General features: G+C 43.3%; 4 protein-coding genes and 1 long non-coding RNA gene across 6 annotated transcripts in view; 3 read left to right on the top strand and 2 right to left on the bottom strand.

The window, feature by feature from the left end:
• LOC115144035 (poly [ADP-ribose] polymerase tankyrase-2-like) overlaps positions 1 to 12,084 on the top strand; it is a 15,463-nt gene extending 3,379 nt beyond the window's left edge. The window contains exons 10-25 of the mRNA XM_029684655.2: positions 160 to 251; positions 412 to 490; positions 1,302 to 1,473; positions 1,600 to 1,679; positions 1,817 to 1,962; positions 2,123 to 2,288; positions 2,529 to 2,748; positions 5,910 to 6,019; positions 8,028 to 8,372; positions 8,557 to 8,677; positions 8,907 to 9,004; positions 9,112 to 9,186; positions 9,822 to 9,927; positions 10,120 to 10,306; positions 10,556 to 10,712; positions 10,935 to 12,084. Of these exons, the coding sequence (XP_029540515.1) occupies positions 160 to 251; positions 412 to 490; positions 1,302 to 1,473; positions 1,600 to 1,679; positions 1,817 to 1,962; positions 2,123 to 2,288; positions 2,529 to 2,748; positions 5,910 to 6,019; positions 8,028 to 8,372; positions 8,557 to 8,677; positions 8,907 to 9,004; positions 9,112 to 9,186; positions 9,822 to 9,927; positions 10,120 to 10,306; positions 10,556 to 10,712; positions 10,935 to 10,997 (2,217 nt within the window). The 3' untranslated portion in view covers positions 10,998 to 12,084. The remainder of the gene's footprint in view (positions 1 to 159; positions 252 to 411; positions 491 to 1,301; positions 1,474 to 1,599; positions 1,680 to 1,816; positions 1,963 to 2,122; positions 2,289 to 2,528; positions 2,749 to 5,909; positions 6,020 to 8,027; positions 8,373 to 8,556; positions 8,678 to 8,906; positions 9,005 to 9,111; positions 9,187 to 9,821; positions 9,928 to 10,119; positions 10,307 to 10,555; positions 10,713 to 10,934) is intronic.
• Positions 12,085 to 19,892: 7,808 nt separating this feature from the next.
• Positions 19,893 to 22,408, bottom strand: LOC115144557 (D(5)-like dopamine receptor). Its single transcript, XM_029685601.2, has one exon. It carries the CDS (start codon positions 22,276 to 22,278, stop codon positions 20,941 to 20,943), a length of 1,338 nt encoding a protein of 445 aa, XP_029541461.1. The 5' UTR covers positions 22,279 to 22,408; the 3' UTR covers positions 19,893 to 20,940.
• Positions 22,409 to 29,431: 7,023 nt separating this feature from the next.
• LOC135561208 (uncharacterized) lies at positions 29,432 to 44,307 on the bottom strand. The gene is made up of 3 exons (XR_010459300.1): positions 44,009 to 44,307; positions 33,129 to 33,334; positions 29,432 to 32,593 (listed from the first exon to the last, which is right to left on the bottom strand). It is a non-coding gene; the product is annotated as an uncharacterized LOC135561208 (long non-coding RNA).
• On the top strand, positions 38,364 to 56,962 carry tbc1d12b (TBC1 domain family, member 12b). 2 transcript variants are annotated; one of them, XM_029684652.2, is made up of 14 exons: positions 38,364 to 39,972; positions 40,852 to 40,975; positions 42,965 to 43,021; positions 46,737 to 46,879; positions 48,863 to 48,945; positions 49,281 to 49,398; positions 51,105 to 51,211; positions 51,604 to 51,684; positions 52,381 to 52,472; positions 52,568 to 52,639; positions 52,732 to 52,860; positions 52,974 to 53,083; positions 53,342 to 53,600; positions 54,392 to 56,962. In XM_029684652.2, the coding sequence occupies exons 1-14, from the start codon at positions 38,642 to 38,644 to the stop codon at positions 54,461 to 54,463; spliced, it is 2,778 nt and encodes a 925-aa protein (XP_029540512.1). In that variant the 5' UTR covers positions 38,364 to 38,641; the 3' UTR covers positions 54,464 to 56,962. The 2 variants fall into 2 exon arrangements, with proteins under 2 accessions (XP_029540512.1, XP_029540513.1); XM_029684653.2 differs by lacking the exon at positions 42,965 to 43,021.
• A 164-nt stretch (positions 56,963 to 57,126) lies between these two features.
• Positions 57,127 to 70,767, top strand: noc3l (NOC3-like DNA replication regulator). Its single transcript, XM_029684651.2, has 20 exons — positions 57,127 to 57,293; positions 57,785 to 57,989; positions 58,242 to 58,365; positions 59,058 to 59,221; positions 59,361 to 59,426; positions 59,568 to 59,698; positions 60,753 to 61,008; positions 61,564 to 61,739; positions 61,989 to 62,117; positions 62,221 to 62,352; positions 62,941 to 63,021; positions 63,146 to 63,246; positions 63,357 to 63,429; positions 63,514 to 63,577; positions 64,208 to 64,279; positions 64,717 to 64,898; positions 65,035 to 65,163; positions 65,256 to 65,353; positions 68,931 to 69,015; positions 69,133 to 70,767. Exons 1-20 carry the CDS (start codon positions 57,285 to 57,287, stop codon positions 69,265 to 69,267), a joined length of 2,412 nt encoding a protein of 803 aa, XP_029540511.1. The 5' UTR covers positions 57,127 to 57,284; the 3' UTR covers positions 69,268 to 70,767.
• The last annotated feature ends 329 nt before the right edge of the window (positions 70,768 to 71,096 follow it).

Genomic DNA, 71,096 nt, shown 5'->3' with positions numbered 1-71,096 from the left:
CTACTGAGTTGCCAACGTACTGCAGATAGTGTTGCTGCAGATTATATAGTCAATGAATTGCAGTGCTAGTATTCCATATATTGTTTTACATTTCTGGGTTACTCTGTGCTTGCCTTTCATCTAAGCAGTGTTTTAAGATCTAAGATGTGTTTTTAACAGCACTGTGCAGCGACATCTCCCTATCCCAAGAGAAAACAAGTGTGCGAGTTACTGCTGAGGAAAGGGGCCAACGTGAATGAGAAGACTAAAGAGTGAGTAGTGCAAAGTGTGTCAGTCATTGACCCTTATCCCACAAGCAATTACCAGTCACTTTACTCTTACCGTTGTTGATATGACAGATATAAATGAGTCGGAATGCTCTGATAAGAGATTACAACCACGTTAACTTGTTTGTGATGTAATTTGTCCAAGCTTCCTGACTCCCTTGCACCTGGCTTCTGAAAAGTCACACAACGACATAATCGAGGTGTTGGTGAAACATGAGGCAAAGGTAAGTTCAGGTGTTATCATAGTGTTATTAATAGTATAAAGGTCAAGCCAACATGTGTATTTGCTTAATGGCCGATGATTCAGCGAGTGTGTGTGTGTACGTGTGTGTGTGTGTGTGTGTGTGTGTGTGTGTGTGTGTGTGTGTGTGTGTGTGTGTGTGTGTGTGTGTGTGTGTGTGTGTGTGTGTGTGTGTGTGTGTGTGTGTGTGTGTGTGTGTGTGGTAATGGAGCATCAGGGCTCTAAATGCATCCTTAGTGCTCGCAACTTTAGAGTTAGGAGCACAAAATAATATCTAGGAATATATTTTGGTATTGATTGAAATTAAGCAAGTGATTAATCATTCATTCAGTCATTCATGCTAAAGAAGAAAGAAGCTATACCTTGTCCTTTCTTTCTGTGCCTCCAAATGTTTAAATATACTTGGCTGTTAGCTAGCTAGCTAATGAGGTAACATGACTGAACAAGGTGTAAACAAATGCCTGTGAGTGGTTTTGGAACGACCCGTGACATGGTTTATGAACAGGCCCTAAAAAGTCACTTTTTGGTCAGGCACTCAGAAACAACTGCACAGCGGAAGCCTATCTTTTACAACCGTTTTTATCTGGGCAATTTTTCTTCTTCTCCTGGTCTCACTGGTGCTCCCAAATTAAAATGTCAGGTCGATACAGGAAATATCTAGGAGCATATGCAACCAAAATGGTCACACTTTAGAGCCCTCGGTGCAATGCATGTGATTCTTGATAATACGAAGTGTCAATATTTGATTGTGTCTGTCCCTATAAAATAAATGAATTACTATTATCTCCCTATAGGTCAATGCTCTGGACAACCTGGGCCAGACAGCTCTGCACCGTGCGGCCCACTGTGGCCACCTCCAGACCTGCCGTCTGCTGCTGAAATCAGGCTGCGACCCCCTCGTCATGTCTCTACGGGGTTTCTCTCCATCCCAAATGGGCAATGAGAGGGTGCAGGAGATACTGCATGGTAGGCTGGAAACAGCTAGGAGTATGTTACACGAACAGACAGGAACCTGGTTTGGGATGATCATTCTGGGTGGAAATATTTGCTCCCGTTTCAAGTGTCAATAAATGTCTTATGTATGTCTTTCAGAGGGAACTCTGATTGGAAACTCTGATGTGGACTGGCAGTTGCTAGAAGCCTCCAAGTCTGGAGATTTGGAGATTGTTGAAGTAACTATCTCCAAAACATTTTGGCATAATCTGACCAACCAATGCCCTATTGTCATAATACTCATGTTACAAATGATTGATTTCAAATGGTAACAGTAGTCTTCGTGGTAACGTGTCTGCTGTATTTATGTTTGCAGAAGCTGTGTACCATGCAGAATGTGAACTGTAGGGATGTAGAGGGCCGTCAATCCACCCCGCTCCACTTTGCGGCGGGGTATAACCGTGTGTCTGTGGTGGAGTACCTTCTACTGCATGGGGCTGACGTCCATGCCAAAGACAAAGGGTGAGCACAGGTCCTGACTTAGGCCAGGAGCTTTTCCCGGTCAGGTGATTTGGTCAGGAAAAACGCAAGGCTCTACCTATTCTCCAATGGGCCTGTGTCAGACTCGTCGCTCAGAAGGGTAATGTGTGTCCGTCTCTCTCTCTCGCTCTGTCTCCTGCAGTGGCCTGTTCCCCCTACACAATGCCTGCTCCTATGGTCACTATGAGGTGGCTGAATTGCTGGTCATCCACGGGGCTCTGGTCAACATAGCTGACCTGTGGAAGTTTACCCCTCTGCACGAGGCCGCCGCCAAAGGAAAATACGAGATCTGCAAACTGCTGCTGCAGGTAAAGGAGTTTGTTTCCCTCTTACAGATTAGTGCTAGTTTATTTTCAACTGTGTTGGACCATCTACAGTGCCACTCGGATTTGAATGATTTAGAGTCATCACTTACCCTGAAAACAATTTGCGTTTGAATTTCGAGAGACCAGACACATCCTAATCCTGTGCAGTAGAACACATACTATAGTGCCTTCCGGTTCTGGCACAGATGATCTAAACACACACCCCTATCACTCCCCTCCCAGCATGGTGCAGACCCGACCAAGAAGAACCGAGATGGGAGCACTCCACTGGACCTGGTGAAGGATGGGGACACTGACATGCAGGACCTGCTAAGAGGAGACGCTGCCCTGCTGGACGCAGCCAAGAAGGGCTGTCTGGCCCGGATCGAGAAGCTCTGCAGCCCCGATAATGTTAACTGTAGAGACGCACATGGACGGCACTCTACACTGCTGCACCTGGCAGGTCAGTCAGTGCGCTGGAGCTTTCTGTAAGGACAGTGATCTTGAACCCTAGTCATTGAGAGCTTCAGTGTGTACAAGCCGTTGTTCCAACCCAACATTCACAAGTTTAAGGGTTTAGAATGTTTATTGAGAAATGTAATGGATGTGAGAATGAGGATTCGGGGGGGTTTTTGGGAATGGACCGGGTGAAGCCGAGGGCTGCAGATGAAGGATCCAAGGGGGTGGACTCGGTAGAGTTTGGCTTGGAGTCCCAGGTTGACCTCATCGGCCGTGGAAGTTGGGCTGTTGTTCTTCCCTCGCCCACTTGCAGGGCAAGGGGCGAGGTAGGAAGGAATGATTTTTAAATCGACCACCCTTGGCAGGAAATTCTACACTCGTTCATCCCGAGATGATTGTGTTTTCAGCCACCGGTAGCTTGTGGGTGCTTTATATGTGCTACAGTCAATTATGAGTGCATGTCTACTTATATTAAATATATACTTTTTAACATACACCTATTGTATGATAGCTAGCAAATTAATTATCTAACTAGTGTTAGCCTGCCTAACTGGAACTTCTGAAGAAGTAAAATGTTTTATTTCTACAATTACCAAAAGATAACCAAACAAAAACAATTTTACGAGACGTGTTTGTGCCGTCATGTGTATTAGTAGCACAATTTCTAACTTATTTGCATTCATTTTAACTTCCCTAACTTACTTATATGTTGACTACTCCATTGATGTTGTTTTTAAGTTTTCGCTGACTTTTCTTAGCAGATGTACAATCGCCGCAAATTGAATTATGGGGAGTTTCAGGCCTTGGAGTGAACATAATTGTACACTCGGAAAGCCGACTAAAAACGAGGGAGGTGGGGCTTACGTTGCAAACTTAACTTACTTGGCTAATCATTTGGACCGCCCTCCAAGATGGCGACGGAGATTCCCCCAAGGGCATAAGGCAAGGACAAGGGTGTGTCTTTTAAGTGTTTGAACCGCAGCCTTAAAAGACACACCCTCGATTTGCGACGATTGTACGTCCGCTAAGAAAAGACGGCGAAAACGTAAAAACAACATCAATGGACAAGTCAACATACAAGCGTAAGTAAAAACAAATGCAAATACAGTTGGAGACGGAAGTATACGAACACTTAGGTTGGAATCATTAAAACTCGTTTTTCAACCACTCCACACATTTCTTGTTAACAAACTATAGTTTTGGCAAGTCGGTTAGGACATCTACTTTGTGCATGACACAAGTCATTTTTCCAACAATTGTTTACAGACAGATTATTTCACTTATAATTCACTGTAATTCCAGTTGCTCAGAAGAGCTTGGAAAATTCCATGGCTTTAGAAGCTTCTGATAGGCTAATTGACATAATTTGAATCAATTGGAGGTGTACCTGTGGATTTATTTCAAGGCCTACCTTCAAACTCGGTGCCTCTTTGCTTGACATCATGGGAAAATCAAAAGAAATCGGCCAAGACCTCAGAAAATAAATTGTTGACCTCCACACGTATGGTTCATCATTGGGATCAATTTCCAAACGCCTGAAGGTACCACGTTCATCTGTACAAACAATAGCACGCAAGTATAAGCAAGTATAAACACCATGGGACCATGCAGCCATCATACCGCTCAGGAAGGAGACGCGTTCTGTCTCCTAGAGATGAACGTACTTTGGTGAGAAAAGTGCAAATCAATCCCAGAACAACAGCAAAGGACCTTGTGAAGATGCTGGAGGAAACAGGTACAAAGGTATCTATATCCACAGTAAAACAAGTCCTATATCCATATAACCTGAAAGGCCACTCAGCAGGGAAGTAGCCACTGCTCCAAAACTGCCATAAAAAAGCCAGACTACGATTTGCAACTGCACATGGGGACAAAGATCGTACTTTTTGGAGAAATGTCCCCTGGTTTGGCCATAATGACCATCGTTATGTTTGGAGGAAAAAGGGGGAAGCTTGCAAGCCGAAGAACACCATCCCAACCGTGAAGCATAGGGGTGGCAGCGTCATGTTGTGGGGGTGCTTTGCTGCAGGAGGGACTGGTGCACTTCACTAAATAGCTGGCATCATGAAGGAGGAAAATGATGTGGATATATTGAAGCAACATCTCAAGACATCAGTCAGGAAGTTAAAGCTTGGTCGCAAATGGGTCTTCCAAATGGACAATGACCCCAAGCATACTTCCAAAGTTGTGGCAAAATGGCTTAAGGATAACAAATGCAAGGTATTGGAGTGGCCATCACAAAGCCCTGACCTCAATCATATAGAAAATTTGTGGGGAGAACTGAAAAAGCGTGTGCAAGCAAGGAGGCCTACAAACCTGACTCAGTTACACCAAAATTCGCCAAAATTCACCCAAAATATTGTGGGACGCTTGTAGAAGGCTACCCGAAATGTTTGACCCAAGTTAAACAATTTATTTTAATTCTTAAAATAAAGTGATGATCCTAACTGACCTAAGACAGGGAATTTTTACTAGGATTTCAATGTCAGGAATTGTGAATGTATTTGACGAAGGTGTATGTAAACTTCCGACTTCAACTGTAAGTTATTCAGAAGTTCCAGCTAAGCAGGCTAATGTTAGTTCGCAAATTAATTTGCTAGCTATCATACAGTAGGCGTATATTAATAATGATATATTTAATATAAGTAGACATGCACTCATAATTGACTGTAGCACATATCCAGCACCCACAAGCTACCGGTGGCTGGAAACACAATCATCGCGGGACGAACGAGTGACAAATTTCCGGCCAAGGGTGGTCCATTTAAAAAAAAGAATTCCTTCCTCCCTCGCTCCTTGCCCTGCAAGTGTATACTCGTCAGATATCACAATACGTCATCAGAAGTGTCCACTTAATTTGAGGGCTGAGGGGATAGGGTGTGTCTTTTAAGTGTTTGGACCGCAGCCATAGTGTTGCCAACGGGAATGGAGGCTGTTTGGCAGCTGGTGCTTGTTCCGTTACTAGGGAGCTGTGTTCAAGGCAATTAGTTTAAATGTTGCATTTAAAGTCTGGTCTTCTCCCCTGAATTTGATTGATTCAACTAACTTATCATTAACGCCTGAAAAGCCGGCAGCCCATCAGGACGGGACTACGGATTTTCGGAGAATAGCATTTTCAGATCATTGCCGTTTCTGATTAAACTAATTATGTGTCTATTGTGTCAGCTGGCTACAACAACCTGGAGGTAGCAGAGTACCTGCTTCAGCATGGAGCAGAGGTCAACTCCCAGGACAAGGGAGGGCTCATCCCCCTGCACAACGCTGCCTCCTACGGGGTGAGTCCCAGTTACCCTAATCTACTGTACACACTCACAGCACAATCACACTCTAAAGGTGTCCATTGAGTCTTCCTACAACCTGTACGGTATGATTTTCTCAGAGACACCAAAAGTAAACAGGATATCTAGAGACTTGATTGATGTGCCTAGGTTTTTCTGTGGTTGTTGAAAGAGTCAGTGCCTCGTACTCGGCACACCAAACACTCACCAAGATCCTTGTCAAAGGCTTCTTTAAAAATGTAACCAGGAATTGGTTTCAGAGATTAAGCACACCTTTGAATACAAATTGGCATCTTCTGCGGCCTTTACAACAAGCTCCTTTAAAAAAAAAATGTAAGCATGAATTGGTTTCAGTGATGAGGGGTGAAGTATGTATGTTGGCCAAATGATTAGCACTCATGTCTCTATGACACAAAACACTGTTGGAAACAAAAGGCAGTGCCTTGAGAAACGAGGAGCTCATCACACCACAGTCCTCCCCGACCCGCCTGGTGCTTGCTCTAACTACACACACAGATTGGATCATCTCAAATAAGCAGTGGTGTAAATGCTTTAAAGTACTACTTAAGTCGTTTTTGGGGGTATCTGTACTTTGGTTTACTATTGATATTTTTTGACAAATGCTACTTTTACTTCACTACATTCCTGGAGAAAATAATGTACTTTTAATAGATTTCCCATGACACTCAAAAGTACTCGCTACATTTTGAATGGCTAGCGTGACAGGAAAATGGTCCAATTCACCTACTGCCTCTGATCTGGCGGACTCACTAAACAATATGCCTGAGTGTTGGAGTGTGCCCCTGGTTTTCCGTAAATAAAAAGACAAGAAAATGGTGTCATCTTGTTTGTTTAATATAGTGTTTTGCGATTTTTCTTTAAACCAATATTCGTAACCCTTTCTCTCCCTATAGATGTTTCTCACCCTTTTGTTTGCTTTGTTTCTTAAACCTGTGTTGGTTGGGTTACCACCTCAACCTAGATTTTAGAAGAGAAAGGGTGAATTAACTAGTAGAGGTCTTGCCTAGTAGAAGTCCTATATCTGAGTCTGAGATGCAAGTTGACCAAAAGAACGAGAGAAAGTTACAAGACACGAACCAAGAGCCAAGTGGAGTCCAATGTGTTCTCATTTGCAGCATGTGGATGTGGCTGCTTTGCTCATCAAGTACGACGCATGCGTGAACGCCACAGATAAGTGGGCGTTCACTCCACTGCACGAGGCAGCGCAGAAAGGGAGGACCCAGCTGTGTGCCCTGCTATTGGCTCACGGGGCCGACCCCGCCCTCCGCAACCAGGAAGGCCAATCACCGCTGGACCTCGTCACGGTATCCGTCCACACACACTTGCTATCCTGTCTCTGAGCTGACAACCTCTCCCCAACACGGGATTGTGTGGGAAGGGGTAGCATAATCTGTCATCCTCACAGCCACCACACTCACCTGTTTGTCATGTCTACTGCTCTTGGATACATGAAATCCCTCAAATCACAACAACACCCTGACATCGTATATTGTGCTTGTGATTCGTGTTAACAGTATGTTAAACATCACCTACATAGTCTTGTTTGGTATTCTTTCCAGAGTTTCGCTGTTGTTGAGGAGATTCAATGTCTCTCAATGCTCGTTTCTACACTCTCACATGGCCTGACCTTCACCAGCAACTACTGGGTGACATGACCTCTTTCTAAATAGAAGAGAGGACCTGTCTCTGTCTCTGGCAATGAAATCCCTGGAAAGTTCTCTCTCTCATCACACATTGCTAAATAACTTGAATGTACTATATGCATGTCAAGGGTTTGCTCACATAGGAGCATGTAGCCTTATTCATACTTTCTATGGGTTATTGATGTGTTGGCAACGATCGCTAATGCAGTCTAATCGTGTTCCTTTGCATGGTTGTACTGTGATTGAGTCGTCAATATTTTGTGTCATTCTTCATTTCTCCTCCACGACTTGGTAAATTAGGGACAATGCCTCTTTCTCCTTTCTATCTTTTCTTTCTACAGGTGGACGATGTTCGTGCCTTGTTGACAGCGGCCATGCCACCTTCAGCCCTGCCCGGTTGCTATAAACCCCAGGTAATCCGTATGTCTGCCCCTGTAGGGGTGGTGGTCCCCCCCAGCCTCTCAGCCAGCTCCACACCCCTGTCCACCTTGGCCTCCAGCAACAGTCTGGACAATCAGGCCACTGCCTCCACCTGCACTGCCTTCCCTGAGCTACCCGCTCTCCTGGGGCCCTCTGGGGCTGTGGGCACGGACAAGAAGGAGGGTCCAGGTGTGGATCTGAGTATCGGACAGTTCCTCAACGACTTTGGACTGGAACACCTACTAGAGATCTTTGAAAGAGAGCAGGTAAGATGAACCCCAAAACGCAGCTCGCTTAAGTCTGATAACTTAGATAAACCTCTTTTATATAAAAAGCGTCAAGGATGTCTTCAGCATCGGATGTTCCACAATAGGCCTATGAAGCATTACTTAAGATGCTGAAGGTGAGATCTGGCATTATTTTAAAGTTCACCGTTTTCTCTTTTTGAAGATCACACTGGATGTCCTGGTAGAGATGGGACACAAGGAGCTGAAAGAGATCGGTATCAATGCCTACGGACACAGACACAAGATTATCAAAGGAGTAGAGAGACTCACTAGCGGACCTCAAAGTACGTTTACACACTACAGGACCCATGCTGTTGTCCATAACGCAGGTTCACTTCAAATGTATGTTAAAGTGTTTTCCAAGGGCTGTTAGTGAATGCAACCATCAAAGATTTAGATTTTTACTTGATCTTCATGTATGAAAGGGCAGTGTGCTTCGATTGAAGTTCACATCCTGAGTGAAGTTTTGAACTACTGCAATGGTAAAAAGAAGTTCACGTTCCTGTGATGCAGGTTTGAACCCGTACCTTGCGTTGAACACGACGAACAGTGGGACCATACTAATAGATCTGGCGTCGGACGACAAGGAGTTTCAATTGGTGGAGGAGGAGGTACAACCAACAAGATGACTCGCTATCAAACTCTTACATCGTATTGATCGTATCTTGTTGTAAATTAGAAAATGTTGACTCAAATTTTGAGTCTTGTTTTTGAACAGTTGCAGAGTACGATCAGAGGGCACAGAGATGGAGGGCTTGCTGGAGGGGTTTTCAACAGATACAACATTGTTAAGGTACAGTTGGCTGGTTTCTATCCACATTAGGAAGGCAAGCTCTGTTCTATTCTGTCAAATCAAATGTATTTATTTAGCCCTTCTTACATCAGCTGATATCTCAAAGAGGTGTACAGAAACCCAGCCTAAAACCCCAATCAGCAAGCAATGCAGGTGTAGAAGCACGGTGGCTAGGAAAAACTCCCTAGAAAGGCCAAAACCTAGGAAGAAACCTAGAGAGGAACCAGGCTATGAGGGGTGGCCAGTCCTCTTCTGGCGGTGCCGGGTGGAGATTGTAACAGAACATGGCCAAGATGTTCAAATGTTCATAGATGACCAGCAGGGTCAAATAATAATAATCACAGTAGTTGTCAAGGGTGCAGCAAGTCAGCACCTCAGGAGTAAATGTCAGTTGGCTTTTCATAGCCGATCATTAGGAGTATCTCTACCGCTCCTGCTGTCTCTCGAGAGTTGAAAACAGCAGGTCTGGGACAGGTAGCACGTCCAGTTTAATCTAGTTAATGGAAGTCATTATTCAACTGCACATTCAGATGATGTTATAACAACTTTATTAACCATTATGGGGATGTATTCTCTTATCCCTGCTTTGAGAGAAAGGTATTGTTAATTCACTATTTTCCCCTCTTGATCTGCAGATCCAGAAAGTGTGCAACAAGAAGCTTTGGGAGAGGTACACCCATCGAAGGAAGGAGGTCTCCGAGGAGAATCACAATCACTCCAATGAACGGATGTTGTTTCACGGTAAGAGAATAATATACAGAATAGCACCGCCCACATTCCAATGAGAACCCATCACCCGTGACACTCCAGAAACCACTTGGGTCATGTTGTGTTCGTGGTTGATCTTTTTTTGCGTGCTTAAGTGTTTTAGACACTCAGAAATCCTATTTACAAGTGCTCAGTCCAGCATTCATGCCGCTCTTGACCCAACAGGTTCGCCGTTTGTCAACGCCATCCTCCACAAGGGTTTTGATGAGAGGCATGCTTACAAAGGCGGCATGTTCGGCGCAGGCATCTACTTTGCTGAGAACTCGTCTAAGAGTAACCAGTACGTCTACGGGATAGGAGGCGGTACAGGCTGCCCTCTGCACAAAGACCGGTCCTGCTACGTGTGCCAACGGTAAACCAGCCATCCAGTCCTTTGTTGTTTCTCTACCACAGTAAACCATATCAAAGCTGAGGTCTTAGTCACCACAGTACATCTGAACCAAGCCATAGCTGTGCGCTAATAACACTCCAATGAGAGTTTCACAACGTTAAGAAAGAATGGCTCAAATGTGTCAAGTGGATTGATTGAATGGAGGTTCCTTCCTGGCATCACATGTGGCGTGATGTCTGATTGTCTGTGATGGGTTCTATGGGTCTTCAGGCACCTGCTGTTCTGTAGGGTGACCCTGGGCAAGTCCTTCCTGCAGTTCAGTGCCATGAAGATGGCCCACTCCCCTCCAGGACACCACTCTGTCACAGGGAGGCCCAGTGTCAACGGACTGTCACTGGCAGAATATGTCATCTACAGAGGAGAGCAGGTACGGTAACTAGTGCCTTTGGCATATTGCATTAGTGTGTGACTTTCATTTTGACACTAACTACTGAAGTCACAGGATTGTCATTCTTTGTTATCAGCCTTACATTACATTTGTAATACTGCTCCTCTTGGATCTAATTGTGTTAATTGTATGGTAGCATGCCCTTAGGACAACCAAGCTGTTCAAATGGACTTGATCTGACACCTGTGTCATTTACTCTAGGCCTATCCAGAGTATTTGATCAGCTATCAGATATTAAAGCCCGATGCCTCTGTGGATGGATAGAAGTGGAACGGAGGAAGGAAGAACCACAAGTTAATTGTACAGAAGAACATCTCAGCCTGTTTCTGTTATGTTCAGGGCAGCAACAGCTTTACTAAATGCATGCACAAACAGATGTATTTACTTTTTCCTCCATTTGAAGCATTTCCATCTGTAGCCATTCTAACAAATGCTGTGCAGGAAAACTACAACTGGCTAATGTCTAACTGTAATTCAAAAAAACTTCTGTGTTATAGTAGTTCTTTTCTGGAGACATTGTGTATCTATTTATTTGTACTAGCGTGTTAATTTATTTACATTTTTATGCCCAAGTTATTGTAAATGAATGACCTATAGAATATGTATTCCATCAACCAGCAGTCAAAATCAGTGTTTTCAAAGTCTGCCTTGTGGGGATGTCTGGGTCATATTTATTAGGGCACATCGTAGCAAAAATGTTTCAAAAGTTGTGGAATGGAAAATTAATGTTTATTGGACAAGCCTAGGTGGTCACTCCCTGTTTCAGTCTGTTTTCTTCCATTGGTGCCTATTACCTAATGACTTATTTATCCAGTATTGTAAATCAGGACACAATTTCAGATCATTATCCTGTTAGAAGGTGTATTGTTTTGTCTACATAGTGACTAAAAGATCAGGATCAGTGTCCTTTCATTCAGTAATGGTGGCCGCAGCAAAGTCTTCAAATTTGAGGACTCCTAAATTGTCATAAATTGCCCCTCCACGAAGTCTGTTTTGCTTTGAAAGCTGTTTGTTTTACACAACACACAAGGGTGACGAGACTACGCAGAGAAAACAAAACATGTAGTTTGTCAATTTCCCTCGGTCAGTGTTTGGATGCGCTGTGAGAACCGTGTCTGTCATTTGAAATCATGTGAAGTTAATTTACACTAATATGCTGTGGTTGCGTGATGTTCTCGCAGCACTTTGTTCCTTTTGCATGATATTCCTGTCTGATTAACTCTCGTTAAGAGTTGTACGTCATGTTTGAACAGTGCTTGCTTAGTGCTAATTGGATGCATCGTGGCTGGATCTGGGTGGGAATAATCTCCACACAAAACAGCCACATCAAAATAAATGAGCTATTTGTGAATCCTTGGTTGTAAATTGTTTGTAGTCTACTGTAAAAAACAAAAATTGTAGTTGCATGTAATTACTTATGGACCAAACCTTGCGTTGTCTGTTTTTGTAGGTAGTGGAATAACTATCATTGTTAATTACACATTTTTCACTTGTCAGTATGATGTCTCCCAAGATAGTGTACGATTAGCCATATGAGCATACTACATACTTAAACTACTTAATTTCATACTCATTTCGACGTAGAATTCACTGGTCTTTTACGACTCAAGTTTGACAACCGCTGATAATCAGATAAATTGACGCGCTGTACCAAAATGAACGAATGGCAGGAGTCACCGCAATCACGCTTTAGAAGTACTATTTTCGAAATGTCACAGCCTACTATAAACTTTGTTTTTTTGCACACTATTTAGTAGGCTAGTATGGACATTATACATACAGTCTTCCTCTCTACCTAGGCTACTGCTTTCCTGCCGCATTGCTTTCATGAGATGTTGAGTGTCCGATAATGGCACTCTTCAGTTCAAGATGTTTTGACGGGCTTGTTACAGTTTAATGTAGTTGAACCTTTTGTCAGACCTGAACTGAGATGAGTTCAACTTGGGATAACCATTGACAAGAAGGTGGCTCACCTTTTAGCCAGGCAGTGGAGAGCAGGGGCGAAATTGACACGCCCATCTTCTCATAACACAGAAGCTAGTGAAGTCAGTACGTTCCTAATGTGGAGGTCAACCAGTATATACCCTACCGTTCAAAAGTTTGGGGTCACTTAGAAATGTCCTTGTTTTTAAAGAAAAGTACATTATCCATCCATTAAAATAACATACAATTGACCAGAAATACAGTGTAGACATTGTTAATGTTGTAAATGACTATTTAAGGCTCAAAATGTCCAGAAACAAATAACTTTCTTCTGGAACTTGTCAGTCTATTCTTGTTCTGAGAAATTAAGGCTATTCCATGTGAGAAAATGCCAAGAAACTGAAGATCTCATACAACACTGTGTACTACTCTCTTCACAGAACGGCGCAAACTGGCTCTAACCAGAATAGAAAGAGGAGTGGGAGACCCCGGTCCACAACTGAGCAAGAGGACAAGTACAGTAGAGTGTCTAGTTTGAGAAACAGACGCCTCACAAGTTCTCAACTGGCAGCTTCATTAAATAATACCCTCAAAACACCAGTCTCGACGTCAACAGTGAAGAGGCGACTCTGGAATGCTGGCCTTCTAGACAGAGTTGCAAAGAAAAAGCCATGTCTCAGATTGGCCAAGAAAAAGAAAAGATTAAGATGGGCAAAAGAACACAGACACTGGACAAAGGAACTTTGCCTAGAAATCCAGGATCCCGGAGTCGCCTCTTCTCCACTACAGCCCTTTGAGGTTGATGGGGGCCTGTTCGGCCCACCTTTTCATGTAGTCCACAATCAGCTCCTTTGTCTTGCTCACATTGAGGGAGAGGTTGTTGTTTTCAACCCCACTACTGGGGTTGAAAACACTGGCACATTATTGGCCAAGGGTGATGCTCCACGCTTTTCCTCCTCTATGTTTGATACTCCCCACTACGGCTGTGGAGGTCATATCAGCTGGTTTTGTCAGCTGGTTATTGTCATACAAAAGACTGCTGGTATCACGGTAGTTTACCATTAATTAACAGAAATGAGTTTAGCATCTCCAGGTCTCCATGCATACAAGCTGCATACAAGCCTCTGATGCACGCTTTTAAAACATCTAGATGCACTGCAGTACTTAATGCAGCTGGTGGCCACACTAGATACTGACTGTTACTTTTTTTTGACCCCCCCCACATTATTCCATTTCTGTTAGCCACATGTCTGTGGAACTTGTTCAGGTTATGTCTCAGTTGTTGAATCTTATGTTCATACAAATATTTACTCATGTTAAGTTTGCTGAAAATTAACACAGTTGACAGTGAGAGGACATTTCATTTTTTGCTGAGTTTACATTATCACAGTGGTTTCGGCAGTCACAATGTAAGTAACCTAATGTATGTCCCTCTAACTCCGCTGAATGCCAATGTTGATCCTACAGCTATTGTATACAGTAATCATGTGCCTTGTATACAGTAATCATAGCACTGAGGCAGTGTGCCCTAGTAGTAAGTCCACTGTGTTCAGCTCACCCTGCACTATCAGCTTACGCTCAGCTTATATATAAATAACATTGTCATGTCTACTTCTGATAAGCCTCCCAGTAATGCAATAAAAACAATCAAGCATCGCAGAAAAGGGCTAAAAATAGCCCACATTAACATTTGTAGCCGAAGAAACAAGGTCCATTAAATCAATAACTTGCTAGTAAGAGATAGCATTCATATTCTCTGAAACGCACTTAGATAATACCTTTGATGACACAGTGGTGGCAATACATGGTTATAACATCTACAGAAAAGACAGAAATGCCAATGGGGGTGATGTTGCGGTGTATATTCAGGGCCACATTCATGTAAAGCTTAGAGAGGATCTCATGTTAAATACTGTTGAAGTAATATGGATACAGGTTCATTTGCCTCACCTAAAGCCCATTCTGGTGGGAAGCTGCTATAGACCACCATGTGCTAACAGTCAGTCTCTGGATAATATGTGTGAAATGCATGACAATGTATGTGATATTAACAGAGAGCTATATTTTCTGGGCGAACTAAATATTGACTGTCTTTCATCCAGCTGACCATTCAGCAAAAAGCTTCAAACTGTAACCAGTGCCTACAACCTGGTTCAGTCAACCTACCAGGGTATTTACAAATAGCAAACAGGAATGAAATCATCAACATGCATTAGTAAATCCATCGGATGTAGTGATCACAATATAGTAGGAATGCTGGGCATAATATGGTGTATAAGAGGTCATACAATAAGTTTTGTAGTGATTCCTGTGTTGATGATGTAAAGAATATTTGCTAGCCCGTGGTGTGTAATGAGGAGCAACCAGAAGCTGCACTTGACACTTATGAAATGGTTTTTCCAGTTTCCAATAAGCATGTACCCATTAAGAAAATTACTGTCACGTTCGTCGTATACAGTACATAATGAGCGGACCAAGGCGCAGCGTGAGGAGAGTCAAAGAATAAACAAATGTGCAGTTCGTAGTGCACATAGCACTAAATCAAAACAAAACAATATCCCACAAACGCAGGTGAGAAAAGGACCACACTAAGTATGATTCCCAATTAGAGGCAAGGATCAGCTGCCTCCAATTGGGAACCATACTCACACCAACATAGAAATTCAAGACTAGAACACCCCCTAGTCACGCTCTGACCTATTGCACCATAGAGAACCCAAGGGCTCTCTATGGTCAGGGCGTGACAGAACCCCCCAAGGTGCGGACTCTGACCGCAAAACCTGAACCTGGATGGGGAGGGTTAGGGTGGGCAACTAGCGTTGTGGCGGCTCTGGTGTGGGACATAGCCCCCGCTCAGACCGCTGATCTGACCCTGAAGCCTGGCTGAACGCCGTGCCCGGACTGGACACCGGCGCAGAGGAAGACTCCGGCCCGTGGACTGTCGCTGGAGGCTCTGGACTGTGAACCGTCGCTGGAGACTCCGGGCTGTACACACCACTGGTGGATGAGTGCGGGGAGCCGGCACAGGATGTACCGGGCTGGGGAGGCGCACAGGAGGCCTGGTGCGTGGAGCCGGCACAGGTGGCACCGGACTGATGACACGCTCTTCAGGGTGAGTGCGGGGAGCCGGCACAGGACATACCGGGCTGGGGAGGCGCACCGGAGGCCTGGTGCGTGGAGCCGGCACAGGTGGCACCGGACTGATGTCACGCTCTTCAGGGCGAGAGCGGGGAGCCGGCACAGGATGTACCGGGCTGGGGAGGCGCGCTTAAGGCCTGGTGAGTGGAGCCGGCACAGGTGGCACCGGACTGATTACATGCTCTTCAGGGTGAATGCTGTGCAGAATACACCTAACCAACATCTTTCTCCGATCTCCCTCCTACAACAGCTCCATCGACTCCCCGACGGTCTCTGGCTCTCTCCTCGGCTCGACCGACAGCCCCTTGGGGTTTCTGTGGCCGTGGACCCCGGCATTGTCGCTGTCCTCCTATACTCCTTGGCGACTCCTACCAAGGAAAGGTCTCGCATCCACCCATTATTTCCTCCCATGTCCAGCTCTCCTTTACCTCCATGGTACGCTGCTTGGTCCTGTAGTGGTGGGATATTCTGTCACGTTCGTCATATACATAATGAGCGGATCAAGGCGCAGTGTGAGTAGAGTTCCATATATTTATCAAAGTGAACCTTAAAAAAAAAATAATAAACAAACGTGCAGTTCGTAGCACTAAACCAAAACAAAACAATATCCCACAAACGTAGGTGGGAAAAGGACCACACTAAGTATGATCCCCAATTAGAGGCAACGATCATCAGCTGCCTCCAATTGGGAATCATACTCACACCAACATAGAAATTCAAGACTAGAACACCCCCTAGTCACGCTCTGACCTATTGCACCATAAAGAACCCCAAGGGCTATCTATGGTCAGGGCGTGACAATTACTGTAAAAACTTAAATCCCCATGGATTAATGAGGAATTGAACATTTTATGGTTGAGAGGGATGAGGCAAAGGAATAGAAAATAAGTATGTTTGCACAACCGATTGGAAAACGTACTGCAAATTTCGAAATCGTGACTAAACTGAATAAAAAGAAGAAGAAACTATTCTATGAAACAAAGATTAAATGATAGTAAAAACTCTTTGGAGCACCTTAAATGGAAATGTTGGCCAAAAAGGAAAACTCAGCTCCATCATTCATTGAATCAGTTAGCTCATTCATCACAAAAGCCACTGATATATCCAAATACTATAATACTTTTTTTTCATTGGCAAGATTAGAAAACTTGACATGTCAGCAACAAACATCGACACTACACTGATCAAATTATGAAAGACAAGCATTGTAATATTGAGTTCCGTCTATCAACAATGACAAGCCACCAGGGTCCGACAACTAGGATGGACAATTACTGAGGATAATAGCGGACGATATTGCCACATCTTCAATCAAAGCCTACAAGAAAGTGTGTGATCTCAAGCCTGGATAGAAGCAAAAGTCATTCCGCTACCCAAGAATAGTAAAGCCCGCTTTACTGTCTCAAATAGCCAACCAATCAACCTGTTACCAACTCTTAGTAAACTTTTGGAAAAAATTGTGTTTGACCAGATACAATGCTATTTTACTGTAAACGATAGTGAGAGCTGTTTTGCTAGACTTCAGTGCGGCTTTTGACATTATTGATCATAGTCTGCTGCCGGAAAAATTGACTAAAGACTTTCAGCACACTTATAGGGAAGGACATTCAACACACAGGGTGTTCTTTAATGGAAGCCTCTCCAACATAATTCCCCAGGGCAGCTGTCTAGGCCCCTTACTTTTCTCAATCTTTACTAATGACATGCTTTGAGTAAAGCCAGTGTGTCTATGTATGCAGATGACTCAACACTATACACGTCAGCTACTACAGTGAGTGAAATTACTCCAACACTTAACAAAGTGCTGCAGTCAGTTTCAGAATGGGTGGTAAGAAATAAGTTAGTCCTAAATATTTCAAAAACTAAAAGCATTGTATTTGGGACAAACCACTCACTAAACCTCAACTAAATATTGAAATTGATCAAGTTGAGGTGACTAAACTGCTTGGAGTATCCCTGGATTGTAAACTGTCATGGTCAAAACAGTAGCTAAGATGGGGACACAGCTCGGACACCCATGCATACACCACAAGACATGCCACCAGAGGTCTCTTCACAATAACCAAGTCCAGAACACATTATTTGTATTTATTAAGGATCCCCATTAGCTACATAGAGCCATGACTACATGGAACTCTATTCAACATCAAGTAACTCATGTAAGCAGTGGAATCAGATTTAGAAAACTGATAAACACACCTTATGGAACAGCGAGGTATGTGAAGACACGCACAGGCACAGACACAGGCATACACATGCTACACATGCACTCTACACACATGCACACATCGATTTTGTACTGTAGATATGTGGTAGTAGAGTAGAGGCCTGAGGCAGCAGCTAATGGCAATCCTTAATAAATACAAATACAAATCTAAACCAGCACCTCTACCAGAGACCACCACACGGTGGTGCTCTTTTTCACATATAAATGGACTTGACTCTCCAGCCTAGTCTCATAGAGTAGATGTAACATAGCACATGTAAATCTGGGACACTCAAATTACACTGAACAAAAATGTAAATGCAACATGTTAAGTGTTGGTCCCATGTTTCATGAGCTGAAATAAAAGATCCCAGAAATGTTCCATACACACAAAAAGCTTATTTCTCACAAATTTGGTGCACAAATTTGTTTACATCCCTGTGATGGAGCATTTCTCCTTTGCCAAGATAATCCATCCACCTGACAGGTGTGGCATATCAAAGAGCTGATTGAACAGCATGATCATTACTCAGGTGCACCTTGCGCTGGCGACGATACAAGGCAACTGTAAAATGTGCAGTTTTGTCCAACACCACAATGCCACAGATGTCTCAAGGTTTGAGGGAGCTTGCGATTGACATGCTGACTGCAGGAATGTCCACCAGAGCTGTTGCCCGAAAATGAAATGTTAATTTCTCTACCATAAGCCGCCTCCAATGTCATTTTAAAGAATTTGGCAGTACATTCAACATTCCTCATGACCGCAGACCACGTGTAACCATGCCCGCCCAGGACCTACACATCCGGCTTCTTCACCTGCGGGATCATCTGAGACCAGCCACCCGGACAGCTGATGAAACTGTGGGTTTGCACAACTGAAATTTCTGCACAAACTGTCAGAAACCATCTCAGATGAGGGAAGCTCATCTGCGTGCTCGTCGTCCTCACCAGGGTCTTGACCTGACTGCAGTTCGGCGTCGTAACCGACTTCAGTAGGCAAATGCTCATCTTCGATGGCCACTGGCACACTGGAGAAGCGTGCTCTTCACAGATCAATCCCGCTTTCAACTGTACCAGGCAGATGGCAGACAACGTATACGGCGTTGTGTGGGCGAGAGGTTTGCCAATGTCGACGTTGTGAACAGAGTACCCCATGGTGGTGGTGGGGTTATGGTATGGTTAGGCATAAGCTATGAACAACAAACACAATTGTATTTTATCGATGACTGTGACGAGATCCTGAGGCCCGTTGCCATGCCATTCATCCACTGCCATCACCTCATATTTCAGCATGATAATGCACAGCCCCATGTCGCAAGAATCTGTACACAATTCCTGGAAGCTGAAAATGTCCCAGTTCTTCCATGGCCTGCATAATCAACAGATATGTCACCCATTGGGCATGTTTGGATTGCTCTGGATTGACATGTACGACAACGTGTTTCAGTTCCCGTCAATATCCATGCACTTTGCACAGCCATTGAAGAGGAGTGGGACAACATTCCACAGGCTACAATCAACAGCCTGATCAACTCTAGGAGATGTGTCGAGCTGCATGAGGCAAATGGTGGTCACACCAGATACTGACTGGTTTTCTGATCCAAGTCCCTACCTTTCGATTAAGGTATCTGTGACCAACAGATTCATATCTGTATTCCCAGTCATGTGAAATCCATAGATTAGGGCCTAATGAATTCATTTCAATTGACTGATTTCCTTTTATGAACTCTAACTCAGTAAAAAAAAAAATGTTGCGTTTACATTTTTGTTCAGTATTATTTCCAGTTTGTGCTCTATGTATCCAGTGAGCATGGTTCATAGCATACAGTAACTATTTAAAAGGTCAACAGACAGTTTTTTTTTTGTTGCATCGAAGCTTGTAAATTGGCCTACTGTAGTTTTTATTTTCTTCTGAAAGCAAATGCAAAACATTAATGAATTCAAAATATCTGTTCTCAGGTCCACAACAATTTGCAATTCTTTTTGTGTTTCAGAAATGGTCAAATGTCACTGGAAAAGAAAACATTGATGGTCCTCCACACGTTTTACGCCAAGTCTGATTTATAAAGGGAAACATACATGTATGGCGTGAGCCAAGTTTGTACATGTCAATATTTGTGTGCTTGTGCATCCTTTTCAGAAATAGCGCATGCAGAAATTTAGTCTAAAATGTACACAATCGTTATAAATGAAGCCCCAGGGCTCTTATTCACAAAGTGTTTCAGAGAAGGAGTGTTTATCTAGGATTACATCCCACCCCCTCCAATTCATTATGATTTACAAGGCAGAAGTGATTCTAGTCCAATTTTCCTACTGTGAGATGGTTGTGAGTACAGGCCAAATTGTCCTCCCCCAGACACAGATTAAGCCTAGCCTTTGGACTATAAAACAATCTCTGTTGTCTGGGAAACTGGCCCATAAATGTCTACCTTGGCTCCAATGTATGTTTGCTTTTATATATCACTTATATGTTTTGCAAACATGTACTCTTCACTCTCTACCTCTCCTGGAGTGGGTACGCTTTCATAGTTAAACCTGCTGCTACATTCACAAGATAACTACCACATAATTGCCACTGCAATTAAACAGCCAATTATCTGTAATTATTACTACTTGGTTCCTGCATCTTACCATATCAAAGACTTACTCGCCCACACATGATGGATCTGTACACAATGTATTGTATTAACATAATTACATTTCCTTATGAGTTGTAAAAATTACAATTAAGAAAGAGACATTTATTGGTCAGTGTAATCTTTTTCTTTTTCATCTTCAACTCAATTACTTGGGGTTTGTACCAATGCTTTTATGTACACTGATATGCCCGAATATTGCACACTATAAAACCATCGGGATGTCAGAATATAGGGATAATAACTGCCCTTTTGTAGATCAAACATAAAAAAAGACACAAAGTGAGCAAAATGTAGACTTGTTTCACAGATCCTCAACTTGACCTGGAATCACATAACGCTCACTGGGTCCAGTTGAGGGGAAAGGCATCATATCTAATGATATTTCTGCTTCACATTCAAGCTGCAGTATTGCAGGCAGGATAATGTTTCTTTGGTTACGTGAGGTATTAGAGACAACGGAGACTTTGTCAAATGGTATGTCCAAATCTTCCCCGTGTGAGACCATGGGCAGGCGTTGCGCACAATGCGCAGAGGCATTGATAGTTGCGTTCTGGAACGTAGTGTCGTGGCGGTAAGACATCAACTCGTTACTTAAATGGACAGCTTCTACAGAACTGGAACAGTATCTTTTGCAGCCCAGAATGGCGGAGAATGCTTTTCTGAAATCAGCATTAAACGCGTATATGACTGGGTTTAACGATGAGTTTGCCCATCCAAACCACACAAACATGTTAAACGTGGTGTTACTTACGCACAGGCGGTCACCAAGATTGTTAATGTCACAAAAAGGTACTATGCAGTTGACCACGAAAAAAGGCAGCCAGCAAAATACAAACACTCCCATAATGATAGAGAGTGTCTTCAAAACTTTCGTTTCTTTTTTAAAGGTTGTTTTTAATGAGTTTGTTTTCTCGGCTGCTTGCTGATTGTTCTGTGCGTGTTCCACGGCTGTCTCCAAGGATGAGATTCTCCGGATCTGGGTTTGCGCAATCCGGTAAATTCGTGTATAAGTGCCAACCATAATAACGACGGGAATGTAAAAACTTATCAAGGAGGAGGATATGGCATACGTGCTATTCAAGCTTGCGTTGCAGTCCTCTATTTGGTTGATTTGATTAGTGTCGTCCACTGTTTCCATTTCCTCCTCTGACTTGTGCCAATTGAGCTGGACGGGAATGAAGGAGATAAGAATGGAGAGGGTCCATGCCACTCCGATCATAACGAAAGCAAACCTTTGAGTCATTTTACGTTCATATCGAAAAGGGCTCGAAATTGCCCAGTATCGGTCCATACTTATTATACAAAGATTGAGAATAGACGCGGTGGAGCACATGATGTCAAAAGCTATCCAGGTATCACAGAAGCTGCCGAAGATCCAGTAGCCGGCCACGTCAGACATAGCCTTCCACGGCATCACAAGAATGGCCACGAATAGATCCGACACCGCCAAGGAGATTACAAAAAAGTTAGTCACTTTAGATCTAAGGTGTCGAAATTTGATCACAGCGGCGCACACAAGCGTATTCCCAAAAAGCGTGGAGACGATCAGGATGAACAGGACGCACCCGGTGAGAGCACGGACGCTGTGCTTGGAGCTGTCCGTTTCAGCACCTGCGGTTTCGTTGTCAGATTTCTCCATTGACTAATTTCTCCTCTTTTCTGCACATATCAAATATAGCGTCTTTAGCGTCTTCCACACTCAGGGTTCAGTGCTCCCTTTATTCATTATGCATTCAACTTGCGGATTTCCGTACTCACGCACCTTAATATTAACTACTATTAACTACCTTAACAAAACAGGACGTGGGCCAGTTATAAGAACCTCAGTTATTTTCTTACTCTGACGCAGTAAAACATTGTCCATTGTCGTGAATAGGTGCACTGCACATAACCCATCCTGCACAATCGCTCCTTTTTTATATAGTGAATGGATCTCACTTAATGGTTGAGTAGCTCCTCATGCTTGACGATGGCAATGAAGACCCCTCCTCTTAAAGGCCCAGTGCAAATGAGGATAATGTCCTTTTTTGTGAAATTTCAGGGATGGCGCTTTGGCCTGCCTGGTTACATCAACAGGTGGTAAATTAGTTAATAGACCAATATGATAGAGAGCTCCAAACCTCTCTGCCAAAAACAGCTAGTTTTCAGTTTTCCCCTCACTGACACCATACTCAGACAGTCCTAGCGAAATTCTTGTAGTGAAATTGCCCGTTGCTAACTAAGAAGATATTTGTTTTTCTTTTTGACCATTATAATTTAAAACAATCACAGTAAGGTACTTATACTGAAGAAAAATATAAATGCAACATGTAAAGTGTTGATCCCATGTTTCATGAGCTGAAATAAAAGATTCCATAAATGTTCCATATGCACAAAAATCGTGTTTCTCTCAAATTTTGGGCACAAATTTGTTTACATTCCTGTTAGTGAGCATTTCTCCTTTGCCAAGATAATCCATCCACCTGACAGGTGGGCATATCAAGAAGCTGATTAAACAGCATGATCATTACACAAGTGCACCTTGTGCTGGGGACAATAATAGGCCACTCTAAAATGGGCCGTTTTGCCACACAACACAATGCCAAAGAGAAATTCAGAAATCAGACATAAGAGAAACATCTATAGATCATAGAAAATCTAAAGAAAATCTTTAATCAATCAGTTAGCTATTGTATGAACTTGGAAATAATCTGCACTTTCACTACTCTTACCGAGGGCGGCTCCCCTTCCCGTTCGGGTGCCGCTCGGCGGTCGTCGTCACCGGCCTACTAGCTGCCACTGAAGGCGGCTCCCCTTCCCGTTCGGGTGGCGCTCGGCGGTCGTCGTCACCGGCCTACTAGCTGCCACTGAAGGCGGCTCCCCTTCCCGTTCGGGTGGCGCTCGGCGGTCGTCGTCACCGGCCTACTAGCTGCCACTGATTCTTTCCTCCCCCTCCTTGTCTGTTTATTGATTACACCTGTTGTTAATTTGGTTATTAGTTGGGCTTTACTCAGCCACCCGCGCCACGCATGTGTCTCTGGTACGCAAGGTGCTTGGTAGACTACTGGAGCATGACCTATACGTCAAGGCTGAGAAGTGTGTGTTCTCCAAACAAGCCGTCTCCTTCCTGGGTTATCGCATTTCCACCTCGGGGGTGGTGATGGAGTGTGGCCGCATTAAGGCCATGCGTAATTGGCCGACTCCGACCACGGTAAAGGAGGTGCAGCGGTTTTTGGGTTTTGCCAACTACTACCAGAGGTTTACCCGGGGTTTTGGCCAGGTAGCGGATCTCATTACCTCACTGCTGAAGGGGGGCCTGGTGCTGTTGCGGTGGTCAGCAGAGGCGGACAGAGCTTTCAACAGGTTGAAGGTGCTGTTCACGGATGCACCCATGTTGGTGCACCCGGACCCCTCTCTAGCATTCATAGTGGAGGTGGACGCGCCCGAGGCTGGGGTGGGTGCCGTGCTATCACAGTGCTTGGGTATGCCACCAAAGCTCCGCCCCTGCGCTTTCTTTTCGAGGAAGCTCAGTCCAGCGGAGAATAACTATGATGTGAGGGACCGGGAGTTGTTAGCGGTGGTCAGGGCTCTGAAGGTGTGGAGACACTGGCTTGAGGGGGCTAAGCACCCCTTTCTCATCTGGACCGACCACCAGAATTTGGAGTATATTTGGGCAGCTAGGAGACTGAACCCACGTCAGGCGTCCACCACGTCCACCGAGCCTACTCCCATCCTTCCCGCCTCGAGGATGATGGCACCAGTGGTATGGGAGGTGGACTCGGACATCGAGCGGGCATTACGGGCGGAGCCCGCGCCTCCTCAGTGTCCAGCTGGGCGGAAGTACGTGCCGCTTGGTGTCCGGGACCAACTGATTCGGTGGGCTCACATCCTACCCTCCTCGGGTCACCCTGGGTGGCAAGGACAGTGGGGGGGCTCCGGGAGAAGTATTGGTGGCCCACCTTGGCTAGGGACATTAGGGTTTATGTCTCTTCCTGTTCGGTGTGCGCCCAGAGTAAGGCTCCTAGGCACCTTCCTAGAGGGAAGTTACAACCCCTCCCCGTTCCACAACGGCCATGGTCTCACCTATCCGTATATTTCCTGACCGATCTCCCCCCGTCTCAGGGGAACACTGCGGTTTTGGTGATTGTGAATCGGTTCTCTAAGTCCTGCCGTCTCCTCCCGTTGCCCGGTCTCCCTAAAGCCCTACAGCCTGCGGAGGCATTATTCACCCACGCCTTCCGGCACTACGGGGTTCCAGAGGACATCGTCTCTGATCGAGGATCACAGTTCACGTCCCGGATATGGAGGGTGTTCAGGGAGCATTTGGGGGTCTCGGTCAGCCTCACCTCCGGTTATCACCCCGAGACTAATGGGCAGGTGGAGAGAGTGAACCAGGAGGTGGGTAGGTTTCTGCGGTCGTATTGCCAGGACTGGCTAGGGGAGTGGGCGAGATATCCCCTGGGCTGAGATGGCCCAGAACTCACTACGCCACTCCTCTACTAACGTGTCCCCATTTCAGTGTGTGTTGGGGTACCAGCCGGTCCTGGCACCATGGCATCCGAGTCAGACCGAGGCTCCTGCGGTGGAGGAGTGGGTGCAGCGCTCCAAGGAGACCTGGAGGGCCATCCAGGAATCCCTCCAACAAGCCAGTGGACGGCAGAAGAGGAGTGCTGACCGCCACTGTAGTGTGGTCCCCGACCCGAAACCTACCCCTCCGCTTGCCCTGCCGGAAGCTGGGGCCGCAGTGTGTAGGGCCCTTCAAAGTCCTGAGGAGAGTAAACGAGGTATGTTATCGATTACAACTCCCTTCCTATTATCGTATTAGCCCCTCGTTTCATGTGTCTCTCCTCAGGCCGTGGTAGCTGGTCCCCTGCAGGACGGTGAGGTGCTGGAGGTCCCTCCTCCCCCTCTGGACATCGAGGGGTCTCCGGCATACACGATATGGGCCATTCTGGACTTGAGACGCCGGGTGAGGGGCCTGCAGTACCTCGTGGACTGGGAGGGGTACGGTCCGGAGGAGAGGTGCTGGGTACCGGTGGGAGACATTTTGGATCCGTCGATGTTGAGGGATTTCCATCGCCTCCATCCGGATCGCCCTGCGCCACGTCCTCCTGGTCGACCTCGAGGCCGGAGTCGGCGCGCTGCGGGAGCCGCGCGTCAGGGGTACTGTCACGACTCCTACCTTGTCTGTTTATTGGTTACACCCGTGGTTAATTTGGTTATTAGTTGGGCTTTATTAGCCAGCCAGCCGGCCTGCCTGCTCTTTGTGCGGGATTGTTCTATGTGTACTTGTCGTGCCCGCATGTATGTCACAGCTGTTTCATGTACGTGAGCTGTTTTTTGGATACAGTTTAGTTCCCCTGTGGTTTGGGGTATTTGTGTTGAGTGGCGTCTGCTTTTTCACCTGGTCGGTGTATTAAAGACGTGCCTAATCTGAACTCTCTGTCTCCTGCGTCTGACTCCTTCCTCCACTACACCCCGGACATTACAGCACTGTCAGTAGCCTAGAACGTTAAAGAAAAGGATTAGGGTGTACTATCTTAAGCTAGGTTAAAGTACCAGTTTGACAACAACAAACAGCGACAGAGGTCATATTGGAGTTGTCCTCCAGGCCAAGGATACAGGAGACGAGGCCTAGGAATATTAAGGCTGAGTACAGTCCTGACAGACTCAACCACACAAGAGGTTCCTGGAGGACAAGGCAAAAAAAACTAAGAGAGAAGGAAGAAAGCAAAGGGAGAAAGCTGTGATACTGAAGAAAGCTGTGGCGCCACTGAAAAAGTTTGCTTCAGGTTCCAAAACCACAACAAACGCACTAAAAGAAGGGGATGCAGAATGATTGTTCTGTAACAAGCTCTTCTGTGTTACCTGTGGGAACTGGATACAGTGTGAGCAGTGTCAGAGGTGGTTTCATGAGCTATGCTCAAATTGAACTGGGGTGGGATTCATTTGCCATCTCTGTGTCAATGAAAAAATCTGGGAAAATGCCATTATGTTAAATTCTTGTTTTGAAATGTGTGTGTGTGTGTTTAATCAGTATTTAATCAGTTATATTCCCATGAATTTGTTCTAAATATTTCTAAATATTACAAACTGGTGGTGATTAGCAGAATGAGTTAAGGTGTGGTGAATTGGAAGTAGAGGGCATGTCTAGAGGGTGAATAGGTGAGACGGTCCCGTTTTGGTGACTAGTGACAAGGGGCAATAAATCATTAATATCGATTAGGGTTGAAATCAGGTTGTATGCGCTGTTGAAACTACACATGTAATCTGAAATGTATCTTCCGCATTTAACCCAATCCCTCTGAATCAGAGGTGCGGGAGTGCTACCTTAATCAAAATCCACATCTTCGGCACCCAGTGGGTTAACTGCCTTGCTCAGGGGCAGAACAATAGGATTTTACCTTGTCAGCTCGGGTATTTGATCCATCAACCTTCCGGTTACTGGTCCAACCACTAGGCTACCTGCCGCCTCATATACATCACTGGTTAGAGGACAACCTGCAGAAGACAGTCAGCCACATTTTGGAATTTTGCATTTTGATACAGGAAACCATGTGTTTGATGTATTTGATACCATTCCACCCATTCCACTCCAGCCATTACCATGAGCCCGTCCTCCTCAATTAAGGTGCCACCAACCTCCTGTTTTTGAAGTGTTGCGTTTTGATTCAAGTGGGTTGCCAGCGCAGTAAGTGTAAGGCCATTTTTTGTTTGTTAAAGGTCCAATCAGCTGTTTTTATCTCAATATCAAATAATTTCTTGTTAACAATTAAGTACCTTGCTATGATTGTTTTAAATTAAAATGGTCAAAAACAAACAAAATTTGCTTCTTAGCAAAGAGCAATTAATCAAGCAATAATTTTGCTAGGATTTTCTGGGAGTGATCTGAAAACTAGCTATTATTGGCAGAGAGGTTTGGAACTCTCTTTCTTATCTATTAACTAATTTACTGCAGCGAACATCTAGCAACACAAAGGTTGTGAGTTCGAATCTCATCTGGGACAACTTTAGCATTTTTAGCAACTTTTCAACTACTTACTCATTTTTATCTACTTTGCAACTGTTAGCTAACCCTTCCCCTAACCCTAGCCATATCCATTTTAGCTAACCCTTCCCCTAATCCTAATCCTAACCTTAACCCTTTACTCTAAATCCTAAAATTAACCCTAACCTTAACCCCTAACCCTAACACCTTGCCTAGCTAATGTTAGCGAGCTAGCTAACGTTAGCCACAAAGCTAGAATTTGTAACATATCATACATTTAGCAAATTTGTAACATATTGTACATTTTGCTCATTCGTAACATATAATACCAATTGTAATTCGTAACATATCATACAAAATGGGTGATGGACATCCACTAATGAATACAAACCATACAAAATGCAAAATATCATACTAAATGCGGTGTCTCAGATTTATTGTACGTACAGAATAATACGAAATGCTCTGAGACCAGGTTGCCAAAAAAGGCTGAAATTAAAAGTGGTCTTTTCAAACAGTTCTTACACTAAAAGGGCATTATCATAATTTTCACAATTTCACAGTATTCCAATTTATTCCAGTATTATAGACAACACAAGGGAGAATCACGTTTTTGACTGCACTGGGGCTTTAATCACTATCTATATGATGTTGAAATCAATTGAATGTGGGGCAAATATTTGGGGTGTATGCCCTGTTTAAACTAACACCATTCAAATGCCACACGGAATCTGAGAATAATTTTTACATCACTGGTTAAAATAAAATTTGTTGAAGACAGTCATCTAAATTCTAGAATGTAGGACAGAGATTATGGGAGGCTACCAAAATGGGGCAACAAATAATTTGCTTTGTTATTTAACTTTAATGAATCACGACCCTGAATGTGTAATTCCACTAAATTTTATGTGGTGAAAATGCAAACTTGTGTAATGTATGTAGTAACACGCTTTCTCCACCACAGGGAAATTAACGTAATATAAAATAATTCAACATGTCAAAGTAATAATTTTAAAAAATTATGATATTAAATGTAGCACACACACATTTTTCTTTTTACAGCAATAACATGTATTTCCTCCTACTTTAACCATGGAGAGAGTTTCATAATTATCTTAAGCAAGATTTAACCAGGCGCTCTAGACTAGAGCATCCTTAGTAGTCAGCATAGTTTTATGCGACGCGACGTGATGTTTACAAGCATGATATTTGGTACAAACATTCCTCAGATGACAAGAAAACATAGGGGTGCTCATTGCAAACTTAACCAGGAAGCGGAAATACAAAATGGCCACCAATGTAGATAGTAATGAATCCATACCCTGGTTGAAAAGACGTCAGTATGATATATCTTTAGGACGTATTCTTCTGGACGCAAACTGGTTCAAAAATGAATACTGACCAGAATATGACATATTTGTCTGACCACAAAACTACCAGTTGGTCATAATTATGACCTCTATCTGACCAGCTGGTCATAATTATGAACACTATATGATGTGCTATATTACGTACTGGTCATAGTTAACACCTCATTACATGGTAATGACCACCTGACTACAGCTTATCACTCTAAAAAGTATTTCAGGGGATAAAGTTGGATATTGAAAACATGGTTCATTACATTTCTATTTGTTTCCATAGTAACCAATTAAAGTTGATATCTGCAACATATTTAAAATAAATCAAGCAATGGCAAAAACAAATCTACATCACAGTTTTTTACACATCTACATACAATACATACATACGTAATTGTTTCATAATTCACTCACAGAAATGACATGCAAAGAAAGACAGGGACACAGAGTATATAAAGGCCCATTGTTTTATTTTATTCATGATGAATAAGAGTGGTGTGATGGGTCAGATCTGCAGTGAAGAGAATCAACATTACAACTTCATCAATTTGTGATTTTAGAAGGACATTCTTGAAGAAACAGTGTGGACTCAGCTGGCTAAAAGTTTTTCCACGGTACTAGTTGAAAGAATTTGTGGCAGTTATAGCTTAGTCTTCGAAAAAAGAGCAACTTGCTCATAAATGTACTTTGCATCCTCCTCCACCACGGCAGTCAGAGGCTTGTTTTAGAACTTTCCAACACATCAACCTCCTGAGTTGTCTGGCTTTTCATGGCACTTAATGTAAGAAAGGAAACAGAGTAGGTGGCCAAGTATGGCGGTAGAGGCCATGCATTAAGTCCTTGACATGTTTCAGGAAATGTAAAGATGAATCATGATTAACTATAACCTAAGGTCTTCACTAAGTTAGACTTAGCCTAGCAAGTACATTGACTGCAGTGCATTCGGAAAGTATTCAGACCCCTTGACCTTTTCCACACTTTGTTAAGTTACAGCCTTATTCAAAAATGTCTTAAATTGTTTTTTTCCCCTTATCAATCTACACACAAAACCCCTTAATGACAAAGCAAAAACAGGTTTTTAGAAATGTCTGCAAATGTATGAAAAAAACAAAACTGAAATATCACATTTACAGTTGAAGTCGGAAGTTTACATACACCTTTGCCAACTACATTTAAACTCAGTTTTTCACAATTCCTGACATTTAATCAGAGTAAAAATTCCCTGTCTTAGGTCAGTTAGGATCACCACTTTATTTTAAGAATGTGAAATATCAGAATAATTGGAGAGAGAATTATTTATTACACCTTTTATTTCTTTCATCACATTCTCAGTGGGTCAAAAGTTTACATACACTCAATTAGTCTTTGGTAGCATTGTCTGTAAATTGTTTAACTTGGGTCAAACATTTCGGGTAGCCTTCCAAAAGCTTCCCACAATAAGTTGGGTGAATTTTGGCCCATTCCTCCTGACAGAGCTGGTGTCAGGTGAGTCAGGTGTGTAGGCCTTCTTGCTTGCACACGCTTTTTAGTTCTGCCCACACATTTTCTATAGGATTGAGGTCAGGGCTTTGTGATGGCCACTCCAAAACCTTGACTTTGTTGTCCTTAAGCCATTTTGTCCCAACTTTGGAAGTATATTTGGGGTCTTGTCCATTTGGAAAACCCATTTGCGAACAAGCTTTAACTTCCTGACTGATGTCTTGAGATGTTGCTTCAATATATCCACATCATTTTGATGCCATCTATTTAGTGAAGTGCACCAGTCCCTCCTGCAGCAAAGCACCCCCACAACATGATGCTGCCACCCCTGTGCTTCACGGTTGGGATGGTGTTCTTCGGCTTGAAAACCTCCCCCTTTCTCCTCCAAACATAACGATGGTCATTATGGCCAAACAGTTCTATTTTGGTTTCATCACTCCAGAGAACATTTCTCCAAAAAGTACGATCTTTGTCCCCATGTGCAGTTGCAAACCGTAGTCCGGCTTTTCTATGGTGGTTTTGGAGCAGTGGTTTCTTCCTTCCTGAGCGGCCTTTCAGGTTATGTCGATATAGGACTCATTTTACTGTGGATACAGATACTTTTGTACCTGTTTCCTCAAGCATCTTCACAGGGTCCTTTGCTGTTGTTCTGGGATTGATTTGCACTTTTCGCACCAAAGTATGTTCATCTCTAGGAGACAGAACGTGTCTCCTTCCTGAGCGGTTGACGGCTGCGTGGTCCCATGGTGTTTATACTTGCGTACTATTGTTTCTACAGATGAACGTGGTACCTCCAGGCGTTTGGAAATTGCTCCCAAGGGTGAACCAGACTTGTGGGGGTCTACAATATTTTTCCTTGAGGTCTTGGCTGATTTCTTTTGATTTTCCCATGATGTCAAGCAAAGAGCCACTCAGTTTGAAGTTAGGCCTTGAAATACATCCACAGGTACACCTCCAATTGACACAAATTATGTCAAATGGTGTCAATTATCAGAAGCTTCTAAAGCCATGACGTCATTTTCTGGAGTTTTCCATGCTGTTTAAAGGCACAGCCAACTTAGTGTATGTAAACTTCTGACCCACTGGAATTGTCATACAGTGAATTATAAGTGAAATAATCAGTATGTAAACAATTGTTGGAAAAATGACTTTTGTCATGCACAAAGTAGATTTCTTAACTGACTTGCCAAAACTATAGTTTGTTAACAAGAAATGTATGGAGTGGTTGAAAAACAAGTTTTAATGACTCCAACCTAAGTTTATGTAAACTTCAGACTTCAACTGTACATAAGTATTCAGACACTTTAGTCAGTACATTGTTGAAGCACCTTTGGCAGCAATTACAGCCTTGAGTCTTCTTGGGTATGATGCTACAAGCTTGGCACACCTGTATTTAGGGAGTTTCTCCCATTCTTCTCTGCAGATCCTCTCAAGCTCTGTCAGTTTGGATGGGGAGCGTCGCTGCACAGCTATTTTCAGGTCTCTCCAGAGATGTTCCATCGGCTTCAAGTCCGGGCTCTGGCGGGGCCACTCAAGGACATTCAAAGACTGGTCCCAAAGCCACTCCTGCGTTGTCTTGTCTGTGTGCTTAGGGACGTTGTCCTGTTGGAAGGTGAACCTTCGCCCTAGTCTGAGGTCCTGAGAGCTCTAGAGCGGTTTTCATCAAGGATCTTTTTGTACTTTGCACTGTTTATCTTTCCCTCGATCCTGACTAATCTCCTAGTCCCTGCCGCTGAAAACCATCACACATCACACAGCATGATGCTGCCACCACCATGCGTTCAGGCCAAAGAGTTCAATCTTGGTTTCATCAAACCAGAGAATCTTGTGCAGACATTTTAAAAACCTGTTTTCGCATTGTCAGTATGGGGTATTGTGTGTAGATGGATAAAAAAAATCCTCATCAATTTTAGAATAAGGCTGTAACGTAACAAAATGTAGAAAAAGTCAAGGAGTCTGAATACTTTCCGAATGCACTGTATGTTGCCCCCCAGCAATCTGCCAGTCAGGCAGACAGAAGGAGAGAGATAGAGATATAGACAGCAAAACATAGGCTATTTACATGTCTTAGTCAACAGGCTGGATAACTTCTGTACTCCTTTCCTTTGTTCCCCCTCCATCTTTCCATCTAAGCTAGGCGATTCCTGCTAAAAAGAAAATGAAGAATAACATAATGCAGTTGAGAGAGAGAGTGACAACGCTCAGGAGAACACCCAGATGTAGACAGTTTCGAAGTAACAAATGTTTATTACAGAAACAGTGGGGCAGGCAAACACCAGGTCAAGGGCAGGCAGAGGTCAGTAGTCCAGAGCAGATTCCGAAAGGTACAGAATGACAGGCAGACTCAGGGTTAGGACAGGCAGAGTTCAGCAGTCCAGGGTGGTATAACAAGGTACAAAACGACAGGCAGGCTCAGGGTCAAGGCAGGTAGAATGGTCAGAAACTGGGAAAGGTTGAAAACAGGAACTAGAGATAGACAGGAGCACAGGACAAAATGCTGGTAGGCTTGACGAAACAAAACAAATTGGCAACAGTCAAACAGAGAACACAGGTATAAGTACACTGGGGATAATGGGGAAGATGGGTGACACCTGGAGGGGATGGAGACAAGCACAAAGACAGGTGAACGAATTAGGGTGTGACAGTACCTCCCCCCTCTAGAGGCACCAACTGGTGTCCTACCTGGTCGCACACCTGGCCGGCGTTGGAACTCAGCGATGAGGCTTGGGTCCAGGATGTCCCTGGAGGGGACCCAGCACCTCTCCTCCGGGCCATTACCCTCCCAGTCAACCAGGTACTGGAATCCCCTGCCCCGTGGTCGAACCTTCAGGAGGCGCCTCACCCTGTATGCCGGTTGGCCGTCGATGAGATGGGGAAGAGGGGTGGGCCTGGAAACAGGAGACAAAGGGCTGTGAGACATAGGTTTAATCCTATAAAAATGAAAAGTGGAATGTATACGGAGGGTACGGGGCAACAGAAGACGAACAGCAGAGGGGACAATAATCTTGGAGATGGGGAAAGGGCCTATAAAGCAGGGGGAAAGTTTGCGGGACTCCACCTGGAGGGGCAGGTCTCGAGTGGACAGCCACTCTGCCAGAGACGATACCGAGGAGCCGGGGTCCGGTGGCGGTCCGCTTGTCGGTGATACCTGGAGGTGGTCTTGAGAAGAGCCGACCGGGCTCTCTTTGAAGGTAAGGCGACAGAGGTGGACAAACATCTGGGCCACCATAATTTGCAAATAAATAAATTAAAAATCCTACAATGTGATTTTCTGGATTTTTTTTCTCATTTTGTCTGTCATAGTTGAAGTGTACCTAGGATGAAAATTACAGGCCTCTCTCATCTTTTTAAGTGGGAGAACTTGCACAATTGGTGGCTGACTAAATACTTTTTTGCCCCAATGTAGGTCTGTAACAGTTTGGGTCTAGACTGTCTCCCCCTTTGAAGAGGGAGATGATCGCAGCAGCTTTCCAATCTTTGGGGATTTCAGACGATACGAAAGAGAGGTTGAACAGGCTAGTAATAGGGGTTGCAACAATTTCGGTGGATAATTTTAGAAAGAGAGGGTCCAGATTGTCTAGCTCAGCTGATTTGTAGGGATCCAGATTTTGCAGCTCTTTCAGAAATCAGCTGTCTGGATTTGGGTGAAGGAGAAGCGGGGGGGGGGGGGGGCTGAGATGTTGGCCGAGGTAGGGGTAGCCAGGTGGAAAGCATATCGTAGATTTATCGGTGGTGACAGTGTTTCCTATCCTCAGTGTAGTGGGCAGCTGGGAGGAGGTGCTCTTATTCTCCATGGACTTCACAGTGTCCCAAAACGTTTTGGAATTAGTGCTACAGGAAGCAAATTTCTGTTTGGAAAAGCTAGCCTTAGCTATCTGACTGAGTATATTGGTTCCTGACTTCCCTGAAAAGTTGCATATCGCAGGGGCTATTCAATGCTAATGCAGAACGCCACAGGATGTTTTTGTGCTGGTCAAGGGCTGTCTGGGGTCTGGGGTGAAGCAAGGGCTATATCTGTTCTTAGTGCTACATTTTTTGAATGGGGCATGCATATTTAAGATGGTGAGGAAAGCACTTTTGAAGAGCAACCAGGCATCCTCTACTGACGGGATGAGGTCAATATCCTTCCAGGATACCCGGGCCAGATCGATGAGAAAGGCTTGCTCCCTGAAGTGTTTTAGGGAGCGTTTGACAGTGATGAGAGGTGGTCGTCTGACCGCGGACCCATTATGCATGCAGGCAATGAGGCAGTGATCGCTGAGATCCTGGTTGAAAACAGCAGAGGTGTATTTAGAGGGCAAGTTGGTCAGGATTATATCTAAGAGGGTGCCCATGTTTACGGATTTAGGGTTGTACCTGGTAGGTTCCTTGATAATTTGTGTGAAACTGGGGGCATCTAGCTTAGATTGTAGGACGGCCAGGGTGTTAAGCATGTCCCAGTTTAGGTCACCTCACAGTACGAACTCTGAAGATAGATGGGGGCTTGTCCTTAGTTTGTCCTTAACCTCCTCCGATACTCCATGCAGGAATGTGTCGAACAGCGATTCCGGATTCCAGGCACTCTCAGCTGCCAGCGTGCGGAAATCCATCGCATAGTTACCTCCGCATGTTGGTCAGCTGCCAACGTGTGGAAATCCAAAAACAGTTACTCCCACAATACTAACCTAAATGAAAAGAAGGAAGCCTGTACAGAATATAAATATTCCAAAACATGCATCCTGTTTGCAAAAAGTCACTAAAGAAAAGCTGCAAAAAATGGAGCAAACAAAGGAACTTAATGTCTTGAATACAAAGTGTTATGTTTGAAGCAAATCCAACACAACACATCACTGAGTACCACTCTTCATATTTCCAAGCGTCAGGTGGCTGCATCATGTTATGGGTATGTTAGTCATCGTCAAAGTCTAGGGAGTTTTTTTTGTTGATAAATAAAAACGTAATAGAACTAAGCACAGGCAAAATCCTAGAGGAAAACCTGGTTCAGTCTGCTTTCTAACATACACTGGGAGACAAATTCTCCTTTCAGCAGGTCAATATCCTAAAACACAAGGCCAAATATACACTGGAGTTGCTTACCAAGACAACATTGAATCTTCCTGAGTGGCCTAGTTACAGTTTTGACTTAAAATGGCTGTCTAGCGATAATATTGTGGTTACTCTACAAATCATTCCTACTGAATATGTGGTGTACTTAACTGCAATATAGTATTGTTACTATTCATGGGAGCATTGTTATTAGGGACATTGGTGTTGACCGTGACCTTTACCCTCCAGAGTCGTTATTACATAACGATACATTATTAACATGACACTACCACATGTTGAGTTGGGCATATCGCTCTCCTGTTTTCTACCGTTTGTATATGGCTTTACACTGTTTGTATGTAAAGTAAATGAAAATTGAAACGCTTGTGGATATTCCTTGTAAAGTTAGCACACTAGCAATGCTCAACAACCAACTTGACAGAGCTTAAAGAATTATGTGCAAATATTGTACAATTCAGGTGTGCAAAGCTCTTAGAGATTTACCCAGAAAGACTCACAGCTGTAATTCATGCCAAAGGTGATTCTAACATGTATTGACTCAGGGGTGTGAACACTTATGTAATAAGATATTTCATTTTCAAAACATTTTCAAAAATGTCTAAAAACATGTTTTCACTTTGTCATTATGGGGTATTGTGTGCTGATGAGTGAGAAAAACAGTATATTTAATACATTTTTAATTCAGGCTCTAACACAACAAAATGTGGAATAAGTCAAGGGATATGAATACTTTCTGAAGGCACTGTAAATCCCAAAGAGCATCTCTACCAAATGTGGCGCCAGTAGGAGCGTGTGGGTTAAATCACTGTGGAAGCCAAGCCAGACAAAAAGCCATATTCCAACCTGTGATGTGATAATTGCTTTGTTCGCTCTATAACCTGTTAGTGCATATGCCTCGCCACTGTGATATGTAGGCCTAAGGCCGAGATAATAAGAAGACACAGTGGCAGAATAAATTCAACCACTCCTTTGTTTCATCACAAAACTGGATAGCAACCTCTGTCAGGTGAAGTCTACAAAGCATATTGCATGTAACAAACAGTTACATGACCTACAGCCATGGTCAAGAAAGTTATTGTTTCCAACATTTTTGGACAACTTAACAACTATTGATTTAGAACCACGGAGAGTGACCGCATGTCACAAAGAAAACAGGAGCTGCCTCCACTATTCTAGTACCATTTCAACTTCAATACTTCAACATCATCAAATCACTTCTGCTTAGTCTAATACATTGACAACTTAGAGATATCAGAAACCATTTAGACCAATCAACGTAGGCTAAATATGATGTGGCCTGCCATGGTTCTGATTTATATGTGTGTGTGTGTGTGTGTGTGTGTGTGTGTGTGTGTATGTATATGTGTGTGTGTGTGTGTGTGTGTGTGTGTGTGTGTGTGTGTGTGTGTGTGTGTGTGTGTGTGTGTGTGTGTGTGTGTGTGTGTGTGTGTGTGTGTGTGTGTGTGTGTGTGTGTGTGTGTGTGTGTGTGTGTGTGTGTGTGTGTGTGTGTGTGTGTGTGTGTGTGTATGTGTATGTTGGCGCGTGCAAGTAGAAATAACATGTTGACTCACCTTACTTGTAGAGAAATGCCAAAGCCATCCTCTCTTTCACCGTCTATGAATCTGTTATACAGTACACGCTTTTACTTTTTGTTGTCCTAGGCTACCTGGCTAAAATGCTTGCTCGCTAGCCTAACTTCCTTTCATGGGCAACATTAGCTAGTTAACATTAGCCTTCTACATCTAGTTACATACTGAACTTCCATCCTCTCAGGCCAGGGGCACAATGTATGAATTTATGGTTGGGTCAGAATTGCCATTATAATCATTGGCCAGTAGGGAGAATTAGGTTAAACCATGGCTAATTTAGGAAAGGGTCAATTTTAGCTAGCTAGCTACCCACTGGAGGACAACAACACAAGTAGATGCAACAATTCAAGTTTTTTCTGTCAATTACCTATTTCTCTTGATGTGATGTGATTGCAGTGAAGCCAAATCCAAACTGGCTCCCCTTTACACTTTTTTTTTTTTTGGTGCTCCAGCCCCATTCACAGTTGAGCTCACTCAGTTTCGCTCAAGTCTGATTAGCAATTATTTTATATGTTTTTTTTTTAATCAGGGGAGGCCATAGGCTCGCTGGTTTCCCTTGCATTCAATACTAGGGGCGGAAACAATGTCATACTCTTTTTTGGCCATATAGCATCAGATAGATGGCATACACATAAAGAGACAGAGGGGCGCTGTTTTGCTCACTCCGATGCTTTCTCCGGTGAGATTCAGCCTCTTGGAAAATTATGAAACACAGAGATGAAATATACATTATTTTTATTATAGGTCCTATGAGCACATGCCACGGTAAATTAACGTGTGAATCCGCCACGTCACGTTTTTGATGCTAAGGCCCAGGACTATAGGGTCTGTCCTCTGTGCAGCAGGGTGAACGTTTGATATCCCTAGGCATAGCCTCTTATTTAGATGCCTCTAAACATCTACAGGTAAATAAGACGAATCAGTGCCCACTGCCCAAGTGGTTTATTTCATTGGCGCTGTCCATGGTGCTGCAACTAAACTGGGCTCTACAGGTGGTCTGTGTATATGAAGTGAACCAAATTCAACTGTAGCCTATTGAGTGATCAACTCTTTCCAGGTCTTAGCCTACCTCCATTGTTGTGTGTTCCGTTACAAAAGACGGGATACTTGTGCTGAACCAACGAAGCCTGAATACTTGCGCGTTGTGCTTTAAAAAAACTAGTCTCGGATAAACCAGGCGTGTTATAGCTCCGTATGGACAGCAGATGTCCCCTCATCCCATATTTTCCGTCTGCGTGGCCGGTGATTTGCTCTCCTCTTCTACGTCATTGGAATCTCAAAATGGCTCCTGCTCACCGCCCAAATGGGGGCGGCTGCCGGTTTTTCTAATAACAAAAATTATACACGACCAGGCGACTGATATCCCCCCTTTTCCTGCCGCCGTCGCTCGGAATAGCAACCGTATTTTGATTATGCGTCATTCTGTAAGGAGGGATACTCTCTGAGATCATGATAGGCATAATAGCTAGACAAGGAAAAACGGGGAAAGAGCAAGCAAAGCTGAACCAGCCACCACAGCGTTTTTGTTATGGAGCAGTGGTGTAGGGCATGTGAATGACATGGAAAAGGCATATAATGTCTCTTCTCCACCGGCTTTCTGTGTTGGTGCGAACGAAAAGGGGACCAGCAGTACATATGTCACCCAGCCGCTGTCTCACGGTACCGCCGAAGCGGCAGCTTGTATCTCTAAACATGTCAGCAGGGACGCAACGGGTTGCAGTGACAGCAGGGAGTCGGGTGAAGCAGGAGAGGATATTGGCCGTTCCACGGTTTTAGTTACCGACAGTCCATCCGGTGACACTGTAAGCAATTGTGTTATTCCTGAGCCAGGTTGTGACTCTGCTACAAACGGGTTTACTGTGTCAACAATGGTAGGCGCCAAGGCAGGGAACTCCTCTGCTGTCGCTGCAGTGAATCGAGAGGAAATGGACGGGAATGCTCTCCAGAGGATTTCACTGGCAGAGAAGAACAAGGAATCCTCTGCAGAAGAAGTAGATGCCTGTCATCCACCATTGAACTTTGTGACAGCAGCTGAGACTGTAGAGTCATTGACACACTCCTGCAATGGACAGCTTGAACTGAGCTGCACAGCTGCCTCCCGGACTGTTCCAGAGGGGCTCTCGAATTGGGACACAGACAGTGTTATTCAGAGCACCCTCAGCAGTGATGCTGTTATTAGGCGACCGGTTAACTGGAGTATGACCCCTGACAAGGAGGCCAAAATGGCAAATGGTGGATTATTTATAGGACACAGCAGCGCCAAGTTACACACAGAGACAGTTGTAACAATTATTTTGGATGGAGCTGCAACATGTCTCTCTAACACACAGTGTGAAAAACCCTCAATTGCAATGAGTGCAAGGGAGGGACATCACAAATCCTGCAATATCAGAGTGGAACCTCCCGGGGCCCAGCCTAGGACACAAGCTAACGTAGCAGGAGATCTATCTGGTGGTGCTACATCCAATCTCACCTCTCAGGGTTTACCATCAAGCCCAGCACCAACGAAAGACCCCTGTAGGGTCAGTGCTAAACCAGACACCATTCAGGGAGAGGAATCTTCAGCATCTGGTCACCTAGGAGATGATCTTTCTTCCAGACCCCATCCTCAGGCGCTCAGGACCAGGACTGTGCCCAACAGTGTGAGCTATGACTCCACCATTCTCAGTCCAGGGGATGAGGATGGGGAGACCTTCGCGGAGCTGGGGGCCCAGGGCCACAGTGACCGCCGATTCATGGACGTCAGTCTGAGCTCCAGGAACACCTTTGAGTCCAGCAGACGCCAGTCTGCCCCAGGGGATATACCGGAGGGCCTGAGTGTAGTCTCGGCAGACCCCTCAGAACTGGCTTTACAGTCCAAAAGACCCGGCATTGCTGAGTATTTTGGCAGGTAAATGAGTTGTTGTATTTGTTGGCTGAGAATATTTGCATGGTGACAAGTGCATTTTCTGCAAGGAATGAGAGGTACAAACTTTGTCACCGTGTGCTTACTTCGCTTTACATCAAGGTTTGCCTTTTATACTCCGTATAGCCATATTATTGATGCAATTTAAACCCTTTAAAACAGCAGTCACTGCCATTAATCTTCCTCGCCTTGCAAAACTGTGTATTGGTATTGTAACGGCACACCAGGACATAACAAACAAAGCCAGCGACTAGAACTAGGCCTCTGTCTCATTCAACATTTAGAGCAGGCAGAGACCTGGTGGAAATGGAGCCAGCTGCAGTGAATACTGTAGTAACGGTGTTCCCACACACGGACATCCTCTAGGTTGTTACACTTTACAGTAGGTGCAAATGAATTAGAAACACTTCATTATTAGTTCATAGATAGTTTATACATCTCTAATAAATACTTAGACCATGATTGGTAGCTATAATATTGTGACATCAGCTGATGTAAGAAGGGCTTTATAAATACATTTGATTGATATAATATAATAAAACAGTTTATGAGCTACTTATAACTCCTTTGTAAACCTTCATGTGAAGTGGTAACCCCTAGGTTTATGGCCCCGCATAGGATCAGGTGAAATTGATTCAATTGATTAAATAAGAGTGGCTGCATATCACTCCTTCAGTGGCAACTGAACTGACCATATCAGTATAACTTTTGTCCGATCTAGGAAGTAATTCAGAAAGACATTTAATAACCCTGATTTCTCAGTACGTCGACTCATCAAAACCGTTTAGCTGACAGGGGGAATAAAATAAGTGTGTCATCATTAAAAATTGCCCAATCATTGTCCTGGATTTTCTGTCTGGTCAGGAGTTTATTTCCCAAGAAGCAGAGAGAGCCGAAGGGTCCGTCTCAGAATGTTCCTGGTTGGAAGCTGTTTGGGAAGGTTCCCGCTAGAGAGAGCGCTCCCAAGGACTCCAGGACCATACAGCAGGTTGGTGTCCCAGGCCCATATTCATGAATAAAGCATGTCAGATTAGGAGTGCTGATCTAGGATCAGCTGTGTCTTTTAGATCATAATGAAAAGGATTTCATTGACATGGAGGCCCTAGGCCCGTATACATAAAGCATATGAGAGTTAGAGTGCAGATCTAGGATCATGTCATCCCTGTACATATAATCTTATTCATTATTATTTGAAAGACAAAACTGATCCTAGATCCACACTCCTACTCTGCGAAGCTTTTTGAATGTTGGCCCCGATGTCACTGGTACAGTAGTTATTCACAGATCTATTAACTGACCTAACTTCCTGTAAAGTATTGTGTACGGGAGAGAAAGCTATCTGACCCCGCCTGGAGGGAATCCAGCAAGTGCGTCATCTCGGAATGTACTAGTAAAGTCGAGGTGGATGCCATGAGCTCAATATTTAGCCTAGATCATTTTTTCCCACGTGCTAGTCAGGACTTAACCCTAATGAATAGGGATTATGTCAGCTTTACGTACCTAACCTCAATTTGTTCACATAGCTTAATGCTTTAAAGAAAGTAAAGGACTACAACTGTTTAATCTCCAAGTCATTTACACCCCTTCTGTTCAACTCCTTCACCTATGATACATTGCGTTGCAGCCCTTTTGTTTTGTATCACGCGATTCACTAGTTGTCACTTGAAACAGACACAGTAAAATTGCAGCCTTGTGCAACACGCAATGACACAGCATAACAATCATTCCCTATTCTGACAACTCACCTATACTTGTTTGACCAGGTAGCACACTGATAGCATCTCATGCTCACAGCTCGAGTAGATTCTTTAACATCAGATATCATTTCTTCTGAGAATCCTATAATAGAGTGCCTGGTAATAATGGCATCAGAGCTTATATATAGTGGTGTGACAAAGGCTTTAGTCGGCCTGTACTTGGCCTACTCCTTCCCAACACTGACGAGAGAGTAGGGTTCAGGTCATCCAGGTTGGAGCCTGGCAAGCCCTGGGGCCTGGCTCTGTCCCTGGGGCTGGCTAGCTGCCTGGCTGGCTGCCTGAGTAAAGAGTAGGTCTTATTCAAGGTGTATGTCTCTTGCCTGGTATGTTGAGCCTCGATTGAGCTTGAATTATGCCCATCTCCTGCCCTCAGCCCCTGGCTATGTCCTTCCTTCCTCTCTCTCCCTCTTCTCCTCACTCCCTGTCTCCCTCCCCTACTCTGCCATGCAGGTACAGGTCTGTCTCCACAGTCATTGGAGGCACTAATGCATGATTTCATTCCTGGATGGAAACAGACACTGAAGCCAGTTAAATGTTTCCCTTCACTGGATTAGTAGTGCACTCAACTCTAGTACATAAAGCTGCAGACGAGATGAGAGATGAGCGTTTATAAGCCTCACTGTCCTACTGAGATTATGACTAAAAGAGAGTGACCTCATCTAGAGTGAGCTACACAGGTTAGAGTAGGGATCTAGGTGTCAGAGGGTCCATCTGTAATGTGTTCCAGAAATGTGTCGTATTGAAGCTCAGGTGATTGGTTGATCCTTCATGCAGTTATTCTACCTGCAGGGGTAGGGATTGAATTGCATCTCCAACAGAGGCCCTTTCAATAAAGTTGCCTATCTTCCTTACCAGTGCCAAAGGGCAAAGTTGCTTATGTGGATTGGATGTGTACTGAAGGGTCACACTTTATCTGGATAGTCCGAATAGTCCATCGGTAGATGCTCTACAGGTGGTCATACGATCAACAAACTGTCTGTTAAGGTTAGTTAGGTTTAGAATAAGGGTTAAGATTAGGGCTAGGATAAGGGTTAAGGTTTGGGATAGGGTTAATAGATAGTCTGTAGAGCATCTACAGATGGACTAACTATCAGTAACATTTCAACTATCCAAATAAAGTGGTTACTCTGAATTACTTGACATTATTCTTCTTCTTTTTTTGATAGACACTTTGATAAACACTTTTGAACTGAGTTTAAACGTTGTTCTTCTTTCATCAGGAAAGTACTCCAGATGGTCTCGCGTCTGTGTCCACACCAAATCTCTTAAGCGCAGGGGTATGGACTTTCTCGAGTTTCCTTTTCAGTCATCTTCTCAATCTCCTATCTGCATGGGGCTGCTAAGCAACCATTTCCATTGACCATACAACTCATGTCCATGCCCACCCTAGTACTAACAGAGTAGGGGGAAATGCATGCTGGGGGAAAAAATTATCATAATTTAATGCAGTTTCAAAAGTAATCTTCGACAATCACAAGGTCTCTGAGACTCTTGCCATAGCTCCAGCAGCTCATAGACTCTGTGGCTCAAAATGTTGAAATCCAGAGTGTTGTGATCCATTTTCCCTTACATACGTTCTCAAATGTGATAGATCTATTAGATTTGCCTGTATTCCTTATTATGGACAGCGAACGTTCAGGAAGCTACACAGACACAATGGAAACTAGATTAGAGCTCCGAGTTAAATTGTGTTTGAGGGCATTTAAAAAAAATATACTATAAATGGTTAAATGAGTGAAAAATAGATGTCATTGTTGCAATTGTTTGACTAGGCAACATATTCTAACGTCCGAAATTGACATGTTGAGTTGTTTTGCCATATTCAGTTATTTAATAATACGTTAATTTCCCTAATGTGGGCAGTTTGTGTTACTACCTTACACAAGCTTGCATTTTCACCTCAAGCAACGAAGTGAAATTACACATTTTAACCTCAGATTGGTGAACTTAATATAAGCATTTATAGTCATCAAGATGACACTAAATCGATTGATTTAAATAAATTAATATCTTTGGTTTGGTACCATTGATTTTATCATATGCGCTTGTCTGTCGCATGTCTAACAATGCTGACCAGACTGCATGCGCGCAAGTTGATTTTGTCCACTTACACCAGACGCGATCAGGACACGCAGGTTGAAATATCAAAACAAACTCTGAACCAATTATATTAATTTGGGGACAGGTCGAAAAGCATTTAAGATGTATGGCAATTTAGCTAGCTAGCTTGCTGTTGCTAAATAAACATTGGGTTGTTATTTTACCTGAAATGCACAAGGTCCTCTACTTTGACAATTAATCCACAGATAAAACGGTCAACCGAGGTTGTTTCTAGTAATCTCTCCTCCTTCAGGCTTCTTCTTCTTTGGACTTTATATGGCGGTTGGCAACCAACTTTAAGGTGCATTACCACAACTGACTGAACTGGAGTGTGGACCTCAGTTCATCTTTCAATCACCCACGATGGTATATGCTCCTAAAAACCAATGAGGAGATGGCACGTAGGTATATCCTCCTAAAAACCAATGAGGAGATGGGAGAGGCAGGACTTGCAGCACGTTGTGCTTTACAAATAGAACCATGTTCTATTTTTAGCGCCTGGCTACGTAGACGTGCGCGATAATTGAATAACATATGTGTGTACATTTATTTTGCGACGCTCGCGCATGCGACTCAAGCGCTGTGGTCAGCATGTAAGAACGTGGTTGTCCTTTTCAAACTCAAATGGCAATGGGAAAATCAGGGCGCACTCTTTCTAAAAGCCTCTGGCCACAAACAAATACACAGATTTGACAGTCAAGCTGTCACTCAAATGAGAACCAACCCATCACTATGTAGAACTACCTGTGGAGCAATTATTTGTTGAAATGATCCATTGTTGTTTACTTTTTCGTATTGGTCATCTCCCGTAAACTTTGTCCCACAGGGCGATGAGTTGATAAATGGCCACTACAGGTTCTTATCTATTGACTGGTAGTATACCCAAGGTCGTTGTCGTTTGTCTTTCAGAAGAGCGAAAAATGGTAGCGGCAGACAATTGTCCCAGTACCATTGATTTACATACAATATCTATGTGAGTGATTCCTCTGTGCACGCTATTGATTACAGTAGAACAAGCTAATCAATTTCTGTCTGGCGTGACTGCTTGACAAATGTTGATGCATGAGCAGTTTTTAAGTTACTAATTTAGCAAAATACAAGGAATCTGAACACAAGCGTGACAAGTGTGTAGGGAGTCATTTTTATGTCTTGGTCTTCAACATGCACTATCACAACTTATTTCAGCATATTGATTATGTTTTTACACGGCTATAAATTAAAATGACATGACAGGAAGCAGCTACTGTACCATTTTCAACTTGTGTCTTAAGAATTTAGATGTTACTTTTAACATTATTTTTCAAAAATCTTCTACTTAATTAGGTAAATACTACTGCATGAGTCCAGAAATGTGCTATGATTGATTGATTTTGATGATATTAGTGAAATCGGGAAAATTACCAAGAATTGCTAAGATTTTTGGTTTACCTTACATTGATATATTTGACTTGACATTTATTAATAAACACAGTTGATTACATGATGATTGTATATACACTTTGACATTACAAGTGGTCCCAGAGATCTATATGCTTTTCTGGTATACACTTTGTGATTATATATGATAGTGTGCCTCTAGAAAAGCATTGGTGTTGGTTAAACACAGTTCAACTCTGACCTTTTCCAAGTACTATAGGACAGCAGCAATCAAATGGTGAAAAAGCTGTGCCTATTTCTCCACTTTTACTATGGTGGCTGTTATTCTTCACTGGTTTTGGTAAATCTCACTCTCCTGAGACGGCACTCCCCTCCCGTCCTTACCAGCCTTTTCTTCTGATAGCCCCCTTTGTAACTACTACCCATAAATGTCTTGAAGGGGCCACAACACAAGACAATGTAGCCATTGACATCCATACAGTAGCCGTTTCATGCATTGTGAAAGGTCAAAGGTAAGCCTTGTTTTGTGTAGTGGAGCTGAGGGATGTATGGTGATACATCTAGTCACTTGGTCTATTAGATAGTCAATGCACCAACTTGCACGAAACAAACGCATTGAATATCAGGGGCATTTATTGACCCCTTAGACATGACTCATGATGTACAGTTGAAGTCGGAAGTTTACATACACCTTAGCCAAATACATTTAAACTCAGTTTTTCACAACTCCTGACAATGAATCCTAACTGACCTAAGACCTAGTCTTAGGTCAGTTAGGATCACCAATTTATTTTAAGAATTAAATGAAATTGTTTAACTTGGGTAAAATGTTTCAGGTAGCCTTCCACAAGCTTCCCACAATAAGTTGGGTGAATTTCTAAAGCCATGACATCATTTTCTGGAATTTTCCAAGCTGTTTAAAGGCACAGTCAACCTAGTTTATGTAAACTTCTGACCCACTGGAATTGTGATACTGTGAATTCTATGTGAAATAATCTGTAAACAATTGTTGGAAAAATGACTTGTGTCATGCACAAAGTAGATGTCCTAACCGACTTGTCAAAACTGTAGTTTGTTAACAAGAAATGTGTGGAGTGGTTGAAAAACTAGTTTTAATGACTCCAACCTAAGTGTATGTAAACTTCTGACTTCAACTATAACACCCTAAGGATGCTCTCTCTCTCTCGACCTCTCTCCAGATCGCTCTCCACAGTCATCAACAACCATCACACACTCCACAGTCCCTCCATTTTCTCCCCCTCCAACCATCACACACTATTTAGTCCCCTCATTCTCTCTCTAATTCCTCTCTCTCTCTCCCTCCCCAGACACATAGGCTGCTGCCTGCATGGGCCTTGTGATTTCCACAAGCCTGTCAGCTGATTCTGTCACCCCTCACGGCTAAAGCCACTATCTTTCCTCCCTTTCAAATGTAAACCCAAGAGGCTAGTTGACCTGTATTTGGGCTGTGTTTTCTAGTACCTATAGGGATTCAGGTTTTTGATGTATCTGCAGGAGTTTGAGGCCAGGGTGGGCAAGGCTGGGCCTGGGGGAACGTCAGCTGGGACGTCCCCTACTCAGCCTCAACAGGGCCGGAGGAAGAACCTGGAGTTTGAGCCACTGTCCACCACAGCTCTTATACTGGAGGACAGGCCTGCGTAAGTCCACACTATCTCTCCCTCTGAATCTCTCTCCACTTTATTTCTGTCACATCTTTCCATTTCTTTGTCTGTTCCTCTGTTCTTGTTTATTATGCCCTCCAGTCCTTGCAGAGGGAAAAGGCCAAATGTTTTGAGAAAGGTTAGACCTACAGTGGCTTGTGAAAGTTTTCACCCCCCTTGGCATTTTTCCTATTTTGTTACCTTACAACCTGGAATTAAACACAAACACAACAAATATTTTTTTATTGTGAGACAAACAAGAAATAAGACAAAAAACTGAAAACTTGAGCGTGCATAACTATTCACCCCCCAAAAGTCAATACTTTGTAGAGCCACCTTTTGCAGCAATTACAGCTGCAAGTCTCTTGGGGTATGTCTCTATAAGCTTGGCACATCTAGCCACTGGGATTTTTGCCTTTCAAGGAAAAACTTCTCCAGCTCCTTCAAGTTGGATGAGTTCCGAAGATATACAGCAATCTTTAAGTCATACCACAGATTCTCAATTGGATTGAGGTCTGGGCATTGACTAGGCCATTCCAAGACATGTAAATGTTTCCCCTTAAAACACTTGAGTGTTGCTTTAGCAGTATGCTTAACGTCATTGTCCTGCTGGAAGGTGAACCTCCATCCCAGTCTCAAATCTCTGGAAGACCGAAACAGGTTTTCCTCAAGAATTGTCCTGTATTTAGCGCCAACCATCATTCCTTCAATTCTGACTAGTTCCCAGTCCCTGCCGGTGAAAAACATCCCCACAGCCACCACCATGCTTCACTGTGGGGATGGTATTCTCAGGGTGATGAGAGGTGTTGGGTTTGCGCCAGACATAGCGTTTTCCTTGATGGCCAAAAAGCTAAATTTAGTCGCATCTGACCATAGTACCTTCTTCCATATGTCTGGGGAGTCTCCCACATGCCTTGTGGCGAACACCAAACATGTTTGCTTATTTTTTTCTGGGCTACTCTTCCGTAAAGCCCTGCTCTGTGGAGTGTACAGCTTAAAGTGGTCCTATGGACAGATACTCCAATCTCCACTGTGGAGCTTGCAGCTCCTCCAGGGTTATCTTTGGTCTCTTTGTTGCCTCTCTGATTAATACCCTACTTGCCTGGTCCATGAGTTTTGGTGTGCGTCCCTCTCTTGGCAGGTTTGTTGTGGTGCCATATTCTTTCAAATGTTTAATAATGGATTTAATGGTGGTCCGAGGCATGTTCAAAGTTTCTGATATATTTTTATAACCCAACCTTGATCTGTACTTCTCCACAACTTTGTCCCTGACCTGTTTGGTGAGCTTCTTGGTTTTCATAGTGCTGCTTGCTTGGTGGTGCCCCTTGCTTAGTGGTGTTGCAGACTCTGGGGCAAAGGGGGTGAATACATATGCACGCACCACTTTTCCGTTTTAAATTTTTTAATAATTTTTTGAAACAAGTTATTTTTTTCATTTCACTTCACCAATTTGGACTATTTTGTGTATGTCCATTACATGAAATCCAAATAAAAATCCATATAAATTACAGGTTGTAATGCAACAAAATAGGAAAAATGCCAAGGGGGGTGAATACTTTTGCAAGGCACTGGATCTGTATTACACACACTACATTATTTTCAACTAGGCTCAGGCCAGGGTGTGGTGTCTATTAAGAACACAGTGAGAAGCACACAGCGTCCAAAAACAAGTGGTGTTGAGTTTCTCTGTCTGTGAGACTCCTTGGTCACCTCAGCTGCTCTCTCTGATCCAAGACCTCAGGCCCTCATTAAGAATAGATATATGAAATCTGAGTGTGATGCCTGAACCATAACAAACACACTGTCTGCAAGGCAAAGTCCATCTTTCTGTTTGTAGGTGTTAATCTCTCTTTAATCCTCAATGTGTTGAACTTGACTAAAAGTAACCATTTTGTGTCCTCGGTTATGTGATATGCACTGATTACGGTGAAATTGACACTGACAGACACTGATACCGTGTCTCCTCTGCTCTCTCGGCAGGAACCTTCCTGCCAAGTCTGTGGAGGAGGCCCAGCGTCACCGCCAGGAGTATGACGAGATGGTGGCCGAGGCCAAGAAGAGAGGTACTGTTAATGCATTTCTCTCTCACCCCTTCCATTTCACTGTCTTTTCAGGGCTGTGCAATGGAGGTCAGCCACATTTGACCTGTCCACTGTATAGACCTCCAGATGTTACTTTGCTCATTCTGTCAGTTGAAGCCGTTGCTAAAGCCAGAACTTAAACATACTTTTGCCACTTTACATCATGATAACAATTGTAAAGCAGAAAGAAAATAAAATAGATATATTTTTTAACGCATTTATAAGCATCTGTTAACATTTATAAGCATTTCTAATGGCGTATTCATTAAAAGTTATTATGAAGTGTAACCAAAGGATTTGTGCCCCCCTCCCCACAGAATTGAAGGAGGCCCAGAGGAAGAGGAAAGAGATGAAGGAGAGGTTTAAGCAGGAGGAAAGCATCGCCAACGCCATGGTGGTCTGGAACAACGACATCCTGCCCAACTGGGAAAACACGTGAGTTAGCTAGCTAGTCACTTCCTGCTAAACAACTCTCCACTGGCATGGGGAAGCGATGGAGAGTAATCCAGTCAGTACAGTACAGTGGCGGTCGGCGCCGTTTAAGATGAGGGATGATGATACATTTTTTATGAGCATGGCCTTGTTTCTATTACAGTCACATTGGATGATTGTCATTCATATTCCATTCACCCAGCTCAATGTAACATCGATAGGTTTCGGCTACTACATGATACTCTAATTTTCCCTTTACCCATCATGATGTTGCTACAACCTAGCCTATGAATGGAAGTTTACAACGTAGGTGCACAGATAGAGAATTTTGAGTAATCAAGATGACAGACAGTGACACATTCAATACCTCCTTGCAAATTATTGCCTGCATCTATCTGATCTAGGGTGTAATCATTAGTCCAAATAGTTGCAAATGAGAGTTTCTATTGGATAAATTCAGTTATTGTTATCCCCGTTTCATTCCGTTTGCTTCCGCTTAAGAAACATTTTTCAACCGAATCGGCAAAATGAATACACCCCTGATCACATGCAAACACAGTTCACTTTCATAGCAGCCACATAAAAACAGCATGATCACTTTGCTCGTTGTATATATACTTCCTTCTCCCAACTATCTACGCGTTCTCCTCCTCTCACATTTCCCCTTCGCTTGTGGACTTCAGTGCACAACACATCAGCTGTCTGTGACCAGGCAAAAAAAACTTTCCAAGCCAAACCTTCAAATCATGACCATTGACCGCTAACCACTACACACAGCCTACATTGTTGTCACATCATAGACATGCAGTACAGTGTACAGTCAGAAAGCAGTTTAGCAGTTACACTGGTGTGCCCCGGTGGCAATAACTTAATAAAAGCTTACCTTGACTTGGAAGAGTTCCAGTGTTGGATAGCCATAGCCAGCTGGCTAACTTAGCATCCCTCTCTGTTTGAGCCGAGTGTTTGAGTAGGCTAAACTAGCTAGCTAGCTGCATTCATGAGCTAAGTGAAAGTTTTTTAAAAATACTACCAAATCTCTCTCTCTTGCTTCTCCTTAATTTTGGAAGAAATTAATTTGTTAACAGTTGAACTATTGTCTTTGTCTCTCTTTGAGTCAACTACTCACCACATTGTATGTACTGCAGTGTCAGCTAGCTGTAGCTTATGCTTTCAGTACTAGATTAATTATCTGATCCTTTGATTGGGTGGACAACATGTCAGTTCATGCTGCAAGCCCTGATAGGTTGGAGGGCGTCCTCTGGAAGTTGTCATAATTACTGTGTAAGTCTATGGAAGGGGGTGAAAATCATGAGCATCCTAGGTTTTGTATTGAAGTCAATGTACCCCGAGGAGGACAGAAGCTAACTGTCCTGTGGCTTCACCATGGCGTTACCCTACAGAGTGCTGGTGATGTTACTGTAGACCTTCATTGCAAAACAGTGTTTTAATCAATTATTTGGTTTTAGCTATGAGGAGGGGATGGTCCTTCACCCTCTGAGGAGCCTCCTCTGGTACAGTATTCAGTCAGTTTTTCTGCCAGTCAGCCATTTAATTAGCCAGCCAGACAGCCAATCAGTCAGTGAACCAGTCGACTCAATCAGCCAGTCAGTAACTTGGTCAGTAAACCAGTCGGTCAGTAGGCTTGTAGGCATAGGTCAGGGCTCCCATGTGCAGCAGGCCCATGCCAGTCTGTTTGTGTCCCCCTGTAGGCGTAACACTCGGCGGGTGCGAGAGCTCTGGTGGCAGGGCTTGCCCCCCAACGTCCGAGGAAAGGTCTGGAGCCTGGCCATAGGCAACGAGCTCAACATCACCCCAGGTATGTAATGATGTTTCAATAGTCATAACTCCTAGAACGCCCAGCATAATTCAGTATTCCCAATGGCAGAATAGGATCAGATTTGCATTCAGAAAAATACATACAAAGTCAAGTTATGTGTCAATACACATAAAGTACATTGGAATGTATTAACATGGCCAACGTTGTACATCTAAAAATGTAGTGCGCGGGTATTGTTTGTTTTCTAACAAAACAAGCACTTTCCCCACTTTCAGCTGGAGTATATGTACCAGCCTGTTGTGTTGTGAGTGGAAGGAATTTCTGGATTGCCTCCATGTTTCACTGCCAGAAAGTGCCTTTGTGGTTTACAGAAAAATGCAAAGTAGACATCCTGACTCATTGAGAGAGTAATCTTCTTTCCTTTTCTACAGAGCTGTATGAAATATTCCTCTCCAGAGCAAAGGAGAGATGGAGGAGTTTCAGTGAGACGGGTTCAGAAACAGAGGCTGACGGTTGGTCTGAGGCGGGGGTGGGGTGGGGTGGGGAGAGAAGCCCTCAGGGGACAAGACTGTGAATCTCATCCTCAAACACACACACATCCATTCTCCTCTCTTCCTGTTTGAGACAAAGCTATTTCCTCTCGTTGCTTTTACATCTGAGGTCCTTGACATTATTGTGGAACTAAAACTTAGCAGTGCTGCCGCCACATTGGCGTCACATTACTGCACAAATCCCCCTCACTCAGCAGCCATTTGCATGCTTGGTGCAAAGGCTTTCTGTTGTTTTTCCTCTAGTGATCTGTAAAGCGCCTGTTTCTACCATCATGTCAGACTGTCTGCCCATTGGTCCAGTACTGAGAGTCAATAGTGACACATTCAAAGCGCTAACATCTGTAGCACATTAGAAAGACTGTGTTTTTGCCAACGAGAGCCTTAGGAGATGGATCCAACAGGATTTAATAGAGCTGAACAGAGAGATTTGCAGCCTGTCTCCTCTTGGCATCGTTTTAGGTTACAAAATATTGGCACTGCATCAGTGTCTCTGTATCGGTCATTGATTGCTGAGTTACTCGGCCAATCATGCACAAACAACGATACAGAGAGGTCAGACAAGCTGGAGATCAGTTTATTGTAGCAAACTGAAATGGTTCCGTTTTATCCTTTCTCTTATGATGTTTTTAACATAATTTGTTCGTGTTTCGATCCGAGATGGGGCATCGCTGGCAGACAGAGAGTCCAGTCTGGACCTGATCAAGCTGGACATATCCCGCACATTCCCTCCTCTTTTTATCTTCCAGAAGGTACAGTAAATGTCTTACCCCGTGTGAGTGAGTGAGTGAGTGAGTGAGTGTGCGCTCCATGGCATTTCTCATCCTATGATTGTCTTCAACCACAGGGTGGGCCATATCATGATCTCCTCCACAGTGTGCTGGGGGCCTACACCTGTTACAGACCTGACGTGGGATATGTGAGTAACACGTCAAAACAGCACTCTTTGTCCTTATTTTCTCCCATACTGCGGGGGTTGTTAAGTGAAATGGCGGCTCTGTTCTCGTTCAGGTCCAGGGCATGTCCTTCATAGCTGCAGTGTTAATCCTCAACCTGGAGGAAGCTGATGCCTTCATCGCATTCGCTAACCTGCTCAACAAACCCTGTCAGCTGGCCTTTTTCAGGGTGGACCATGATCTGGTGAGGCCCACTTCCACAGGGGCCACTGTGGAAAATTGTCCTCTCTCTAAAACGACTTTAACAGGACTGAGTTAGTCGTCACTGAATCTCTCGCTACCGTTCTTCTTCTCTAGATGCTGAAATACTTTGCTGCATTCGAGGTGTTCTTTGAAGAGAACCTCCCAAGACTATTTAACCACTTCCAGAGCTCCAACCTCACCCCAGATCTCTATCTCATAGACTGGTAAGTACCTATGGGATTTCTGTGAACATTTGAAAGTATGTAGCAGCTCTCTTTAGTGTGGCCTTCAACTTTTAGTTCCAGTCGTGCTATCAGCTCAGTATTCACAGTTATAAGAGCACAGCTACTGTAAACTCTAGATTAAATAATCTGCATTCACCATTCTGCTAACTGCCACTTTTGTGCGTGTGCGTGTGTGTGTGTGGTGAACTTGCTTGCGTTCGTTCGTTTGTGAATGCATGCTTCTGTGTCTGTGTACAGGATCTTCACTCTGTACAGTAAGTCGTTGCCATTGGACGTGGCGTGTCGCGTGTGGGACGTATTCTGTCGTGACGGCGAGGAGTTCCTGTTCCGGACGGGTCTGGGGATTCTGCGTCTGTATGAGGACGTGCTCCTACAGTTGGATTTCATCCGCAGCGCCCAGTTTCTGACACGCCTCCCTGAGGATATAGGCTCAGATAGGCTGTTCGCCTGCATTGCGGCCGCGCCCATGCTCAATGGAAACAGAAAATGGTCCCAGGTCAGTTCCTCTAAACAGAAGAAGACATGAAAGTGAGAAAATGGATATGTTTGCGCGGAGTGACAATAAACATACAATAATGTTATTATGTGGTTGGGTTGAAGCCATTTCTGTAGCCTATTGAGTGAACTGGGTCATGCTCCCAGAATTCCTCAAAAATAGCCTGTAGTTATGTCCAGTCCCTGGTCTGCCCGTCCGTCACATGTGCCACTTGTGTGGCCAGGAGCAGTTCAGAAATTACACATAACTCAGCCACTGCTATATGGAAGACATCTTTATCATAGATTCGCACTGGTGGACCACTCTTGACACACACAGGAAACTGTTGAGCGTGGAAAACCCCAGCAGCGTTGCAGTTCTTGACACAAACTAGTTTGCCTGGCACATACTAGCATACTTTGTTCAGAGGCACTTAAATATTTTGGCTTGCCCATTCACCCTCTGAATGGCACACATACACAATCCGTGTCTCAATTGTCTCGAGGCTTAAAAATAATGATTTAACCTGTCTCCTCCCCTTCATTTACACTGACTGGAATGGATTGAACAAGTGACATCAATAAGGGATCAGTCTACTGTATATCATCGATAAGAGCAGATGTTCTTAATGTTTTGTATACTCGGTGTATGTCAGTTACAGAAATAAATTGGAAAGAACCTGTATGATAGTCTGCTTTTTTTTGTGGAAATGTAGGCTACACAGCACCACCTACAGGTGTTTATTTATTGTGTTTGCCTAAAAAGAATGACCGGTTGCAGTTTTATGCTAAGATTTGCTCTCTCCTCTCCAGGTATTTCACGCGTTGATAAAGGACAACAAGGACATGGACAGGAATTGCAACCCAGCACTTAAGAGTTTATGATTCAGCAGTGGAACATTTGAATGATCATGTTCCTCTCTTTAATTGAGAGGCTTTGATCACCTTAGATTGATCATGGTAAATGGACCTCAAAGAATTTCATACTTGAAGATGGAGGCCTTGAACACCATTGGCAATTTGATTGAATTTAGAGTATTTATGGTAGTATATCATGAATATACAGTACCAGTCAAAAGACAGACCTACTCATTCAAGGGTTTTTCTTTTTTACTATTATTTTAGAATAATAGTGAAGACATAAACTATGACATAACATATATGGAATCATGTAGTAACCAAAAAAGTGTTAAACAAGTCCAAATAGATTTTAGATTCAAAGTAGCCACGCTTTGTCTTGACGACAGCTTTGCACACTCTTGGCATTCTCTCAACCAGCTTCACCTGGAATGCTTTTCCAACAGTCTTGAAGGGGTTCCTACACATGCTGAGCACTTGTTGGCTGCTTTTCCTTCACTCTGCGGTCCAACTCATTCCAAACCATCTCAATTGGGTTGAGGTCGGGGGATTGTGGAGGCCAGGTCATCTGATGCAGCAGTCCATCACTCTCCTTCTTGGTCAAATAGCCCTTACACAGCCTGGAGGTGTGTTGTGTCATTGTCCTGTTGAAAAACAAATGATAGTAACACTAAGCGCAAACCAGACGGTATGGCGTATCGCTGCAGAATTCTGTGGTAGCCATGCTGGTTAAGTGTGCCATGAATTCTAAATAAATCACTGACAGTGTCACCATCAAAGCACCATCACACCTCCATGCTTCACGGCCGGAACTACACATGGAGATCATCCATTCATCGACTCTGCGTCTCACAAAAACACGACGGATGGGACCAAAAATCTCAAATGTGGACTCATTAGACCAAAGGACAGATTTCCACTGGTCTAATGTCCATTGCTTGTGTTTCTTGGCCCAAGCATGTCTCTTCTTCTTATTGGTGTTGTTTAGTAGTGGTTTCTTTTCAGCAATTCGACCATGAAGGCCTGATTCACACAGTCTCCTCTGAACAGTTGATGTTGAGATGTGTCTGTTACTTGAACTCTGAAGCATTTATTTAGGCTGCAATCTGAGGTGCAGTTAACTCTAATGAACTTATCCTCTGCAGCAGAAGTAACTCTGGGTCTACCTTTCCTGTGGTGGCCCTCGTCAGAGCCAGTTTCATCATAGCGCTTGATGGTTTTTGTGACTGCACTTGAAGAAACTTTCAAAGTTCTTGTAATTTTCCAGATTGACTGACCTTCATGTCTTAAAGTAATGATGGATTGTCGTTTCTATTTGTTTATTTGAGCTGTTCTTGCCATAATATGGACTTGGTCTTTTACCAAATAAGGTTATCATCTGAAAACCACCCCCACCCCTGTCAAAACACAACTGATTGGCTCAAACACATTAAGAAGAAAAGTACATTTGTGGAATTTCTTTCATCAAGGCACACCTGTTAATTGAAATGCATTCCAGGTGACTACCGCATGAAGCTGGTCGAGAGAATGCCAAGAGTGTGCAAAGCTGCCATCAAAGGAAAGGGTGGCTACTTTGAAGAATCTCAAATGTAAAATACATTTGTTTGACACTTGTTTGGTTACTACAAGATTCCATATATGTTATTTCATAGTTTTGATGTCTTCACTATTATTCTAAAATAAAGAAAAACCCTTGAATGAATAGGTGTCCAAACTGTTGACTGGTACTGTATGATGACATACTGAAGTTAGACCCAATTCATTACATCTATCTAGTCCCATCACAAAAGTCTGGAGTTTCTTAATTGAGTGAGGCCCTTAGTTACACCTGTGGATTTTATCTCACTAACATAAGATATTTAATGAAAATGCACCTCCAAGCATAGATTTACAGTATATGATTTAATGGATCAAGCCAATATAACAACATGGAACAAAATGAAAACAGTGACACAGCCCATGCATTTCTTAAGTCTCTGAAGCTTGACATCGAACAGTTTCTGCTCAACTAAACTAACAGTAATAGGTTTTCATTACAGTAAGCACTTGTTTCCGAAAGACCCATAGAAAGTGCAAAAGAGAACGTGTGGCACATGAAGTTTCTGTTTTGCTTTTGTGTGTGAATGAATCCACAGTGAAGCTCTAATATTGTTGTGAATGAAAGAGCAATGAGACCCTTGTTCAAAGCACCTATTCATGAAACATCATTTACTTTTAAAACATTGTGATGTTGCTCGCATCTTTTGTTACTTTACATTTGACTTATATGTTGAGATGCAACATTTTTTAATCAATGCTGTAGTTCATGGTTCTACAGGACATTTTTCATATCTTATATATTGGATATAAAAAAAGTTGTATATTGTTTCTTTTGCATTTTTTTCTATGCTCTATTGTACAGTTTTCATACTACTATGTTAGAACAATTGTAAATATATTTGAAATGAATTTTAAAAAAGTACCTCTGTGATACTGTATCAGACCAGAAGTTATGAATGTGAATAAATCAAAGATATGATAATTGCATTTTTGAAATATTGTCTATTTATTCCCAGACAGTCAGTGTTTCCTGACTGCCGGTGTACCCACCCACAACACACCCAAGCAAACAGGTCTTCCCGACCACTAGGTGGCATTTATTTTTATTAGATTTTCTTTTTTCATCCGTGAAGAGAACACACTTCCATGATCTTTACTTTGAAAAAAAAAAATACTTCCGGAAAAGGAAAGAAACACACGTGTGGGAACATTTTACAGTTGATAGCTAACTATTATTGTAATACACTTCAGACAACGTATTTGATATCGACTTAAACAAGCGCTCCATCTTTAAAATAAATATTTTACGATGGCTCCGGTAAGTACATCGTGTTATAGCTAGCTAGATAGTAACGCTGCTAGCTAGCTAATGTCTAGCTATGTACTTACTCATTTTGTCAGCAGAATGGCTGTAATTTACGCTGAACAGTTTTTCAACTACTGTTACTCACCATTATTTTAGTGGACACTGTTATCCACATATTTTCGAGAAATTGGGCTATTGTAAACAGCCTGTCACCATTGCTTCAACTAGATTGAAATAACGTTACACGAACTATTAGCTAACTAGTTGTGTCTGCGCTGCTTGCAGGTTTGACAGTGATTTTCACCAGAGAGGAACCCAAGCTATACCTACCTACCTGCCATGTGTTGTTTGCTTATATAAGAATTCACATTGCTTGACATGCATTCATTTCATACCATAGTCAGTCAAGTCTAGCTGTACTAGCTAGTAACTATTCAACCCCAAATCATCACCCAGGTTGTCCTTATGAATACAAAGCACTGACGACCTTTTCTCACCAACAGCCAAGGAGTAAGAAGAGGAAGCCGAGCTTTCGCAGGCTACTGAAGACGAGCAATGTGAAGCTTGACAACAAGCTAAAGAATCGTCAGTTCAAGAAAGAGAGCACCGACAAGAAACACCGCAAGGAGCAGAAGAAGCTCCGGGCAGCTATCAAAGATGCTGTCTTGAAGACCCCCCTCCCCCTGGAGCGCTACAAGAAGAGGCCAGGTGTGTGCAGCATGACGACCCACCCATACAGTAGTATAGCTTAACATCTAGGCCCTGACATCTAGCACTCAAGCTGAACGATGCATGTACTGTAATCAGTAATCAGTATAGTTTGGTTTCCAATTCGTGCACTGTTCCACACTATGGCATCAACATAATTACGTAACCTATATAAAGTTATTATCGTCTATTGCTTTTTTGAGTCCTGTTTGGTGGCGTTAATTACATGTCCCTGTCTGGTTTCTGTTACAGAGGATGAAGAGGAGGAGGAGTTTGTGGAATCCCTGCCAATGGACATGCTGGAGGAAGATGACCTGGAGCAGATCAAGGCAATGGCTCAGAAAGCCTCCTTCCTCACCAGAGACCTGTCGTCAAGGTAATTACACAGTCCATACAGTATTTTTGTAGGGCTGGGCTGTATACACATGTAGGGCTGGGCGGTATACCGTATCTTAATATTTCGGTATTGATTGACGGACCGGTTTGGGGTTGTACTTGCCTTCTGTAACGGTATTTCAATGTTTGGTTTGTTAAATGTAATCCGCCAGTCCACCATGTGTAACATCCGTGTTTATAGTTTTGCTCTGCTACTTGAGTGAGTCCCCTTTCTCCCACCAAGCTTCATACTGTCAAAAATGTGAAAAATATCACGATACTTAGATGCCGATACAATATGTATTGCGATTCGATATTGTTATTACGATAGTATGTTCCAAAGAGATTGCTCACCATATGTCTGCTGCAGAGGGACGAGAGATTCATGAGAAAACAAGTTTATCAGTCATGGAAATAAAAGTGCAGAAAACAAATTGGCACCCTACTTAAAAATAAGATGGAGAACAAGCTATGAAGGAAAACTACTGCCATTTTGGTGCAGGTACAGCCATCTAGCGCAAATATCGTCTCAAATGATATCTGAAATGTAACTGTAGCCCCCCATTACTATTATGTACCATCTTTCTGTCAATCTCATCTACATCCCATCACAAGTAGATCATAATACACATGTTGAAATGTATAGCTATGTCTAACTTCTCTCCTCACTTAACCTTACTTGAATACCTGCAGTGGTCCAGTGCATGCCAAAAAGCGCAAGGGGGAGCAGCAGGGGCCAGAGAGTTATGAGAAGATGCCCAGAAAGATGCAGCTAACAGAGGAAAAGGAGGTCATTCACCTCCTGCCAATCAAAGACAAGATTAGAGGCCTCATCCCTCAGAGCATGGAGAAACCTGGTAGGATGATTAATATGTGTTACCCCTGAACATCTTCACCTGTAAGTTTACATTTCCACCTAAGTCATATTGTTTAAAGGTTTTAGAATTTACAGCTCTATTGATACAATTGCGTTGGATTGCTTTGTCTTGTTTTTAGTTGTAGAAAAAAAGGCTGAGGAGGAGGAAGGAGATGCCCCGACTGGCTTGGAGCAATTTGAAAACGGTACCAGCACCATGAACCCCTTTTTGACTTGAGTCAGTCATCCTCTCTGTGTAGAATGTATTGTTAGACCAACTATTGGTATCCCAGTCCTGATCAGTAGATGAGGTGCTTCTCTCTGATGTTGCTGGTATGTTTCCACAGAGGATGAGGCTATGCCCGGGCCGGCCCTGACCCCTCAGGAGCAGCTGAAGCTCCGCACACAGAAGCTGACCAACAGGAAACTACGAATCGCTAGTCTAGGATCAGACATCCTCTCAGACCCCACCACCAACGTAAGCCCTGGTTCGAACAACCCTGCATCTCCGCACCGAACCCCCAAAAAATACGTCACTTTCTCTTTGGAAGAGCGGGAATAGAGTGCCGTCTGAAACCACGCGGTGCGCCTTGTCGGACCTCTGACGACAGTTCAGTGCATGTGAATCACGCCTCTGTTTCATGTTGCGCGCCAGAGCAGTTTTTCCACTGTCGGGAGAAATGGTGATGCATATATGTTAATTGCATGCAATTAAAGGTTGCTTCGCTACCACACCCACAACGGAAGCACAATGATGACCTTGGATTCGCAGGTGGAGACGTTAGAACAGACCCAGGGTCTGTTTCTGTGACGGCAGAAACACTAAAAGGATCGTGGTTAGTGGAGTTTTTGGTGCTTTTTGAAACCAGCAACTGACAGTAAAAACACAACTTCAACACGTTCAAACCGATGGGCACTACATCAACATACAAATAGTTTTGCAATCTCAGGAGAAAATGGAACGTCTGCGTTGCACATAATATCGCTATGCTAACATATCTATCGCTATGCTAACTTATCTATCGTGGTTTATTTTAGGGATGAGGAGACTTCGGGCTTCCTTAGTAAAAGAGAGTTATGAAATCTGAAGACAGATTACGTTAACCGATACACATTAAACTGATCATATTCATGGTTGCAAACATTAACTTCCGCGCTGCACAGGTGTGCGAGTAGTCTTTCTTTGCCTTTTTAGTACAATAAACGTTGTGCTTTCTTTAACACAGAAGAGGTTGCTGTTATGCCTGAATTTGACCCGATACCAACAAGGAAGTCAGGAAAAGCTCTCGGCCGTGCCAACCCGCTCTTTATTTCTATTCAGTTCGACTCGCCATAAGTTTGGCGTGTGAACTGTGCGTTAGACTCCTCGGGCTACTCTTGCTTCCTAGTCCCCATGGCAAAATATTATTTTATGTCACATAGACCAATAATCACATAGCAGAGAGAAGCAGACTTAGGAAATGTTTTGTTTCACTGTTCTGATTGATGTTTTCTGTGTAAAGCCAATGTCTGAACTTTCCATCTTTGTTCAGATCAAGAAGCTGAAAGAGCTGCGAGCCATGCTGATGGAGACCGACCCCTATGTGGCCGTGACGGTCAGAAAGCTGGTCATGGTCTCTCTGATGGAGGTCTTCAAGGACATCGTCCCCTCCTACAGAATCAGACCCCTGACAGAGACCGAGAAAGCCTCAAAGGTGAAGAAAGAGACCCAGCAACTGAGGGAGTTTGAGGAGGGCTTGGTGAGCCAGTACAAGTTCTACCTGGAGAACCTGGAGCAAACGGTCAAAGGTAGTCCACTTCTATCTCTATTCGTTGATATTGATGACTTGTTTTGACTGGCTGATGTTTGCTGGGACTGGCTGATGTTGATGCGTTGTGACTAATTCATATAGACAGACGGGTTGGCTGTTTAGCAACATGTGGCAAAACGGACAGGGTTGGCTTAGACCGTCATGTGAACTATATATACAGTTACACAATGAGCACTTGTCGCTCAAATACATTGTTCCAGTTCTTGGTTAGCTAGTTGGCGAATTTGAGCCATATTAGCATGGACATGACATCAGTCAAAACACCTCAAAACAAGACAGGATATCAATAACGAGATGAAATGAGCCACCTACAATTCCCCACACGGCAGCTTCTGACATTGCTGCGAGCTATCTGACCATTCAGAATCACAACGCACACCTTCCGGGCCACATCAACGCGCGCACATCATCTTCGTGGTGTCAGCCAATTTGTCTATTTGTTATGACTGGTTGACATTGATGACTTGTTGTGACTAGTTGATATTAATGAGTGGCTGCTGTTGGTTGTAACTATTTGCTGTGTGCCCCGTAGACTGGAAGCAGAAGAAGAGAAAGAGGAGTGAGGCGGTGTCACTGCAGTCTTATAGGGGCCTGGCTGAGGTGGCCATCCGCTGTATCTGTGAGCTGCTGGTGGCCCTGCCACACTTCAACTTCCACAACAACATCATCGTCACGGTGGTGCCCCTGATGAACGACCCTGTCAAGAGGGTGAGTCTGGGAGCCCCGTATCAAGCCCATAGTTCTACATCTTGTCACGTGGTGTTCACTACAATATTAGCTTTAGACTTTGTAGCTATAGACTTTACAATGGGAGTGGGCTCTGTAGAGGCGGGTTTCTCTTAATTAAGATTCATTTGGCTATCAATCGAAAGCCGCGGTTTTATCTTAGATATTTGAAGGGTCGTGTTTGTCTCTCGTCTGACTGTTAACTGAGTTGACGTTATGTTGTCTGTCCAGGTGTCTGACATGTGCTGTGAAGCAGTCAAGAAGCTACTGAAGCAGGACAAACAGGGCCATGCCTCACTTGGGACAGTCAAAGTTATCTCCGGACTGGTTAAAAGCAGAAACTATGACGTCAGACCAGAGGTACTATTCACCTACTATTCAAGTATTTTTTTCAATTGTATTTTTATGACATGGCTCTTAAAGAAATACATCTAAAATGTTCCCACTTCTTCACCCCCCACAGCTACTCAAGGTTCTCCTCTGCCTGAGGATAAAGGAGGTGGAGGTGAAGAAAGATACAGATGACACAGCTCCCAAAAAGAAGTTCATGAACTATAAAGACAAAAAGAAGAATCTGTCCAGGATGCAAAGGAAGGTCAGTAGCCCACGCACCTGTGTGTAGGGATGTCAAACGTGTAGGATGTCAAACGTGTAGGGATGTCAAACGTGTAGGGATGTCAAACGTTCAGCCTGCTGCACAACCCTAAAGTGTTTTTCGCTCAGATTGGTCATCAATTGCACAAAATTGCTGACTTAAAACGATCAATATCTTTGGATTTGTACTAGGCTTGGGCGGTATCCAGATTGTCATACCTTGTGCCATCCTGGGATAGTTGGTAATACTGGCACTGAACACAAGGGGCACTGTTTTCAGACAATTAACGTAATAGTTATAAGAGATCTAGCTGGCAAACATTTAGTTGTGAAATCCATACAGTAATTAGATCACCTGGCGCATGCTGCACAATAGTGAATGACTCATTGTTGTGTGCTTGTAAAAAAAAAATACCATGTGACTGGCGACTACCGTAAGCATCGTAATATTGTGGCAGGTGAAATTAAGAACACAATCTTCTTTATTTCCTAACGTATTGCACAAGCTGACTGCAGTTTGTCTTGCTTATATTGTGTCTGCCTGTGTCTGTGAGAAGAGTGTAATGGATGTGTCCTGTCATCCTTACAGTGGAAGAAGGCTGAAGAGAAACTAGAGAAAGAGCTGCTAGAGGCTGAGGCATCAGAGAGCAAAGACAAGAAGCTTAAACTGGTGAGTGTTTATTCCCCAAAGTTACTACAGGCCTGAAATGGCTCAATTTGTTTTTGTGAAAACACTTTCGCGCTTCTCACGACAAAAGGTCTAACCGTCATTCCATTTGTTCTCTCTCTCCTAGCACACAGAGACCTTGAACATAGTGTTCTTGATATACTTCAGAATACTGAAGAAAGCTCAGAAGTCTATCCTGCTTCCCTCTGTTTTAGAAGGTCTAGCAAAGTAAGAGAGACTACCTGTTCCCAGGGACATGAGTCACTTCCTGACAAATGGAAATATTTGTTTATGAAATATGGAGGCTTTCTTTTAAGACAAAATATTTTTCTCCTAAGGTTTGCCCATCTAATCAACCTGGAGTTCTTTGATGACTTGTTGAACGTTCTTCAACATCTTATCCAATCAGGAGTGAGTATACATATTCTACCAATCCTATCAAAATACTATTCACATCATCGTGTATCATTGGCTAATGACCTTTATTCTTTGTAGGATCTGACCTATCGGGAAAGCCTTCACTGCATTCAGACAGCTTTCAACATTCTCTCTGGTCAAGGTTGGTGATGGTCTAACCTCACTGAATACTGTGTATATTACATACTGTATGTGCTTAAAGGATAGGTTCACTTTTTTGAACCAAATCCATATTTTGGATGTATATGTCAGGACACTATTTTTGAGATTTCACTTGGTTTTGAGAAATTTAACCCATCATTGATATGTATATACAGCGAATGTATATACTTCATCATGGCGATGTAAATGGCTGATTGTGTTCTAGACACAGTATGCTTACATCGTATTAGGGTCACGTGACATTCGGGTGTCACAGGATTTTTTTTGTTCAAACGTTTATCCATTTTATAGCGCCAATCTCCGGGAGGGTCAATAGGAGAATTAACGTGGTAGGTTAGGAAAATATTTAGGGTTAGCTAAAATGATCTCAGATGCGACTCAAACATGTCTAGCTACAACCACGTCTGCCGTGAGAACAGTCTTGGTTTCCACTAACGCAATGCTGCGGCAATATGGTGCGTGATGTCAGACACTAAAAAAATGCTGATTTAGGAGACGGACCACGTAGAACTTAAATGTGTTGTTTCGCAGTAATTTATCTCAGTCCTGGATCACGAACGTTGACGTAGTATACTGTTCCTTTTAATTCATTTCCCTCTTTTGCGGATAGGTGATGTCCTCAATATTGACCCACTGAATTTCTACAGCCACCTGTACAAGACGCTGCTCAAACTCAATGCTGGTAAGTCAAACCACCCTAGAGCTTATTCAAACCCATGTCTGGCTCGTTGACACTAGATCCGTTGTGCTCTGAAGGTCCACCTGTACCTGGAGTGACTGTTCATAAGTGTTAAAAGGTCCAATGCAGCTGTTCTGTATCTCAATATCATATCATTTCTGGGTACTATTAAATAAAATGGTCAAAAAGAAACAGAAATAACTTCTTAGCAAAGAGCGATTTCTCAAACAAGAATTTTGCTACGACTGTCTGGGAGTGGTCCGAGTGGGGAACGTGTGCAGTTATTAGCAGAGAGCTGTGGAACTTTTTCTTATTGGTCTGTTAATTAATCTTACACTGAAAGGGCAGTATCATTCCAACCTCCGTGTGGAAATGTATATATAAAACACCGGAAAATCTAGTTTGACTGCACTGGGCCTTAATGTGGATGCTCTTCCCAGGTGCATCTAATGATGACATCAGCATCGTGCTGCGTTGTCTCGACGTGATGCTGACCAAGCGCAGGAAACAGGTGACCCTGCAGCGTGCCCTGGCCTTCGTCAAGAGACTGAGCACACTCAGTCTGCACACACTGCCCAACGCTACCGTGGGAATCCTGGCATCCAACAGGACGTTGATGCATGTAAGTGTTTATCGTGTGTGCAGCTACGTGTATTATGGACAGAGATTGTGTGTGTGTGTGTGAGAGAGAGTCCATGAAGAGTGTGAGACCATATACGTGTGTGATTAATAAGACTGTGCTCCCCCTCTCTCCGCAGACCTTCCCCAAGTGTGATATCCTCCTGGACAATGAGGCTCAGGGTAGTGGGGTGTTCCTTCCTGAGCTGGATGAGCCAGAGTACTGCAACCCTCAGAACACTGCCCTGTGGGAGCTACACACACTCAAGGTAAACACGCAAAAAGCACACAGACACAAAAAAATAAATACACACACACACACACACACACAGGTATAGCTGATGGCGTTGTTGTGTTGCAGAGACATTACCACCCAGTGGTCAGGAGGTTTGCCACTCACCTCTGTGCAGGGGCTCCCAGTGAAGGATCTGGAGCGCTAATCGTTCAACTTGCTAGAAGGTAAGAACAAGAGGATCCCCAAACTTCAAATCTCACATTTCATTTATCCTCTATGAAAAGCCAGTTGCTGCTCCTCCAGTTCTTTTACAAATACTCGTACAATCCCGGGGTTTGTTGTATGGTCATGAAAATCCTGGAAAAGTCCAAAGAAATCCAGGCCAGAAAAAGTTTTGGAAATTGAATTATAATTTCTATTCATGTAATTTATTTAGACACAGTTTATCTTTTATCAATCAAATAAAAAAAATCTACATATCAGCCAGGATGGGAAGGACACTTTAGCGTGCCTGTGTTCGCGCGCATCAGTTGTATGTGTGTGAGACTAGTTGGCCGGGCATTACAGCAGAAGGCCTAGGGTGATACATGTCCCAAATTGTGGCAGAGAGTCCCGCATCCTGCAACCAAACAATCATGTCCCACGTTTGTTGCCTCTATACACTGACGTGATGTTGTAGATTTGTTTTGTATACTGAACCAAAAAATAAAACGCCACAAGTTATTTCAAATATGGAAATCAGTCAATTTAAATAAATAAATTATACCCACTTGGGAGCCGACCCACAAAAGGGCTTAGTTACAGATAGGAATACTCCTCCGCATTAACATTTCCCTTCACTGGAACTAAGGGGCCTAGCCTGAACCATGAAAACCAGCCCCAGACCATTATTCCTCCTCCACCAAACTTTACAGTTGGCACTATGCATTTGGGCAGGTAGCGTTCTCCTGGCAACTGCCAAACCCAGATTCGAACTTTGGACTGCCAGATGGTGAAGCGTGATTGATCAATCCAGAGAATGTGTTTCCAATGGTGGTGAGCTTTACACCACTCCAGCCAATGCTTGGCATTACACATGGTGATCTTAGACTTGTGTGCGGCTTCTCAGCCATATGGAACCCCACTTCCTGAAGCTCTCGACGAACAGTTATTGTGCTGACGTTGCTTCCAAAGGCAGTTTGGAACTCCGTACTGAGCGTTGCAACTGAGGCCAGACATGTTTTACACGCTTCAGTACTTGGCCGTCCCGTTCTTTGAGCTTGTGTGGCCTACCACTTCGCGGCTGAGCCATTGTTGCTCCTAGACGTTTCCACTTCACAATAACAGCACTTACAGTTGACCGGGGAAGCTCTAGCAGGGCAGATATTTGACAAACAGACTTGTTGGAAAGGTGGCATCCTATGGCGGTGCCACGTTGAAAGTCACTGAGCTCTTAAGGCCATTCTACTGTCAATGTTTGTCTATGGAGATTGCATGGCGGTGTGCTCAATTTTATACAAGTCAGTAACGGGTGTGGCTGAAATGGCCAAATCCACATACCTTTTGGGTAGTTATTTCCCTGTCCCCACCTCTATTTCTAGAGACCCGTCCTCTTCCGTCCACAAAGCTGCCTGAGGAAGACTTGAGTAGTCGAAACGTGTTGAAGTTTAGCGTCTTGATGTACAATGCTGACTGCTCCGATATGTATTCTTTTGTAAATGTATTGCAATGTACTGGCCTTTCTTGAATTACCCGCCACTTTAGGTGTCTACCTTCATCTCACTCGTGTTTGATCAACAAATTCAAGCACCACTAATTTAGAAAAAAGGTAGACTTTCCAACCTGTCTCTTGCAATCACGTTGCACTAATGAAAATATGTATCATAAAGGGTGTGGTACTGGTGGTGATTAACACTTCTCCAATCATTGTTGAGATCTGATATTCTGCGCAAGACAAGACATAGGCCAATGTCATGTCAACCAATAAAAAAAAATCTAATCCTTTCGTGCGAAGTTTCAGCTCAAATAGTTAGGCCTAACTGAAACTTACAAAAAGCATGCTTCTGACGAAGAGCGTGGCTCTGCCACTTCACACAATGGTGCTGATTTAGTCAAGTTAAAAGTTGAATTGATGTCTTGGAATATCAATCATTATTTAGTATTCTACACAACCGAACCAAATCTAGTAGCATAGTGTAATGTTAGTTACACCCCCCAAAAAACACCTAATTTAAAAAGGTTATAGGACAGTTAGCTGAAAAGTAACTTAAAAAATTGAATGTGGCCAAAACTCGGCAGAAAGTGCTTTGATTGAAACAAAATCCAGGAAGGCTATATTAGTTTACCATCTGCTCTAATTTGCTCACAAAATATTAATTCAAGAAGATCCAAATGCATAATATTCCCATAAAACTGATTGAGATCAAATGATTGGCATGCAGATGCAGTTTGGACGTTTCACCAGTAAAAGTGAAATATCATTCAATGAAGGCTTATTTAGAAATTAGGTGTCTAACTTTGTGTTTGAGGGTATAAAAAAAAATAAAAAAAATTGAGTCTGTGTGGGCATAGGCAGACGTTGCAATTGGAGGATGAATTTTATGCACTGGCCAATTCTATAATAACATTCAAGACAACATCTGTCGGTACAAAGTTTGAGGAATGTCGACACCATGAGGGGGATTTGAGTTTTTATTTATGTAGGCTACACTGTCCCGCATTTGAGCATTTGTAAATGTGGTCACCCTAGGTAGGCCTATAAAATATGATGGAGAACCGACTAATAACGAGACAGCGAGTTCAAAACATATCTTGTACCCTCTAGTTAACGCTTTATTATTATTTGTTTTCGTCGTGTCCCCAAAAACTCTCTACTGACACTCGCAAGTAAGGCCAAACAACGAATGAGTCACTTCGCCATTGAACCAAACCCCAACCAATACGATCGTTGTATTAGTTGGGGTTTGGTTCAATCGCTGTGAATCTAACCGTAATTTTAGGAAAAAATATTAGGTGTGGTTTCAAAACTTGTATTGTTGATTGGGACATGGCAACTCAAGTTACTAGTCACCCTTCAAAGTAAACACTTCTAAGATAGCTAAATATGACTACACTAGAAAAGGTACATTTCCTGAAGAACATTTGTTGGCTTGCTTCAGCTGAATAAAAAGATTTGTAGCCTACCATAGCCATTTGATCTTTGATATATTGAATGAGCAAATCATTTCAAAAGGCATAACATGTTTGGTTGTAATTTTATACATCAAGGGTGGTCAACCATCCTCCAGTAGAGCCAATGGGTATGCAGGCTTTTATTCCAGTCCCCCGCCAACAAAACCACCTTTTATAAATGATCTGCTCAACCGGACCTCTGTCTCTGATGTGTCTGAGCAGGGCTTGATCAAATCCTGCATCCCCAGTAGAGGACCACAATGGGAATAAGTCCCAGGCTGTGTGTTGTCCTCTGATTCTACTCGTGCATGTTTGGCTTTTAAGTCGTGTGCTTGTTTTTTTAATGGTTGAATTAATACACTTCTATAGTTCCCTAACAGGTATTGTACTTTGGGGGGTGTGTAAGTGCCTTGCACAACGACAGGAGATGGTACATGGGATCAGAGCGCAGCCTCCCAGTGTCGTGCTTACTTTTTTATACATACATAGAGACGCCGCCAATTGTTGTAATGAAATTCAATCTGTCAAAATGTGTTTGAACCCTGAAGACATTCTCTACGGTGCGTGCGATATTAACCAAAGATGTGTGCATGTGCAGTATGTAAAAGCGCTAGCCTCTGTTGGGTGTAAATGACCTTTAACACCTCTCAGGCACCCAGTGGAGCTGTTTGAGGACTACAGAGCTAAAGACATGACCTTCAATCCTCCAGTGGTAGCACCTTCGACAAAGAAGAAGGTACAGTAGTACACTTCACTCTCTGTCCATATATATATTCCAGAATGTTATTAGGCCCACTTGACTGAAGTGTCTTTGTGCTAATCTTGTCTCTAAACACTTTGCATTTTGTTGCAGGATTATTTCACGATAGGCCTTGCCCTGCTGGATGATAAATTAAAGCAGCAGATTGATGGTGTTCTCTCAGCGGAGGAAGAGGATCCTATGTCGCTGGATTTCTCTGCAGTTCTACCACAGACCAACAGCACATAATACTTCAGACCCCACTGGAAAACACCCCCTTTCCTTTGTGCCCTGTATTTTAGTTCTAAATGGACTGTAAAATAACAACTCTATGCTGGCGACATTGCTTTTTGATCGCTCTCTTTGCGGTTTGACTAGAATGGATACAGTTAAGTGTTGAGTTAAACCACCTGCCTCATTGATTACTCATATCCCTGACCTACAGGGCCTTCAGAAAGTAGTTACAACCTGAATTTAAATTGGATTAAATTGAGATTGTCACTGGCCTACACACAATACCCCATAATGTCAGTGGAATTGTTTTTAGAAATGTATAGAAGCTTAAATCAAGTATTCAACCCCTTTGTTATGGCAAGCCTAATTATCTTCAGGAGTAAAAATGTGCATAACTCACATAAGTTGCATGGATTCACTCTATTTTTTTTGTGACAACCTCTCACAATTATCTAAGGCCCCTCAGTTTAGCAGTGAATTTCAGACAGAGGTTCTCCAATGCCTTGCAAAGAAGGGCACGAATACATTTTTAAAAAGCTGACATTCAGTATCCCTTTGAGCGTGAAGTTATTTACTCTGGATGGTGTATCAATACACACTACAAAGATATAGGCGTCATTCCTAACTCAGTTGCCGGAGAGGAAGGAAACCGTTCAGGGATTTCACCATGAGACCAATGGTGATTTTAAAACAGTTTAATGGCTGTGAAAGGAGAACTGGATGTGTCGACATTGTAGTTATACAAACCCAAACGAGTGAAAAGGAAGTCTATACAGGATAAAAAATATTCCAAAACTTTCATTCTGTTTGCAATAAACTAAAGTACAACTGCAAAGAATTACACTTTTTGTACTGAATACAAAGTGTTATGTTAGGGGCAAATCCAACAACACTTCACTGAGTACCACTCATATTTTCAAACGTGGTGGCTGCAACATGTATGCTCGTCATTGACAAGGGAGTTTTTTTATTTTTAGGATAAAAATAAAATCTTAAAACTGGTTGTCTGCTTTCTAACTAAAACTTTTCAGCAGGACAGTAACCTCAAACAAGGTCAAATATACACTGGAGTTGCTTACCAAGATTACTTTTAATGTTCCTGAGTGGCCTAGTTACAGTTTTGACTTAAAATGTCTTAAATCTAATCGCAAGAATTGTAAATGGATGTCTAGCAATGATCAACTTGACAGACCTTGGAAGAATTTTACAATTATTTTGTACCAGGTGTGGAAAGCTCTGAGGCTTAGTTTTAATCATTGCCAAATATAATTCTATCACGTGTTGAATCAGGGGTGTGAATACTTAAGATAGATATCTGTATTTCATTTTCAATAATACAAAGTTTATGGTGTATTAAAATCTGTTGAATTCAGGCTTTAACAACGTTTGGAATAAGTCCAGGGGTATGAATACTTTCTGAAGGGTGTGTGACAAAAATATAAAACTTAACATGTGAAGTGTTGGTTCCATGTTTCATAAGCTGAAATAAAAGATCCCAGAAATGTTCCATTCGCACATTGTTCGTGAACAATCTCTTTTGTCAACATAATCCATCCAACTGACAGGTGTGGCATATCAAGAAGCTGATTGTACAGCATGATCATTATGCAGATGCACCTTGTACTGGGGACAATAAAAGGCCACTAAAATGTGCAGGTTTGTCACAACACAATGCCACAGATGTCTCAAGTTGAGAGAGCGTGCAATTGGCATGCTGACTGCAAGAATGTCTACCAGAGCTGTTACCAGTGAGTTGAATGTTAATTTCTCTACCATGAGCCGCTTCCAATGTCTTTAGAGAAATTGGCAGTGCGTCCAACCGGCCTCACAAAAGCAGACCATGT

The sequence above is a fragment of the Oncorhynchus nerka genome, linkage group LG16 (genome assembly GCF_034236695.1).
Source record: "Oncorhynchus nerka isolate Pitt River linkage group LG16, Oner_Uvic_2.0, whole genome shotgun sequence".
Classification (NCBI taxonomy): Eukaryota; Metazoa; Chordata; class Actinopteri; order Salmoniformes; family Salmonidae; genus Oncorhynchus; species Oncorhynchus nerka.
The sequence above is the reverse complement of the archived record's forward strand: the minus strand, read 5'-3'. Positions and strand labels throughout refer to the sequence as shown.

Coding starts and splice junctions, on each gene's coding strand:
- tbc1d12b (XM_029684652.2), top strand. CDS start 38,642: ATGGAAAAGGCATATAATGTCTCTTCTCCACCGGCTTTCTGTGTTGGT. Junction 51,685..52,380: donor TTCAGAAACAGAGGCTGACG/GTTGGTCTGAGG, acceptor TTTCGATCCGAG/ATGGGGCATCGCTGGCAGAC. Junction 52,861..52,973: donor TCAGGGTGGACCATGATCTG/GTGAGGCCCACT, acceptor CTTCTTCTCTAG/ATGCTGAAATACTTTGCTGC.
- noc3l (XM_029684651.2), top strand. Junction 62,353..62,940: donor TGTCCAGGATGCAAAGGAAG/GTCAGTAGCCCA, acceptor TCATCCTTACAG/TGGAAGAAGGCTGAAGAGAA. Junction 63,578..64,207: donor CAACATTCTCTCTGGTCAAG/GTTGGTGATGGT, acceptor TTTTGCGGATAG/GTGATGTCCTCAATATTGAC.
- LOC115144557 (XM_029685601.2), bottom strand. CDS start 22,278: ATGGAGAAATCTGACAACGAAACCGCAGGTGCTGAAACGGACAGCTCC.